The 72,089-nt window shown below is 40.0% G+C and overlaps 6 protein-coding genes across 8 annotated transcripts in view; 2 read left to right on the forward strand and 4 right to left on the reverse strand.

The window, feature by feature from the left end:
• Positions 1-3,195: 3,195 nt before the first annotated feature.
• Positions 3,196-3,933, forward strand: LOC106090430 (uncharacterized). The gene is made up of 2 exons (XM_013256599.2): positions 3,196-3,630; positions 3,729-3,933. Exons 1-2 carry the CDS (start codon positions 3,248-3,250, stop codon positions 3,853-3,855), a joined length of 510 nt encoding a protein of 169 aa, XP_013112053.1. The 5' UTR covers positions 3,196-3,247; the 3' UTR covers positions 3,856-3,933.
• A 5,253-nt stretch (positions 3,934-9,186) lies between these two features.
• LOC106090432 (uncharacterized) lies at positions 9,187-9,762 on the reverse strand. Of its 2 annotated transcripts, none has more exons than XM_013256603.2 (2): positions 9,646-9,762; positions 9,187-9,549 (listed from the first exon to the last, which is right to left on the reverse strand). In XM_013256603.2, the coding sequence occupies exon 2, from the start codon at positions 9,514-9,516 to the stop codon at positions 9,328-9,330; it is 189 nt and encodes a 62-aa protein (XP_013112057.2). In that variant the 5' UTR covers positions 9,517-9,549; positions 9,646-9,762; the 3' UTR covers positions 9,187-9,327. The 2 variants fall into 2 exon arrangements, with proteins under 2 accessions (XP_013112057.2, XP_013112055.2); XM_013256601.2 differs by having other exon boundaries at positions 9,187-9,554; positions 9,646-9,760.
• A 5,759-nt stretch (positions 9,763-15,521) lies between these two features.
• Positions 15,522-16,220, reverse strand: LOC106090428 (uncharacterized). The gene is made up of 2 exons (XM_059370142.1): positions 15,856-16,220; positions 15,522-15,792 (listed from the first exon to the last, which is right to left on the reverse strand). Exons 1-2 carry the CDS (start codon positions 16,098-16,100, stop codon positions 15,630-15,632), a joined length of 408 nt encoding a protein of 135 aa, XP_059226125.1. The 5' UTR covers positions 16,101-16,220; the 3' UTR covers positions 15,522-15,629.
• Positions 16,221-30,659: 14,439 nt separating this feature from the next.
• LOC106090427 (uncharacterized) lies at positions 30,660-31,363 on the reverse strand. The gene is made up of 2 exons (XM_013256598.2): positions 31,015-31,363; positions 30,660-30,941 (listed from the first exon to the last, which is right to left on the reverse strand). The coding sequence occupies exons 1-2, from the start codon at positions 31,287-31,289 to the stop codon at positions 30,812-30,814; spliced, it is 405 nt and encodes a 134-aa protein (XP_013112052.2). The 5' UTR covers positions 31,290-31,363; the 3' UTR covers positions 30,660-30,811.
• Positions 31,364-42,965: 11,602 nt separating this feature from the next.
• Positions 42,966-43,693, forward strand: LOC106090431 (uncharacterized). The gene is made up of 2 exons (XM_013256600.2): positions 42,966-43,280; positions 43,345-43,693. The coding sequence occupies exons 1-2, from the start codon at positions 43,078-43,080 to the stop codon at positions 43,625-43,627; spliced, it is 486 nt and encodes a 161-aa protein (XP_013112054.2). The 5' UTR covers positions 42,966-43,077; the 3' UTR covers positions 43,628-43,693.
• An 11,450-nt stretch (positions 43,694-55,143) lies between these two features.
• LOC106090426 (cyclic nucleotide-gated cation channel subunit A) overlaps positions 55,144-72,089 on the reverse strand; it is a 145,174-nt gene continuing 128,228 nt past the window's right edge. For both annotated transcript variants that reach the window (XM_013256596.2, XM_013256597.2), the window contains 3 exons: positions 63,812-64,477; positions 63,580-63,730; positions 55,144-56,228 (listed from right to left, as the gene is read on the reverse strand). In XM_013256596.2, coding sequence (XP_013112050.2) covers positions 56,075-56,228; positions 63,580-63,730; positions 63,812-64,477 — 971 coding nt within the window. In that variant the 3' untranslated portion in view covers positions 55,144-56,074. The remainder of the gene's footprint in view (positions 56,229-63,579; positions 63,731-63,811; positions 64,478-72,089) is intronic.

Genomic DNA, 72,089 nt, shown 5'->3' on the forward strand with positions numbered 1-72,089 from the left:
TCCTACCATCTTTTCGTTGACTACAAAGCCGTATTCGATAGCCCTATAAGCCATGTCTGCGTTTGGTATTCCTCTAAAACTGATGCGGTTTTGCAGAATGACCTTTGATTATACACGCTCGTCAGTTGAAATAGGAAGGAACCTCTCCGAACCGTTCAATACCAAGCATGGATTCAGACAAGGAGACAGCCTATCGTGTAATCTTTTTTGATATCGTGCGACGACACCGATATTATGGGTCTGTCACCAGAAGAACCAATTGTAACCTTTGAAAGTATAAGAGAATCGACGAAAATGGGTTTGGCAATAAATGGGGATAAGACAAAGTGAATGATATCAACTCCCACAAAGCCCTCTAAAGGCTAGCAGATAAAGACAAGTAAAAAGGCGTTAAGTTCGGCCAGGCCGAACTTTGGATACCCACCACCTCGGGTATATATGCAAACCACCTATCGTCGAAATCCGGTGAAAAATGCATACCTTATGCCCCATAGCAGCTATATCGAAATATGTTCCCATTTGGACCAAATACTAATAAGAACAAGTCATTGTTCAATTGGGTATAACAAAATATTGGTCTTTTTAGTAGCTATGTCTAAAAAAATCCGATCTGAACCTGGATAACGATAAGACACGGTTGTCAAAAGGAGAAGACCAAATCTCCGATGGATTGACCAAGTGGTCAGAGATTGGAGACGAAGCGTAGAAGATCGAGGCTCTTGGACAATTATTCTGCGTTTGGCAAGGAATACATTTTCTGTAATGGCTAATTAAAGTAAGTAAAATAAAGAAATATGAATGACTCGCTTGTGTCAGCATTCCCTAGTGCCAGCCAAGGTTGTTCTAAGGAAAGACTGCAGAAAACTCTTCAACAGAGCAAAAGCCACAAGAGCACCACACGATTGGGACATCTTTAAGGCTGAGCTAAGAAAATATAAGGGCGAGCTGAGAAAGGCTCAGAACAAATCTTGGGTAGAATTCTGCAGTTCCGTGGAGGATACATCTGAGGCCTCTAGGCTAAAGAAGATTCTTTCCTCGAGACCTATTACGGTGGGGTATATTCAGAAGTCAGAGAATGTTTGGTCAATGTCTAGTGAGGAAACACTAGAACTACTCGTTGGCTGAAATTTTGCTCATAACGTTTTGGTATGACTTCAAAAAACTATATTAAATATGATCTTAATTAGTCCATATCCTGATATAGCTGCTTATAAACAGATCTCCCAATTTGACTTTCTGAGCCACTTGAGGGCTTGTAAGGTATGACAATTACGGTCCATATCGGTCAATATGATATAGCCCATATATATTTTAAATAGTAATTGAAAGAACTTAACAAATTCGATTCATGGTGGAGGGTGTATAAAATTCGGCCCGGCCGAACTTAGCACACTTTTACTTGTATTATCTTCTTTGCATCCCTTTACACTCCACCCTTAACATCAGCTTTACTTTGTTGAATTCTTTTAGAATTATTGTTTTAGTCGAGGCACTCAGAGTTTAGTTCATATACTGCATATCTCCCCAAGTATGGATTCTCAATCTAATGGATTCTTTGGTATCCATGTGTGCGGCAGAAAGTAATATCTTTCTTATACCCATTTTTGCTCATGACTTCGGAGTATGCCTAAAACAGTCCATCCTTCATTATGCCCGGCATTTTCCCAATTATCTTCTTCTTCCCTATTCATAAATTTTTATACCCTCCACCATAGGATGGGGGGTATACTAATTTCGTCATTCTGATTGTAACTGCTCGAAATATTCGTCTGAGACCCCATAAAGTATATATATTCTTGATCGTCGTGAAATTTTATGTCGATATAGCCATGTCCGTCGGTCCGTCCGTCCGTCAGTCCGTCCGTCCGTCTGTCTATCGAAAGCACGCTAACTTCCGAAGGAGTAAAGCTAGCCGCTTGAAATTTTGCACAAATACTTCTTATTAGTGTAGGTCGGTTGGTATTGTAAATGGGCCATATCGGTCGATGTTTTGATATAGCTGCCATATAAACCGATCTTGGGTCTTGACTACTTGCGTCTCTAGAGTGCGCAATTATTATCTGATTGGAATGAAATTTAGCACGACGTGCTTTGTTATGATATCCAACAACTGTGCCAAGTATGGTTCAAATCGGTTTATAACCTGATATAAATCGATCTTGGGTCTTGACTTCTTGAGCCTCTAGAGTGAGCAATTCTTATCCGATGGGAATGAAATTTTGCACGACGTGTTTTGTTATGATATCTAACAACTGTGCCAAGTATGGTTCAAATCGGTTCTTAACCTGATATAGCTGCCATATTGACCGATCTGGGGTCTTGACTTCTTGAGCCTCTAGAGAGCGCAATTCTTATCCGATTGGAATGAAATTGTGACGACGTGTTTTGTTATGATATCCAACAACTGTGCCCAGTATGGTTCAAATCGGTCCATAACCGGATATGGCTGCCATCTAAACCGATCTTGGGTCTTGACTTCTTGAGCCTCTGGAGGGCGCAATTCTTATCCGATTTGGCTGAAATTTTGTTTTTTATTGTTACTTTCAACAACTATGTTAAATGAGGTAGAAGTCGGTTCATAACCTGATATAGCTGCCATATAAACCGATCTGGGATCTTGACTTCTTGTTTCATATTAAGATAAGAGTGGCGAATAAAGGAATGAAGTTTAACTCGGATAAAATTTAAGCTCTTCAGGTGGTCAAGACGTCAAATCGGAAGATTGGTTTATATGGACGCTATATCTAAGCAGATTAGTAAATTTTAGCCAAATCGAATAGAAATTGCGTCTTTCAGGTGTCCAAGCAGATAATTCAGAAATTCTGTTTCTATGGGAATTACCAACATTAGAATATTGGCCGATTTGGAACCCAACTTGTGGTGGTTGTTGGTAATATAAATTATTTTATCGATTCGACATTAACTGATTTCTTGGTTTTAAGCAATTTGGAAATCCCGTACATAGTATGTAGCAAAAATCTAGTTATTCGTTCTCCTTCCATCAAAACCCGACAATCTCAACCACAATGAGCATAGATTTTGATATTCACTTCACCACCCACTGATTTTTTTTGTTTCATTTCTCTTATCGCACTCTATTCTAGTGATTTCACTCTTGAATTTTTTATATTCTCTTAATTCATAGCTGGCATGTAATCGTGGACTGAACTTGCCTCAAGTGTAGTATGTGTTGTACATGCATGATCACTAATTGCTAGTGTCAGTAAACGCGTGCAACTTCAGCGGTATGGACCATCCACAACAGATGGACACGGTAGCCAAACAAAATCGTATCAAACTAAAACTTATACCTGCCAAATCCAGTGACGTCAGCAATGGGCAGGTGATTGCCAGTCTGGTGGTTGTCAACGATGAGGGCGAGGCCAATGGTGGTGCCGGCGATGGCAGCAATGCCTTACCTTACATCGATGAGGCGGTGACGGCAACGAATGTCAACCAACTGCAAAGTGTCCGCGACGTCAAAGAAGAGAAACCGCGAGTGAGGTTCTATGCGGTGGGGCCATCGACCTATAAAGTAAAATGTCCATTGTGTCATCAGAACGCCAACGCTTGCGTTATGCGTGGCGCCAGCTGTAAAGATGCCACTTGTTGCCTATCACTATTGTCATGGTACGGGAAAAGGGGCTTGGCCTTAAAATTGTGTTCATATTTTACCAACTACTGGAAGTTGGCACTGATTTTCCTGTTTTGTTTTTGTTTATTTTTAGTGTTTTTCCGATCTTCTGGCTGTGTTGCCTTTGCACTTGGTGTGGGTGCAACAGTGAGTGGCATACTAACAGCCTGTATTGCAGTCAGTGCGGCGGTAAATTGGGTAAACTTAGGAAACCGTTGTAAATTAGATGAATTTTTTAGTAGATTTTAAAAACGAACAATAAAATAAAAGTATTATTTAAAAAACTTTTTTTAAACGAATTGATGGATTTTTGGAATGTGTCTAAAAGGGAACCCATATTGCAAAAAATTCAAGTCTGGTAATCTGTGTTTACATATTTATTCACAAGTTTTGTGTAGTGAGAGACTGATTACATATTTTATTATGTAAAAACTAGCTGGACAAGGCCCGCTCGACTGAGCATTTATTTCACGATCCTATTTTACGTGAGCCCTATGCTGTCACGGTTAGGAAATAAGTCCAGTTTGGGGTGCTGGTACAACCTTTCAGACATTTCGCCCCAATGTGGATATCACATTGGTGCTCTACTCACAAATACCTTTCTTTTGAGCCCTATATTGCTACGGTCGGTAAATACGTCCAGTATGGGGGTATTTTTGGCTGTGAGGTGGATCCCCATATATAAGATTTGTGCTCTAATCTCAAATACATTTCATTTGAGCCCCATTATCTCCATTTGGCAGGCTTTGAAGGTGGGGCGCCCCCCCCACTCCCTTCCCTAGATATATCATCCTAAATAAGGATACCAAATTTCTGTTTTCGAGTTTTTATAAACAAACTAAATTTCGTTTAAATCGCTTTACCCATTTGAGCGTTTTTGTAAATAGGGTAAGGGGAGGGTTCGCCCATTATAGTTTGGATGTAGAATTTACTTCATTCTCTTGGTTTTAGTCGTGGAATGGAGTAGCCAAACCCTTTGCCCCAAAAGTAGATATCACATTCATACTCTACTTCCAAAAATCACATTTAAGCTATATATTGCTAAAGTTGGTATATACGTGTGGTTAAGGGGGGAGTTTAGGGCGCCCCGGTAGCCGAGTTTGTAGCGTACTTGGATTACCAGTGCAGGGATAGTGGGTTCGATTCCCGCCAGAAGCCTTGGTTTGTCACTACTGTGGTCTCACAATGGGTTTAAAATTGTCTAAGAGAGTCTGTAAAGGACTGCACTCTTACCTAACCTAACCTAGGGGGAGTTTATGAGGTGAGGCGTCCCTGAAACACTTGGCCATAAAACAGATATCAGATTTGAGCCCTTTTTTACCTTATATCAACATTTTATTCGAACTCTACTGTCATTGACCTTTCTTTTAATTTACATATTTTCCTTGCTATCGGAGGGAATTTAGTGGATGGGCCAGTCACAGACTATGTCCCAAATGTGCATACCACATTCGTAGTCAACTCCCGAAGACCTTTAATTTAATACCCATTTTGTGACGTTCGACATTCATGCCCGTTTTAGGTCCGGTGGGGAAGGCCCCGTAGACACCTTGGATCAAATTCTTATAACAGATCTGCACTCAACTTCCAAACACCTTTCATTTGATACCCATATTGTCCCAATCGGTAAATATGTCCTATTTTAAATACATTTCATTTTAAACCCATATTGCCCAAGAGACCTGTTGGGGGTTTTTTTGAGGATAGGGGACCCCTCCAAGTTCGTACTCAACTTCTAAATACCTTTCGTTTGATACCCATATTGTAACAATCAGTAAACATGTCCGTCTGGGTGGGTTTTGGGATGGGGCATCCCCCCAGGTTATTTGACCCAAAAATTCTATACTTATTTCCTTATTTTTGGGGTACCATAAGGTGGCATACAAATTCGGTGCACCCATCTCCGAGATCTGGCGTTTTTGAAAATAGAGGTAAGGGGGAGGGTCCGCCCCCTTCGATATCAAAAAATATTGTACCCTAATTTCACCAGGGTCTCAAACGCTACCATCGGCGAAAATTTCATAAAAAATGGTTCAGCCGTTTTTGTGTCTATACGGAACAGACAAACAAACAAACAAAGAAACAAGCAAAACACGAAATTGGTATAAAGTTTTGGGGTCAAATAGCCTGGGGGGACGCCCCATCCCAAAATCCACCCAAATGAACGTGTTAACCCATCCCCAAAACAGCACCTAACAGGACACTTTCACCGCTTTGGGCAATATGGGTATCAAATGATAGGTATTTAAGAGTAGAGTACTGGGAGAATATGGATATCAAATGAAAAATATTTAAAAGTAGAGTAAGAGTCTGATATAAAAATTTTTTCCTTGGTATCTGAGGCGCCTCCCCACCCAAAAACCTCTCATCAGGACATATATGCCGATTGGTACAATATAGGTATTAAATGAAAGGTATTTGGAAGTTGAGTTCACATCTGTTATATGAATTTTGTCCAAGTGTGTACAGGGCTTCCCCATCCTTAAATACCACCAAAACGGGCATGAATGTCGAACGTCACAAAAATAATATAAAATTAAAGGTCTTTGGGAGTTGACTACAAATCTGGTATACACATTTGGGACAGAGTCTGGATTAAAAGCAAGATCTATGATATTAGAGTATGCGTATAATGTTGATTGCTGTCGGTTGTACATACTGGATTGACCCGGATTGTCTTCATCGGCAAGGGCTGTCGCCTCAGTGTATGACACACTGCTACAAAAACAACAACATAATATTGATATAAGAATCCAAGTATCTGGGTCACCGTCCTACCGTTCAGCAGGACATGTAGATCGCGACAATGAAGGACTCAAATAAATTGTATTTTGGATCCCTCTCCCAATAAAAACAACGCCAAGCTGTCATGTAGGACGACCGAGAATATATTGTTCTCAAACGAAAGGAAGTGTTAGAGGGCAATCCCCTTCCTACCCAAAAAAAAAAAGGAATGATATAAGAAGGTAGTAGAGTACACGTTTACCCTTAAATTGGGATAGACACAGGAGGACTTGTGGATATTTAAAAATGGGGTATCCCATTTTCAAACATAACCAATACAAAAATAATTATTTCATATGGATCTGAATAAGACCCGTATCCCTGAATATCTTGATCGCCACCTTCAATATGCTTTACATTATGGAGCACAAACAATGAGCACGCTGATATTATTTCAGAGTCCACCCCCTAAACTCCTCCTTTCAAACCGGCCATGTTTGCCTACTATGGGAATAAATAATAGGTATTTGATAGTAGAAAACGAATTTGATATCCAATTTTGAGGCCAAGTGTTTGGAGGTCGTCTCACCCCTTACCCCAATGACACTTGGGGCTCAAATAAAATAAATTTGAGAGTAGAGCATGATGCTGATATTTTTCAGGGCTAAGTGTGTAGGTGGCCGCCCCACCCTACATACCCCTCAAACTGGACATATTTGTGGATTATGTCAAAAAGGGGCTCTAATCGGATAACTGTTTTATGGCCATCCAAAAACTCTCCCTAAACCACACATATATAATGAATCTGATATCCACTTTCGGGGCATACGGTTAAGGTACTTCAAAGGTTTTAGGTACTTCCACCAAAACCAAATAAATCAGATCTCGGAGATGGGTGGGGTGATTTAAGCAAAATTTAGTTTATAACAAGTAAAAGCGTGCTAAGTTCGGGCCGAATCACATATATAGCCTCCACCATTGATCGCATTTGTCGAGTTCTTTCCCGGTATCTTTTTTTAAACAAATAAAGGATAAAAGAAAAAAATTGCTATGCTAATTCATTTGAGTGTTGGAGACCACATTAGAAGTCTATGTATAAAATTTCAGCCAAATCGAATAAGATTTGGGCCTTTTAGGTGGTCATCGAGTAAAATAAGGATCGGTTTATTGGGGAGCTGTATCAGGCTGAAGATCGATTCAGACCATATTTGACACGTATATTGAAAGTCACAGATCGGTTTAAATGACAGCTATATCAGGATATTAACCGATTTAAACCATATTTGGCACAGATGTTGGAAGTCATAACAAAATACCTCATGCAAAATTTCAGCCAAATCGGATACGAATTGTATCCTCTAGTGGCTCAAGAAGTCAAGATTCAAGATCTGTTAATATGGCAGCTATATCAGGTTATGAACCGATTTAAACCGTACTTGGCACAGTTGTTGCACGTCATAACGAAACACGTTTTGCAAACTTTCAGCCAAATCGGATAAAAATTGCGCCCTCTAGAGGCTCAAGAAATCAAGACAACAGATCGGATTATATGGCAGCTATATCAAAACATGTACCGATTTGAACCATACTTAGCGCAGTTGTTGGAAGTGATAAAATAACACGTCGTGCAAAATTTCATTCCAATCGGATAAGAATTGCGCACTCTAGAGGCTTAAGAAGTCAAGACCCAAGATCGGTTTATATGACAGCTATATCAAATCATGTATCGATTTAAGCCACACTTAGCGCAGTTGATGGAAGTGATACCAAAATACCTCATGCAAAATTTCCAAATCGGATGAGAATTGCGTCTTCTATTTGTGCAAGAAATCAAGATCCCAGATCGGTTTATATGGCAGCTATATCAAAACAAGGACCAAGTTGGCCCATTTACAATCCCAACCGACCTACACTAATAGAAAGTATTTGTGCAAAATTTCAAGCTCCTAGCTTTACTCCTTCCAATGTTAGCGTGCTTTCGGCAGACAGACGGGCGGACGGACGTACAGACGGACGGACAGGCGGACAGACAGACGGACAGACAGACGGACGGACGGACATGGCTAGATCGCCTTAGAATATCATGACGATCAAGAATATATATACGTTATGGGGTCTCAGACGAATACTTCGCGGAGTTGGCGAAATGGCGAAATTAGTATACCCCATCCTATGGTGGAGCGTATAAAAACTCAAAAACAGAAATTTGGTATCCTTATTTAGGGTGGGATTCATAAGGGGGCGCCCCACCTCCCGCCAAATGGGGTTGTAAACTAATAATGATAATATGGGTCTCAAATGAAAGGTATTTGAAACTAGCGCGACCGTGTTATTATAATGCTTAGATAAAATAAGGCGCGACGGAGTGGCGCCTGTCCAGCTATTGAATATATATTTGTATCAGCTACGATTTCAAATTTACCCTTAAACATTCCATTATGGAGCAAGGGCATACTTCTCACGTATCAATGAGTGCTGTCCGATTCAATTTTAGGCTTAATGATAAGGGACCTCCTATTTTCAGCCGAGTCCAAACGGCGTGGCTCAGCGCGACACCTCTTCAGGGTGAAGCTTTTGCATGGCCTAGTACCTCACAAATGCCGCCAGCATTAGGAGGAAATAACCACCGCTGAAAACTTTTTCTGATGGTCTTGACAAGATTCGAACCCAGGCTTTCGGCATCATAGGCCCTCCATGCTATGTAGATCCCTATCTATGATTCCAATAGATTTGCAATATCTCTCGGATTAAGTTGTCCAGTTTCCTTAACCCGAGTTCCCTCCCACACATATTTACTTTTCCGAACAGTAAATATTTAAAAACATGCATTTTATCTATAAATTATTTTTGTTTATTCGTAAAAAGTTTGCAAATACTTTGGAGGGTCTACAAAGTTTATTCATAAATGATATTTTCAAACAAATCATAAACAGCTATGGTGTAGTGGCGCTGCTGCCAAATCATCGGATCTACAACTTGGGACGCCTATAGGTGCCCAAATACTCGCCACACGATGAACAGTAGTGACGGCGTACACACCAACTCATGATGAAGCGCCTCGTCAGAGTCGTTCCTTTTTGTTTACAATAGGGGCAGCAGACTTCGTGGGGCTCGGGGCCGACGGCAAAGTAAACTGGCGGTGGGATACTGGCAACCATTGTGTTGTGTGGCCAAAGAAGAGCAGTGGCTAACTAACCTTGACGTAGATGTAGATGTAGAGTGGATGAAATCATTCAAAAAAGCATTTTTAATTAAAATGCCAAAAAAAAGAAAACATGTTTGCTTACTTTTCGAGCAGCGTAGATAGATGTTGGTGAGCGAGAAAGTAGCTCTGAATGTCGACTCTGTGGAGGTGTTTAGTGTGTAGAGACTAGCGTTCTGCAAAATACTGAACGTAATGTCGAGTCTACTAGAGACCCGTGGACTATTGTTTGTGCTGCGCCAAAGAGAGTTCATTGGCAGAGTGTGAGAAAGCTAAGAGCTTAGTGTTGTTCTGCCTAGGGGATTGATCAAAGAGCATAATATTGAAATGATGCGGTAGCTCTGGAATTCGTTTGATTTAAATGAGAGCATAGATGTTTGTGAAGTTTTTTTGTTTTTGTTTGTTTTTGAAGCGTTTGTCACAAAAAACAACCAAACAATGCACATCTCCCTCGCCTCTGTTTTTTTGCTTCCAAATGCTTAATCGTTTTCAAAATACTACGGCAACAAATTTATAGCCCATTTGGCCTATTGCCTGAGCATACTGAAATGTGGGGGTGCGTGTACTGCTGTGTTTTTGATCCCTTTTCTGACATCATTGCCCAGGTTTTTACTTTCCTCGCTGCTCACTCCGAATTTTGGCAGCAATCCAACAAGCGCATTAATCATTGGCCATACATCTTGAAGTAAACGTATAATCGATTTAAATAAACGCTTGTACATTCGATTCTTAGATAATAGTCTTCTGTTTGGAGAGTTGGTGTCAGCTTAGCCATGGATATTATTCAGATTGCCACTATAATAATGGCGCTGTCAATCACACGATCTTTATGTGGCAGATGGTCATAACAGAAACGGAATGTGAAAAGGGAAGTAAAAATGCGTTACGTTTAGCCGCGTCGAACCTTGAATGCCCAACACCATGGAATCTGCTAAGATCTTACACAGCAGGGCGGTATAAGGTTTGGTTGGGTGTGGGAAATAACTTTACTTCACCGATACCATTTCAACAAAATCTAGCAAAAACAGAGGCCATCAAGAAGTCAAATCGGAGGGTCTTTTTAATATGGGAAATATGTTTTTATGAAGTTTGGAATAGATTGCATTTTTTCGCATTTTCAAAATTGGAATTCAACGGAAAAATTGGTTTTTTCTACCCACCACCAAAGGATGGGGGTTTATTAATTTTGCCATTCCGTTTGCAACACATCCAAATATCAATTTCCGACCCTACAAAGTATGTATATTTTGGATCGTTGTAAAATTCTAAGACGATTTAACGATGTCCGCGTATTTGTCCGTCTGTCTTTTGAAATCACGCTACAGTCTTTAAAAATAGAGATATTGAGCTGAAACTTTGCAGAGATTATTTTTTTTAACCCACCACAGTAGGATAGGGGGTATATTCATTTAGTCGTTCCGTTTTCAACACATCGAAATATCCATCTCCAACCCTCCGACCTATATATATACTTTATATTTTGAATCGTCGTAAAATTCTAAGACGATTTAACGATGTCCGTGTGTCTGTCCGCCTATCCGTCTGTCCATCCGTCTGTTGTAATCACCCTACAGCCTTAAAAATTTGAGATATTAAGCTGAAATTTGGCACAGATAAGTCTTTTTGATGCACGCTGGTTAAATTCTTGAACGAGCCAATTCGGACCATATTTGGATATAGCTGCTATATAGACCGATTTCCCGATGAAGGGTCTAATGCCCATAAAACCTCTATTTTTCATCCGATTTTGCTGAAATTTGAAACAGTGAGTAGTTAAGGCTTTCCGAAAACTGACCTAAATGTGGTTCAGATCGGACTAAATTTAGATATAGCTTACATATATAACGATCTCCCGATAAAGGGAATTGTATGGGCTTAAGAAGCGAAATCGGGAGATTATGGGAGTTGTATCAAGCTATAGATCGATTCAGGCCATATTGGACACGTATGTTGAAGGTCATGAGAGAAGCCGTTGTACAAAATTTCAAAATCGGTTTATATGGCAACTCCACCAGATTAAAAAGCGATTTGAACCCTACTAAATACAGTTGTTGGAAGCCAAAACACCTCATACAAAATTTCAGCCAAATCGGACGAGAGTTGCGCTCCCTAGAGGCTCACGAAGTCAAGACCCAAGATCCTAACCGACTAACACTAATGAAAAGTATTTGTGCAAAATTTCAAGCGCCTGGCTTTGCCCCTTCGAAAGTTATCGATGGACGGAAATGGCTAGATTAACTTAAAATATCATGACGACCAAGAATATATGTACTTTATGGGGTCATAGACGCATATTTCGAGGTGTTACAAACAGAATGATGAAAAAAGTATACCCCCAACCTATGGTGGAGTGAATTATAAAACATTGCAACTGTACCAATGAAATATTATATCCCTGCTTCTTATACAGTATAGTGCATAACAGGTGTTACCAATAACAATCTATCCAATCTGACTTGGTAATTGTTTTCTTTCCAGTACACCTAATTTTCATTTAATGGATATATATTTTCATTTTAATGGATATATCTAAAATTGAACCCTATATCGCTGTCCATGTTTTACTACTTGAAAAATTATACATTCGTGTTCTTACGTGACACACAAGCGGTAATGGTTATCTTTCCAGTACAACTAACTTTCAGTAAATGTATAGTTCTAAAAAATTTACCCCATATCGCTGTCCATGTTTAACAACTTAAAAAATTTTACATCCGTGTCTTTACGTGACACACAAGCTTAGTCGGTTTGGGCGTCATTTTTAACAATTGGGGGTTGTTTTGGGGTAGGGGCGGTGCCCCAAGAACATGGTCCCACATTGTCCCAAATACCTTTATCTCAGCCCCATACTGCGATGGTCAGTAAATAATTGTTGTTTGTGAGGTATTTTGGAAAAGGGGTAGACCCCCAGAAAATTGGTCCCGAAAATGGGTGTAAATTTTGTGCTCTACTCCCCAATACCTTTCATTTGAGCCTCATATCGACATGGTCGGTAAATATGCCTGATTTAGGGGTGTTTTGGGAAGTGGGGTTGTCCCCCAAACATTTAGATCTGAAAATATATCAGCATCTTTACTTTTATATGTCGATTCATCATTTATTTGAACCCCATAATGCCATTGGCCTCAAATTAAATATCAAATTCGTTTTCTAATCTCAAAAACTTTTCATTTAAACCCCTTATTGCAAAAGTCAGCAAATATGTCTGGTTTGGGGTATGAACCTTAAAAGCATTCAGTATCGAGCTCAACTGTCTTGAAGACCCAAATTGTCTTGGTGAGTTAATACGTCCTACTTGGGGGTTTTTATGGTGTTGGGACGTCCGCTAGACAGTTGGCCCCTAATGTTGTTGGTCTACTCCTACATAACTTTAATTTGAGACCCATATTTCCATAGTCGGCAAACTTGACCGGCGTGGGGGGTGTTTTGTGGGATTGGAGGCCATTCAGTGAGTTGGCCTTGATAATATATATCGGATTCGTGTTCTACTCTAATAAACCTCTTATTTGAGCCTCATATTGCAATAGTCGGAAAATACTTACCATTTGGGTGGTTTTGTGGTGGTGGGGTGGCCCCATAGACACTTTTCCCGAATATTGATATCAGCTTCGTGCTTTACTCTAAAGGACCTTTCATTTGACCCCCATATGGCTATGGTCGTAAATTTGTCCCCTTTGGGGAATGTTTTTGGGGAGAGGCGGCCCCCAAATACTTGGTGCCATATTTGGATATCAGATTCTAATTCTACGCTCAAATACCTTTTATTTAAACCTCATATTCCCATGGTCAGTAAATTAATCCTGTTTGGGGGGTGTTTTGGGGGTGGCGTCGCCCCGTAGACACTTTTCCCGAATATTGATATCAAATTCGTGCTTTACTCCCAAAGACCTTTCAGTTGAGCCCCATATTGATATGTTCGTAAATTTGTCCCCTTTCGGCCCCCAAAAAACTTGGTCCCATATTTAGATATCAGATTCGTATTCTTCATTCAAATACTTTTTATTTAATCCCCATATTCCAATGGTCAGTAAATAAGTCCTGTTTGGGGGGTGTTTCTGGAAAGGGGTGAACCCCCAGAATCGTGGTCCCACATTTGGATATCAGATTCGTATTCTATTCGCAAATAACTTTCATTTGAGTACCCCATTTTCACCACGGGATCATTATGCACCATCTGTGAAAATTTGAAGAAAATCGGTTCAGCCGTTTATGAGTCTATAAGGAACACACAAACAAACAAACAAACAAACAAACAAACAAACAAACAAACAAACAAACAAACAAACAAACAAACAAACAAACAAACAAACAAACAAACAAACAAACAAACAAACAAACAAACAAACAAACAAACAAACAAACAAACAAACAAACAAACAAACAAACAAACAAACAAACAAACAAACAAACAAACAAACAAACAAACAAACAAACAAACAAACAAACAAACAAACAAACAAACAAAAAAACAAACAAACAAACAAACAAACAAACAAACAAACAAACAAACAAACAAACAAACAAACAAACAAACAAACTAACTAACTAACTAACTAACTGACAAATAATCACAAATTGATTTTTATATATAAGATGGGGGTATACTAATTTCGTCATTCTGTTTGTAACACCTCAAAATATGCGTGTGAGACCCCATAAAGTATGTATATTCTTGATCGTCATATCATTTCAAGTCGATCTAGCCGTCCGTTCGTCTGTCTGTCGAAAGCACGCTAACTTTCGAAGGAATAAAGCTAGCCGCTGGAACATTTGCAAAATTATTTTTATATTTGTGTAGGTTGGTTCAGATTGTAAATGGGTCAAATCGGTCCATGTTTTGATATAGCGGCCATATAAACCGATCTGGGGTCTTGACTTCTTGAGCCCCTAGAGAGCACAATTCTCGTTCGATTTAGCTGAAACTTTGTACGTAGTGTTTTGGTATCACTTCCAACAACTGTGCTAAGTATGGCGTAAATCGGTATAGAACCTGATATCGCTGCCATATAATCCGATCTGGGATCTTGATTTCTTGAGCCTCTAGAGGGCGAAATTCTTATCCGATTTGGAAGAAATTTTGTACAACGGCTTCTCTCATGACCTTCAACATTCGTGTCTTATATTGTTTTAATCGATCAATAGTTTGATACAGCTTCCATATAAACCGATCTACCGATTTAGCTTCTTGAGCCCCTACAAGGCGCAATTCTTATCCGAATGAACTGAAATATAGCACAATGACTTCTACAATGTTCAGAATTCATTTATGGTCCGAATCGGATTATAACTTGATATAGCTTCAATAGCATAACAGTTCTTATTCAATATTCTTTGTTTGCCTAAAATGAGATACCGCGCATAGAACTCGACAAATGCGATCCATGATGGAGGGTATATAAGATTCAGCCCAGTGCTCTTTCCAGAATTCGAACCCAGGCGTTCAGCGTCATAGGTGGACATGCTAGCCTCTGCGCCATGGTGGCCTCCTAAATACTTCGTAGGTTTCAAAATGTAATTTGATTATTCTTTGGTGGTGGTTATAAAGACATATACCGAATTTATGGCTTGTAGTACATTTGGCATGGTTTGGTCGGGTTTGGTAGGATTTTTCTTTAATTTTAGTAGGAAATATTTTCTTAGGTGGCAACACTCCCAACTGACCTATACGAATTGGAAGTATTTAAGCAACATTTTAAGCGCCTAGCTTTACTCCTTTGAAAGTTAGCTTGCTTTTCCCAGACGGACAGACGGGTGTACATGGCTAGATCGACTTAAAATGTCATGGCGATCGGGAATATGTATGTATAGTGTTTCTAAAACGTTTTAAGTTCGAAATTTCCGAAACTTGGCACACAAGATAAAAAAATGTTCCCCCATTTTCTCTAATGTGAGACACTGTGTTGCATCGTTTTCATTTCGCTTTTTTTAAGTTCTGTGGCAAAAAAACAATAATCCAAATAATTATATATGCATACAATTATGGCGTTTCATAAAATTTTATTTAATAAAAGCTTCTGTCTTTATGTTTAGCAAGAATGTTCCAGCGGACAATTATCTGCATCCCTCTTCTCACTGGTTGTATTGATTTGTAAGAGATTTGCCATTGTGGTGGCTCACAGGTGGAATACGGTTTGCTCTGCCCAGGTAACAGGTACAATGCTGACAATAATGATTGGTATCCGTTTTGTTCAGAGGTTTCTTCCAGTCCACGCACCAGCAGCAGCAAAGGCAGCTTAAAAGAGTTCGAAGTAGTCCACAAAGGTAACCGATTGTTGTTTCTTTAGTATATACTTACAAGAATAATGCCTCTGTAAAACTATTAATTTTTGCTGCCCACTGTTGGTCCTCTACATGAACAGTGCTCTCGTCCTTTTTTCCACAGCTGGGACAAACGATTTGGGCGGGTTCATTGGGCAAATTGAGGAAGGTACCGGTCAGAGGAGTAGAAAAATTGTTATCCATTAACCGATACTTCTCCTCATCGGTCAACTTTTGTGCTCCTTCCATGGTCGTTGTGGTTGCCCCTGGATTGTTACTCATTTTCGACGACTTCTAAACAAATTTTGTTTGTTTGGTTTGAACGTAATTTCGAGCACATCCGCTACCAAAGCACCAATGCTAGACTAAATTTTTTTTGAATGTGTTCTCGCTGCTTGATCATCCATCCCACTAACCATTCAACTGTTAGCGATTGTCATCTGTTGTTGAAGAGATACAAAGTGTGTCTTGACAGAGCATGACGACTCTTTACGAAAGAGAATGTCGTCAAATGTGAAGAGTATGGGAACTCACAAGGAAAAGAGGGTGCGACAAACTGAGCATCAGCGGGCGGACTCTTTAGTAGAGATCATTCTTTCTGTTTGTGGTCATCTTTTATGTACTTTCGTAAACATGCGTATTTTTTTTCAACGAATACTATGATCAACATGTCTATGAGTGGCAATTTTTTTTTTTATTTACGCCGAAGGTCAGGGTTAGATAGCAAAACATAATGGCAATATGACACAAAGAAGAATTTTGTTTTAGAATTCGATATGGACTAGCGTTTACTGACTCTTGGGGGAAATCGCTCAATAATAAAACGCAGGCAACTAAAAACATAACACCATAGAGTTGTCGGTAAACCTTTATAACTTATTGGGTTGCCCAAAAAGTAATTGCGGATTTTTAAAAGAAAGTAAATGCATTTTTAATAAAACTTAGAATGAACTTTAATCAAATATATAATTGCCATTTTGTTCGATACGCTCATAGAACTTCTGGCTTTTAGCTGCAAAAAACTGATCCAAGCACGATTTTATAGCCTCATTATTGCCGAAAGTTTTACCATTTAAGGAGTTCTGCAAAGATCGAAATAAATGGTAGTCTGATGGTGCAAGGTCAGGGCTATATGGTGGATGCATCAAAAGTTCCCAGCCAAGCTCACGTTTTTGGCGTGTGACCAAAGGTGTGTGCGGTCTAGCGTTGTCCTGGTGGAATGTGACACCTTTACGATTGACCAATTCTGGTCGCTTCTCCTTGATGGCTCTATTCAATTTGTCCAATTGTTGACAGTAAACATCCGAATTAATCGTTTGGTTCCTTGAAAGCAGCTCAAAATATACCACACCCTTCCAATCCAACCAAACAGACAGCATAACCTTCTTTTGGTGGATATCAGCCTTTGAAGTGGTTTGAGCTGGTTCACCATGCTTGGACCATGATCGTTTTCGACTAACGTTGTTGTAAACAATCCATTTTTCATCTTCAGTTATGATTCGTTTTAAAAACGGATCGAATTCATTGCGTTTAAGGTGCATATCACAAGCGTTGATTCGGTTTGTTAAATGAATTTCTTTCAATACATGTGGTTCCCATATTAAAATTGACGCCAAACAAACAAATGTAAACAAAATTTCGCACACTGTTTTTCTAAAGCAAGCTAAAAGTAACAGCTGATAACTGACAGAAGACAAAATGCAATTACAGAGTCACAAGCCGTTGAAAAAATTTGTCAACGCCGACTATATTACTACTATATTACCGACAATTACTTTTTGGGCAACCCAATAATTTCGCATAAGCCATACACAGTATATGGAAGACATATATGAATAACAAGTAAGAACGTACTAAGCTCGGCCGGGCCGAATCTTATATACTCTCCACCGTGGATCGCATTTGTCGAGTTCTATGCGCGGTATCTCTTTTTAGACAAACAAAGAATATTGAATAAGAGCTGTTGTGCTATTGGAGCTATATCAAGTTCTAATCCGATTCGGACCATAAATGAATGTTGAACATGGTAGAGGTCATTGTGTAATATTTCAGTTCATTCGGATACAAATTGCGCCTTGTAGGGGTTAAAAAACCAAAATCGGGAGATCGGTTTATATGGGAGCTGTATAAAGCTATTAATCGATTCAAACCATATTAGACACGTATGTTGAAGGTCATAAGAGAAGCTGTTGTACAAAATTTCTTCCAAATCGAATGAGAATTGCGCCCTCTAGAGGCCCAAGAAGTCAAGATCCCAAATCGGTTTATATGACAGCTATAACAGGTTTATACCGATTAGCGCAATACTTAGCACAATTATTGGAAGTCATAACAAACCGCATGCAAAATTTCTGCCAAATCGGATGAGAATTGCGCTCTCTATGGGCTCAAGAAGTCAAGATATGTCAAAACATGAACCGATTTAGCCCATTTACAATCCCAACCGACTTACACTAACAAAAAGAAGTTGTGCAAAATTTCAAGCGGCTAGCTTTACTCCTTCGAAAGTTAGTGTGCTTTCGACAGACGGACGGACGGATGGATGGACTATATCTAGATATAGCCCCCATATAGATCGATCCGCCGATTTAGGGTCTTAGGCCAATAAAAGCCACGTTTATTATCAGATTTTGCTGAAATTTGGGATAGTGAGGCCCTTCGACGTCTCTTCTCAATTTGGGCCAGATCGGTACAGATTAAGAAATAGCTGCCATATAGACCGAACTCCCGATTTAAGGTCTTGGGCCCATAAAAAGCGCATTTATTGTTAAATGTCGCCATAATTTGGGACAGTTAGTTGTGTTGGCTTTCGATTTAGATATAGCTGCCATATAGACCTATCTCTCGATTTAAGGTCTTTCGGCCATAAAAGAAGTATTTATTGTCCGAGTGTGCCGAAATTTGGGACAGTGAGTTGAATTAGGCCCTCCAACAATCTTCTACAATTTGGCTCAGATCTGTCCAGATTTGGATGTAGTTGCCATATAGACCGATTTCTCGATTTAAGCCACTTTTATAATCCGATTTTGCTGAAATTTGGGACATTGAGTTGTGTTAGGCCCTTCGACATCCTTCTACAATTTGGCTCAGATCGGACCAGACTTAGATATAGCTGCCATATAGACCGATCCTCCTATTTAGGCCCATAAAAGTCGTATTTATTGTCCGATTTTGCCGAAATTTGGGACAGTGAGTCAAGTTAAATCCCTTGATATACTTCTGCAATATGGCACAGATCAGGCCAGATTTGGGTATAGCTACCCTATAGACCGATCTCTCGTTTTATGGTCTTGGGCCCATAAAAGGCGCATTAATTGTCCGATGTTGCCGAAATTTGGGACAGAGTGTTAAGTTAAGCCCTTCCACATATTTCTGCAATTTGGACTAGATTGATCAAGATTTGCATATAGCTGCCATATAGACCGATATCTCGATTTAAAGTCTTGGCCAAAAAATGGCTCATTTATAATCCGATTTAACTGAAATTTGACACAATGACTTATGTTAGGCCTTTCGACTTCCATATTGTATATGGTTCAGATCGGTTTATTTTTAGATATAGCTACTAAAAAGATCAATATTTTGTTATACACAATTGAACAATTACTTGTACTTGTTAGTATTTGGTCCAAATGGCAAATCCGGTGAAATAAGGTATGCAATTTTCACCGGATTTGTATGAAAGGTGGTTTATATATATACCCGAGGTGGCTGGTATCCAAAGTTCATACTTGTTACTTGTTCAACCTAACCTAACCATTTCATGCAAATGTTAACAGTGAATGCGCTTCAAATGGTCAATCCGCTTCATCCAATTTTGGCATACTCTTTTCAACACTTCGGTCGGTATCTCACGAATAAATGCTTCAATGTTGTCTCCCAATGCGTCAATTTATGCGGGCTTGTCTGTATAGACATGATCTTTAAGATAGGCTCATAAAAATAGTTACATTGCACGAGCTAGGCGGCCAATTGACAGGTCCAAATGTGAAATAAAATGTTCACCGAACTCGCCTCTCAGTCAGTTCATTGTTATTCGTGCTGTGTCGCATCGTCTTGTTGAAACCACATGTCATGCAAGTCAAGCTCTTGCATATTGGGCAAAAAAAAAAGTTGGATATTATCTCATGGTAGTGCTCACTCTTCACAGTAACGTACCGACTCACATCATTTTTGAAGAACTACGGTCCAATGATGCCACCAGCCTATAAACCGCACCAAGCTGTGTCTTTTCGGGATGCATTGGTAACTCTTGCAATTGATCTGGCTAATCTTCCCACCCATTGTACTAGAGAACATAGATGTCGACCATATAAAGCAAGATCGTCATGCGATATACCTAAGATAGAGGCATCCTTGGGCAATTTTTCCACCAGTATACATTCGATATTGCATGAACACATTGCCGTTAAAACAGGGTTGTTCTCTTTGGATTCCGCACAATTTGACAGTCGCTCAAAAAAAGGTTCGTATCGATTTGTATGAAGAAATGTTGAAAAAATACGATCGTGGTGCTTCCAAATACGTTCATAAGATTGTCACAGGTGGCGAATCTAGGATCTATGCGTATGAGCCCGAAAAAAAACAACAATCGACCATGTGGGTCTTCGAAGTCGAGCCAAATCCAACTAAAATTTTTTGTGGAAGAAGAACTTCGAGGCAAAGGATCACCTGTTTCTTCGGCAAAACTGGTCATATGACAACTGTTCCGCTTGAGCAACGAAGGACTGTCGAATCTGAGTGCTCTGACCTTCACTACCAAATCATCTGCTCTTTCATTTCCCTTTACTCTGCTATGGCTCGGACCACACAGTGCGGATCGTGCCATCCTCAATGAAGACGTTAATCTCTTTCTAACACTACGAGACTGTTCGTGACCTCACTGGCCTGTTTTCTACTGCACTGATGGCCAGTTTACTGTCCATAAAGATGTTCACACTCGAAGTCTTGGGTTCAACACCGCATCATCTCAGGTATTTCGTGATCGCCCGGATCTTCGCATGCAGGACTGTATTATGGTCAGGCAATCGAAAACAGATCTTAGTCCCTGGGATCTCAATGTAGACCCCCAGGCGCGCTCTGTCCTCTAGCTTTGATCCATCTGTGTAGCATGAACTTCCATATGGCAATATTAGAATTCCGTCACTCAAACACTGTGGCATCAGTATCTCACACTCGACCTCAAGTGTCGTCTCAGGCATCTGATCGGAAACTTCTTTCATGCTTTTCAGGTTTTTTTTTATATCGAATTCCGAAACTTTTCGTTACTTTATTTTCTTTATAAATTAAGTCAGAAGCAAATGCTTTTGTTGGCTCCATATCAATAATGAGCTGTCAATATAAGAAATGTCATTTAGCTGTCATATCTAGTTTAATAGGTAATGTTAGCTATCCTGTAGAATATATTTTCTTAACGTATGCAACAAGATATAGTGTGCTTGATAGTTATTCGTCGTGAAAAATATTTGATAGGAAGTGCAGGAAGTGAAATATAGGAAGCTTGCGTATCAACAATGATTTGAAATGGAATTGTGGTATGACATGCCATGGGTTGCATGTCAACTATTATGGTTATTGGAAATAGAGATATTATTTCATTTCAGTTTGCAATATATTTGCAATATTATTCAACAATAAACAATTTCCTCATTAAATTTATTGGTCCTGGTTGCGCATTATTACTTAAGGACAATTTTGCCAACAGTCATACGCCACCATGTTCGCTGATATCCTATATGAAAATATTTGACTAATAATCATTAGCAAATCGAATAACCAGAAACATGGATTGGTGCTTAAAGCACCATTACCATAGGCATGCATGGACCGCCAATTGTTTTGTTGACCTCGTTTGTTGCTAAGCTGGAGGATGATAAATTGTCTGGAGTGTCATTGAGCTCTTCATTTCATAAGGTACGTTATATTAGGCAAAAAAAATTCAAGCAAATCAAATCATAATTGCGCACTCGAAAGGTGCATGCTAAAAAGGAGACCATTTTTTTTGCAATTGGAGAAACGCATGTCCAAAATATTTGTTCTTTTGATTGCAATAAGCAAAATACCAAATAGTATGGCGATAGGGTAACGATGACCCGTGCCGCCATGACGTGCAATGTCGGATGTAGGTCTTACTAAGTTCCCAGCATAAAATCGTTATACAACGGAAACTTTTATATATAATTTATTAAAAAACCAGTTAGGAAGGGCAAAAGTCAGGCGGTGCCTACTGTATAATACTGTACACCTACCCTATAGGGCCTCGGCGAGCAAATATGTTCAAACTGCAATAACTACGGCTGACAAATGACAACATTATTGCAAATTGTCCAAAATCGGACGAACATATATAAAGGAGCTATATCTAATTCTGAGCCGATTTCGAGCAAACTTTTCAGATAATGTGGTGGTCGTCGAGCAAGGCGTTGTACAAAGTTTTGGGAAGATTGGTTAATAAATGCGCTTACAATGATTCTAGGAGTGAAAATGGGGCGATATATATATATATATATATATATATATATATATATATATATATATATATATATATATATATATATATATATATATATATATATATATATTGATTGATATTAAATAAAATTGATAATAAAATCCTTCCTGCCAAATATCGAGAGAATCGGTTAACAAATGACCTTCTTATTGCATTATTACTGCAAATAGGACGAACATATATCCAACTCTAAACCGATTTTTTCCAATTTCAATAGGCTTCGTCTCTAGGACGAAAAACATGCCTGTACCAAATTTGAAGACGATCGGATGAAAATTGCGACCTATAGTTTGTGCACAAATTAACATGGACAGACGGACAGACAGACAGACGGACAAAGCTAAATCGAGTCAGAAAGTGATTCTGAGTCGATCGGTTTACTATCAATGTCTCTACCTCTCTTCCTTCTGGTTCTTAAGACAAATGCACTAAGTTATTATACCCTGTACCACAGTAGTGGTGGAGAGTATAAACATCTACTTTATCTTACACCACTACCGTTGGTATGGTAAAATGCGTAGTTCGACTCAGCAATGTCTGCTGATTTGTCCGTATATCCTTTTCGATGCTGACTGGCCGTCTATCGTTTTTTGCTAATCAAGGTTTCTTTTTTTTTGTTATAAGGTGGAAAAATGCATTGCGCATCTTACTCAGGTTCGGTCTCTAGCAGCTAAAAACCCACCCTATCTCTCGGAATATGTAAACCACCTGGGTATCGCTTTCGCATTACTTCGAGGTAGATTCCCTTGTGGCACTTACGCCATACGTCTCTGTGTTCATGCGCCCAGATGTCCTCTCCATATATCAATTGATGCATCGTTGATATCGTTTTAAGGTCTCATTTCTCTGACCTGATTATTTCTTCGACAAAAGTTGTCATAGCTCTCCTCTCTGCTGCACATCTTCGTTGTTAGCTTTTCCGCTCTTATTTCTCCGATCTGCTCTTCTAGTCGAGCCCGAGCGCTGCGCCATCTATGACAACGAAAGACCGTGCGCTTTGCATCATCCAACACTTCTTCTTCCTCGCAGATGTAGACCGGTGAGCTGAGTTTTCCCATTCTGTCGGTTTTTCCAGAAATATTCGTGTCTAAATATTGCCTGCGTCACATAGAGGTTTACAGGTCTTGTCGAATATTTTCCAATTCGGACTACTGTTGGGCGTTCAATTTCAATATCTTTTCATCCGGTCTCAGGTCTGACACTGTTCGGTATGATGACGTTATTCTTAGAGCGACCTTTCTCTGTACCGAAAGCATCGCCTGCATCTGCTCTGTAGCGATTTACCCCAAATCTCGCTATCATATAAAATAATACTATTGCAGACGGCAGCATGCGCCTGCCTGGTAGAGGTCCTCTGATGTTCGCTATTAAACTCCCCGATTGGGCCGTTATCTTCGCCGCTTTTGTTGTCGCGCACTGCGTCTGGTGTCGAGTCGTACCCCTCGGTATTTCATATGCCTTCTACAATAGTTGGTAAGACGACGTCCTCGATTCGCATATCTCTAACTTATAGAAATATTGATCTGAGAGGATACCAGTTTGGATGAGTTATTAACCCTCGCCTTACAAAAACATTTTTTTACGTTTTTACCAAAATTAGTTTTGAAAAAAAAGTTGTACATTACACCAATATGGAGAATGCTTGTTCTTAAAGACAAGGAGAGCTTCCAATCACAAATATACAAAAAAAACAAGTAAAAGCGTGCTAAGTTCGGCCGGGCCGAATCTTATATACCCTCCACCATGGATCGCATTTGTCGAGTTCTTTTCCCGGCATCTCTTCTTAGGCAGAAAAGGATAAAGAGTTGCTCTGCTATTAAAACGATATCAAGATATGGTCCGGTTCGGACCACAATTAAATTATATGTTGGAGACCTGTGTAAAATTTCAGCCAATTCGTATAAAAATTGCGCCCATTGGGGCTCACGAAGTAAAATAGAAGAACGATTTATATGGGATCTGTATCAGGCTATAGACCGATTCAGACCATATTAAACACGTTTGTTGATGGTCATGAGAGGATCCATCGTACAAAATTTCAGGCATATCGGATAATAATTGCGACCTCTAGGGGTCAAGAAGTCAAGATCCCAGATCGGTTTATATGGCAGCTATATCAGGTTATGGACCGATTTAAACCACACTTGGCACAGTTGTTGGGTATCATAACAAAACACGTCGTGCAAAATTCCATTCCAATCGGATAAGAATTGCGCACTATTAAGGCTCAAAAATTCAAGACCCAAGATCGGTTTATATGGCAGCTATATCAGGTTATGGACCGATTTGAACCATACTTGGCACAGTTGTTGGATATTATAACAAAACACGTCGTGCAAAATTTCATTCTGATCGGATAAGAATTGCGCACTCTAGAGGCTCAAGAAGTCAAGACCCAAGATCGGTTTATATGTCAGCTATATCAGGTTATGGACCGATTTGAACCATACTTGGCACAGTTGTTGGATATCATAACAAAACACGTCGTGCAAAATTTCATTCTGATCGGATAAGAATTGCGCACGCTAGAGACTCAAGAAGTCAAGACCCAAGATCGAAAATGTCACGACGATCAAGAATATATATACTTTATGGGGTCTCAGACGAATATTTCGAGTAGTTACAAACAGAATGACGAAATTAGTATACCCCCCATCTTATGGTGGAGGGTATACAAAACAAAAAAAAGTAAATTTGCTTAGTTAATTCGGCAAACCCTAATAAATCGCCTTTGAGTCTTTTATACCCTCCACCATAGGATGGGGGTATACTAATTTTATGCCCTCCACCATAGAATGTGGATATACTAATTTCGTCATTCTGTTGTTAAACACATCGATATATGCGTCTAAACCCCATTAAGCAAATATATTTTTGATCGTCATGCCATTTTAAGCCGATCTAGCCATGTCCGTCTGGAGTAAAGCCAGACGAAATTTTTCACAAATACTTTTTATTAATGTAGGTCGGTTAGGATTGTAAATGGGCCAAATCGGCCCATGTTTTGATATAGCTACCATGTAAACCGATCTTGGGTCTTGACTTCTTGAGCCTCTAGATTCGCGCAATTCTCAACCGATTTGACTCAAATTTTGGACGTAGTTTTGGTATCGCTACCAACAACTGTACCTATAGATGCCACACAAACCGATCTTGGGTTTGGACTTCTTCAGCTTTTAGAGGGCGCAATTCTTATCCAATTAGGCTGTAATTTTGCATGTGGTGTTTCGTTATAGTTTTCAACAACTGTGCTAATTAAGGTTCAAATTGGTTTATAACCTGTTATAGCTGCCATTAAAACCGATCTTGGATGTTGACTTCTTGAGCCGCTTGAGGGGGCAATTCCCATCCGATTTAGCTGACATTTTCCATGATGTGTTTTGCAATGACTTCCAAATCGGTACATAACCTTACATAGCTGTCATGTAAGCCGATTTTGTGTCTTGACACAGTTCTCATCTGATTTAGCAGAACTTTTGAACAACTGCTTTTCCCATGACCTTCAATATACGTGTCCAATATGGTCTGAATCGATCTATAGCTTGATACAGCTCCCATATAAACCGATTTCCCGAATATGCTTTTTGAGACCCTACAAGGCCCTTTATTCTAGAAGGAGATACCGCGCAAAGAACCTGACAAATGCGATCCATGGTGGAGGGTATATAAGATTTTGCCCGACCGAACTTAGCACGCACTTACCATTTTTTTTTTTTTGAACTTGAGAAATTAAAATGAAAACAGGAATACGGTTATATGACAGCTATATTGAGTTACGTACCGATTTAGATCATACTCGGCCCATATTTTAAGTATCATAACAGAATCCTTCATGAGAAACTTTCGCGGAATTGCGCCTTTCAGGTGCTCAAGAAGAAAATCGGGGATCGGTTTCTATGTGATCTATGTACAGGGGTTTTTTTGGGGACTAAAATTGGTAAAAAAAATAAAAATAAACAGAAATGGTCACCGGGGTAGGTATTGGTAAGGCGTAAGTTAAAGGAATGGCGAAATTTGTATACCTCCACCTTACGGTGGAGGGTATGCAAATGTGGCAGCATAGATGCGCTGATGAAAATCATTGCACAAGAATTGCCAAAATACCCGCAGCTTTTAACACTTTTTTGACCGATTCAGCGTAATCATCAAGGCAAAAGGTGGCCATAACGAGTAAAAGTGAATGAATTCTGAATTTCGATTACTTCCACACAGTTTTGTCATTCGAAGCAACAAAAAATATTTTCACACAAAATCCAAATGTAGTCGATTGAATTGGCAACACTTCGTGTCAGCTATCCTGTATTGAGTTCATGGGATGGTGCATGACCAAGACTCGTTTCAGAAAAGGAGCTTCCTAAGAAACCCAAGTGTAGTACGAAAGGTACATGGTACATGCGCTACCGCCCGTTGAAGCAAGCAGACATCAGAGGGAAAAGCGATTGAGAAATCGCAATGGGCCATACAATTGCCTCAATGAATATTTAGACATCTAATATCTATTATCATCCTTTTTAAACTTAACTAACCTGTCACCTACCTACCAACTAAATAAATTGCTTTATTTACCTTAAGTTGTGGTTCTCAACTTTCTCCATTTTCTTTATCTGCTCGGTTGTACAAGGCGTTTTGGGGGTTGAAACCATACATTTCGTTTTATCTCCATTTACAGACCAGACCCATTTTCACCGACTTTCTTTCATTTTTATCAGGTGACCGACCTATGATGTCGATGTCGTCGGCATAGGCGAGTAGTTTGTGTTCTCGTTCTCGTGTGTGCCATATCTATTCTCATCTGCATCTCGCATAATCTTCTCCAGCGAATATTAAAGAAATCACACTATAGGCTGTCTCCTTGTTTGAAACCTCGTTTTGTATTAAATGGTTCGGAGAGATTCTTTCCTATTCTTACTGAGGAACGCGTATCAGCAAGTATCATCCTGCAGAGTCTTATTAATATTGCAGGGAAACCAATCTCAGACATGGCATGAAATTCCTTTGAACGTAAAAGGGTATCGAAAGCGGCTTTGTAGTAGGTGTTGATTTGTCCTTCCCGGATCTTTTCCAGGATTTGGCGCAGTACGAATATCTGATCTAGATTTAGCAGGTCTAAATCCGCATTGATAGGACCCAATTATCTCATTGACTTTTGGTTTTAATCTTTCACACAGTACGCTAGAGAGTATCTTGTATGCGATGGGGAGGAGACTTATTCCTCAGTAGTTGGCACATTCTGTCTTGTCTTCTTTCTTGTGTACGGGACATAGTATGCTGAGGTTCAAATCATAAGGTATGCGTTCTTTTAGCCAGATTGCGCAGATAAGCTGGTGCATATGCCTTATCAGCGTGTTTCCTCCGGTCTTAAATAGTACAGCGGGTAACCCGTCGGCTACTGCTGCCTTGTTGTTCTTCAGTCGGGTTGCTGCTATTTTGAACTCATTCAGACAAGGAGGTTAACATTCTATACCATCATAATTGATTGGTTCTGCGGTATCCTCTTCACCGCCCCACGTCGGACACTAGCAGTTGAGTGAAATGTTTTTTCCATATCCTCAGCATGTTACCTGTGTCAGTTACCAGATTTCCTTCTTTGTCTCTGCAGGAGGGTGAGCCTGCACCAAAGCCATCGGTTTGGTGTCTAATTCCTTGGTAGAATTTCCGGACTTCATTCTGACTCCTGTACATCTCAATTCACTCACACTCACGTCTTTCCATTTTCTTTCTCTTTCTGCGGAATAGACGTTTCTCGTCTCTCCTTGTCTCCCGATACCTCTCCTTCATCTGGCGCGTTCCTACTGATTGCAGGGTTGCTCTATATGCCGCATTCTTGGCTTCAGTTAGCATTTCTACACTCTTGGTTGTACCATGGGTTTTTGGGGGAGGCTTCCGGAGTGATCAATAGTTTTCCACTATATCATCGGAACAAGGAGTGCTTTCATCAAGCAGTTGGGTCAGTCGAGTGGAGTATGCCGCTGCCATCTGTTGTATTTGCAGCTTTTCAATGTCCAATGTTCAAACTGGTGTGAACAAGGTAATGATCCGAATCTATATTCGCTCCACGGATCGATCGTACATCTAAAACGCTTGATGAATGCCTTTCATCTATCGCAACGTGATCAATTTGGTTTCTCGTGTTTTGATCGGGTGACAGCCAGTGGCTTTGTGAATATTTTTATGTTGAAATCTGGTGCTACTAACTACCATGTTTTTTGTCGCGGCAAAATCTATCAGCCACAACCATGACTTTTATACCCTCCACCATAGGATGGGTGTATACTAATTTCGTCTTTCTGTTTGTAACTCCCTGAAATATTCGTCTAAGACCCCATAAAATAAACAATTCTTGATCGTTATTACACTTTAAGTCGAACTAGCCATGTCCGTCCATCCGTCCGTCCGTCCGTCTGTCTGTCGAAAGCACGCTAACTTTCGAAGGAGTAAGGCTAGCCGCTTGAAATTTTGCACAAATACTTTTTATTAGTGTAGGTCGGTTGGAATTGTAAATGGGCTATATCGGTCCACGTTTTGAAAGAGCTGCCATATAAACCGATCTGGGATCTTGACTTCTTGAACCGCTATAGGACTCCATTCTTATCCGATTTGTCTGAAACTTTGCACGAAGTGTGTTATTATGACTTACAACAACTGTGCTGAGTATGGTTGAAATCGGTCCATAACCTGATATAGCTGCCATATAAACCGATCTGGGGTCTTGACTTCCTGAGCCACTATAGGGCGCTATTCTCGTCCGAATTGACTGAAATTTTCCACGTACTGTTTTGGTATCACTTCCAACAACTGCGCTAAATATTGTTCAAATCGGTCTAAGTTTTGACATAGCTGGCATATAAACCGATCTTGGGTCTTGACTTCTAGAGCCTTTAGAGGGAGCAATTCTCGTCTGATTTGACTGAAATTTTGCATAAGGTGTTTTGTTATGACTTCCAACAACTGTGCCAAGTACGGCGCAAATCGGTATATAACCTGATATAGCTGCCATATAAACCGATCTGGGGTCTTGACTTCCTGAGCCACTAGAGGACGCAGTTATTATCCGATTTGACTGAAATTTTGCATGAGGTGTTTTGTTATGACTTTCAACAACTGTTCCAAGAATAGTTCAAATCGGTCCATAACCTGTTATAGCTTCCATATAAACTGATCTGTTGTCTTGACTTCTTGAGCCACTAGAGGGCGCAATTATTATCCGATTTAGCTGAAATTTTGTACAACGGCTTCTCTTATGACCTTTAACATACGTGTTGAAAATGGCATGAATAGGCTAATGCAGCTCCACTAAAAATGGATCTCCCTATTTTACTTCTTCAGCCCCTTAAGTGCGCAATTCTTACTAGATTTGGCTGAAATTTTACACAATGACTTTTACTATGGTCTCCAATATTCAGTTCAATTATGGTCCAAAATGAACCATGACTTCATATTGTTCCAACAAAATAGCAATTCTTTTCTTTTATCCTTTGTTTGCCTAAAAAGAGATACCGCGCATAGAACTCGACAGTTGCGATCCATGGTGGAGGGTATATAAGATTCGGCCCGTCCGAACATAGCACGCTTTTACTTGTTACTATTCCTTTGTTTCTCATAGTAGTTCTCAGTTTTCCGGGGGCGGGTTACTGACCCAGCGCCCCAACCGCATGGGTTTTGTGGGATTGCACACGTATCCCTCGTTATGGCGAGACGCTTGCTCCAAGATTCGACGCTCGCCGCTAGCCGCCCCTAACCTGGGAACAGACGCTGATGTTGGCCATTGGTTATTTGAAGGCGCCAATAACTCGCCTTGTCATCTCGAGTATCATTGGCACTCAGTATTTAATTTAGAGCCAGTGCCACCTGACTCCTCACTGAGACTCTGCTCTCGAAAATCGGTGGTTATTTAGACATCTAATATCTATTTTATATTCCTCTTCCAACCTAACCAACCTACCAACTAACTGATTTGCTACATATTAGAAAGGGACATAAAATATCTCTACAAAAAATCCATTGCCTGTTGGAGATACATTTCTCTTAAATAGAATCGCAAATATCTGCGACTAATTAACTAACTCAACAGAAAGCATTTTTTTACTCTATAATTTGATCTAATTTGCAAATTTGAGAAACCCCATTTCGCCCATGCAATATAAGCATATGATTGTTGATTGTATCCCTCGGCGCTGCTCTCCCTTCGGCACACCCCTATATATTTTACGTCACATCACTCTAGTAGCACTGAGTTGTTCGGTTTTCATATAAAATATATGTATATTTATTTTGTGTACTATAAATAGAAGAAACAAAAGTAAAACAAAAAATACTTTAAACAATAGGAATATGCAAACAAAATCTCTATGTTTCTTTGTTGTATACTATCACAAGATACAATTTATTTTAATTAACTGGCAATAACGATAATTTGACTCCATGCTGGAGGTTGAAGACCCACACATCCAACATTTTCTTGGATAGGATTTTAAGGGCAGTTTCATCGAATCACTATGGGAGGAACTCGCTTTGATCGGCCAAAGTAACAGTGACAATTTTGGCAATAATGATTGGTATCCCGCTGGCCACAGGGATCGGAATAATTGAAGCAACAACAGCAGCACAAGGATCTGTAAACAACAAAGAAGTGTTAGATGAATGGTGAATATATGTGGGGGTGACAATCATTCATTCTTCACTTACACAAATAAACATCCAAGGAAACTGTTGCATTTCTCTGCCATTTTCTTGGGTTCCTCATGCACTTCACTCATGTCCAGGATACCACAACTGGGGCACTGGATCAGTGCCGATTGAGCGGGCAAATTCAAAAATGTTCCGCTTAGGGGGGTGGCAAAGTTGTTGTAGATTTCCAGATTTCTTTGGGATTGTAGCATTTTTTCCGCCGCTTTTTGGGCTTTGGTGTCAATGGCGATTTCAACATTTGGTGGCAGCTTGGCCGCATTGTCTGCCGTCATGTTTCTGCGAGTATAGTTTTTCGTTGTCGTTTACACGTCGATTCTTTGTGCTTTCCCTCTTTCCACAGTCAACAAACTTAGACTAACCTCAAGCAGGCTGCCGATCATTTTTTCTTCTTTCTAATCCAATTAATGTGTGTGAGGTGAGGGAAAATACTCGCGAACAAGACAAAGAGATTTCCTCATTTTCATAATGTGATGTACAATGAAGAGCGCATAATAAGAGAATTAATAGAATATGCTCTAAGGAGATTAAGGGTGAAAGAGTATGAGGCACTTGAACAGGAGAAAAAGAATTTATTATTTATTTCACACTTTGTTGATATACAAACAAGAGTTTGCAGGCAATTCTGCCTCCATACAGTGGTTTAGCAGCTTGACTAAATAGAAATTTGAAAATTAATAAAAACTAGTTGACCCGGTGTGTTTCGTTACACCTTATAATGATTTTGCTTTGTGCATTTGGAGGAGACAATCATTTCAGAGCCACACTTATTTATTTGTTTATTGTATTGGTTATCTACGTTCAAAATCGTATTACAAAGCTACCACATTGGATACAACATTTTCAAAGATCCGCAGATCCTTCTTGTATCAATCCAAATTTGAGGACAAAAATTTTACTGTACTACAAAGACTTTTCATTAGTATCGAACTCTGTTCCGAATGGCCTTCATGCGTTTTCTTTTTTTATACCCACCACCGAAGGATGGGGGTACATTCCGTTTGCAACACATCGAAATACCCACTTCCGACCCAATAAAGTATATATATTCTTGATCAGAGTAAAAATCTAAGACGATCTAGACATGTATGTCCACATGTCCGTCTGTCTCTTGAAATCACGCTACAGTCTTCAAAAAGTTGAGATATTGAGCAGAAACTTTGCACAGGTTCATTTTTTGTCCATAAGCAGGTTAAGTTCGAAGATGGGCTATATCGGACATTATCTTGATATAGCACCCATATATACTGATCGGCCGATTTAGGGTCATAGACCCATGAAAGCCACATTTATTATTCGAATTTGCTGAAATTTGGGACAGTGAGTTGTGTTGTGGCAGTCATCCTTCTTCAATTTGGCCCAGATCGGTTCAGATTTGGATATAGCTGCCACATAGACAGATCTCTCGATTTAAGGTTTTAGGCCCATAAAACGCGCAATTATTGTCCGATGTCATCGAAATTTGGGACAGTGAATAAAGTTAGGCCCCTCGATATCTTTCTGCAATATGGCCCAGATCGGTCCAGATTTGGATATAGCTTCCATATAGACAGATCCCTCGATTTAAGGTTTTGGGTCCATAAAAGGCGCATTTATTGACCGATTTCGCCGAAATTTGCGACAGTGGGTTGCTTTAGGCTCTTCGACAACTTTCAGCGATTTGGCCCAGATCGCTCTAGATTTGGTTATAGCTGACATATAGACAGATCCCTCGATTTAAGGTTTTGGGTCCATAAAGGGCGCATTTATTGTCCGATTTCTCCGAAATGTTGGGACAGTGAGTTGTGTTAGGCGCTTGCATATCCTTCTATTATTTGCCCAGATCGGTTCAAATTTGGCTATACCTGTCATATAGACCGATCTCTCGATTTAAAGTTTTGGCCCAACAAAAGGTGCATTTATAATCCGATTTCTTGACTTATGTTAGGCTTTTCGACATCCATTTTGTATATGGCTACCAAAAAGACGAATATTTTATTCTAAAAAATTGAACAATGACTTGTATTTATTGGGCTTCTCAAAATTCGTGTCGAATTTGGTTTACATATATACCCAAGGTGGTGGGTATCCCAAGTTCAGCCCGGCCGAACTTAACGACTTTTTACTTGTTACACCCTCTACCATAGTTCGTCATTCTGTTTGTAACTATTCGAAATATTCGTCTGAGACCCCATAAAGTATATATATTCTTGATCGTCGCGACATTTTATGTCGATCTAGCCATGTCCGTCCGTCTGTCCGTCCGTCTGTCCGTCCGTCTGTCCGTCCGTCTGTCCGTCCGTCTGTCCGTCCGTCTGTCCGTCCGTCTGTCCGTCCGTCCGTCTGTCCGTCGAAAGCACGCTAACTGCCGAAGGAGTAAAGCTAGCCGCTTGAAATTTTACACAAAAACTTCTAATTAGTGTAGGTCGGTTGGTATTGTAAATGGGCCATATCGGACCATGTTTTGATATAGCTGCCATATAAACCGATCTTGGGTCTTGACTTCTTGAGCCTCAAGAGTGCGCAATTCTTAGACGATAGGAATGAAATTTTGTACGACGTGTTTTGTTATGATATCCAACAACTGTGCCAAGTATGGTTCAAATCGGTCCATGACCTGCCCAAAAAGTAATTGCGGATTTTTTAAAAGAAAGTAAATGCATTTTTAATAGAACTTAGAATGAACTTTAATCAAATATACTTTTTTTACACTTTTTTTCTAAAGCAAGCTAAAAGTAACAGCTGATAACCGATAGAAGAAAGAATGCAATTACAGAGTCCCAAGCTGTGAAAAAATTTGTCAACGCCGATTATATGAATAATACGCAATTACTTTTTGGGCAACCCAATAGCTGTCATATAAACCGATCTTGGGTCTTGACTTCTTGAGATTCTAGAGGGCGCAATTCTTATCTGATTTGAATGAAATTTTGCACGAAGTATTTTGTTTGATACCCAACAACTGTGCCAAGTATGGTTCAAATCGGCCAATAAACTGATATAGCTGTCATATAAACAGATCTGGGGACTAGACTTCTTGAGCTTCTAGAGGGCGCAATTCCTATACGATTTGGCTGAAATTTAGCACGACGTATTTTATTCTTACTTTCAACAACTGTGTCAAAAAAGGTTCAAATCGGTTCATAACCTGATATAGCTGCCATATAAACCGATCTGGGATTTTGACTGCTTGAGCCCCAAGAGGTCGCTATTATTATCCGATTTGCCTGAAATTTTGTACGACGGATTCTCTCATGACCATTAACATACGTGTTTATTATGGTCTGAATCGGTTTATAGCTCGTTACAGCTCCCATATAAATCGATCTCTCTATTCTACTTCTTAAGCCCCCAAAGGGTGCAATTTTTATTCGAATTGGCTGACTTTTTACACAGGTCTCCAACATATAATTTAATTGTGGTCCAAACCGGACCATATCTTGATATCGCTCTAATAGCAGAGCAAATCTTTTCTTAAATCCTTTTTTGCCTAAGAAGAGATGCCGGGAAAAGAACTCGACAAATGCGATCCATGGTGGAGGGTATATAAGATTCGGTCCGGCCGAACTTAGCACGCTTTTACTTGTTCTATTTGCGTTTTCTCCTACCGTTTTGACCATCAACTACATAATGTAATACAACAATGCATTATTTTCTGCTATTTGAATATTCCTTGCAATTTCAAAATTCCAATTGAAAAACTTATATTGCAAGTTTAGAAATACTTAAAGAAAGACACAATGAACAAGCACATCATTTATTAGTAATATCTCAATTTCCATACCCTGCCTGTGCTGTTCACCAAAGGCCAGCATCAAATTAACGAGAGGCAATGAATAGATGCCACTATCCAGTCATTCTATTCATTATATTTTCCGAGCGCTTAATTCCATCAGTAAGCTGCTGGTAGGTAAAGAAGAGATGGACTCTATAAAATAAAAATTTCATTAACAAATTGGGGTGAGGTCATTAATGACCTAAATTACGCACAACGCCGTCGAATATCTGTTTTTTTTAATACAATTAAAAATTAACTGAGAAATCTAAAGAGAAATGAATATTTCAAATTGACGTTGGCCCCATGGTTATTGTAAACACATGTTATGTGGTGCGAAATGTGTCTGAGGTGGCGCACATTTGTCTATACACATCCCTACCATAGAATGCGGTGTATAATTATTTTGTCATTTCGTTTGCAGCAATACATTGAGTGTCAATTTCCAATCCTTAGCAACAATTCGCATACAGCTTTACATCGGTCATGAGAACAACGGCAGATAAGGTCCAAAAGTCAAAATATATATTCTAGGAACGCACAGTGGACGAAAATCGAAAAAAAAACTGGAAAAAATATGCCGTGTCAATGGGTAGGGATATCTCTTTGGAAATTCATATGATTAGAGCTGTAGTGATCGTGTGGGAAATTTCAAGGCCCTAGTTTGTACGGGCGCCTTTTGACAGGCCTTTAAATTTGGTCACCTCGGTATTTAAAATATTTGTTGGGGCAGCAAAATCTTCGAAGCGCTCACGTCCCCTGAGTCTTCATGGACGACTGTGACTTCCAAATGGAGGCCACAGGCATTACGGAAAGGGAAGAAGGTCGCTGAGAATGGTAAGGAGCCGCCCTCTTACGCCAGAGTAGCAAGGAAGCACAACAGAGATGAACTGACTTATGCAGTCATCAATGTCGGCTGTGCATGCAATAGGAATCCTCCAGATCCCAAGTGAAGGATATGGTTAACGGGCGGATTTTCGAATATGTGTGGATCTCTGCAGAGAGTCCACCCACACAAATGGTGAGCTGCGAGTATATAGGGCACATCTTTACTCTGAGCTCCCTGGGAGGGCGCAAAGCTCGACCTGCTGAGAAAGATGGACATCCCCCAGCGCACAAAGCCGACGGTCTTCATAAAGGGATGGGACAGTAAATTTGAGGCGGAACGCATGTTGGGATTCATCGGCAAGCAAAACCAAGGTTTGATCGCAAAGAAGTGGTAGGTTTTCCACAGGGAGGAGAAGGAGGAAGGAACTCTCTTTGTGGTTGGCATTGATCAAGTCTCCGTGACAAGTTTGGCTAAGACTAAAGGCATGGCGCACTCCGGAAGCAAGGCTATCTTTTTCAAGATTGGGAAGACACCAGGCCGTGCAGTGGCAGGTGACTCAACACCGCCCAACAAACAGGGGGCCGACAACAAGACAATTACGGCATCTCTCAATATTGGAAAGAATCGGAGAAGCAATGATCCTAATACTAAAATAACAGGCAGTGCAGTGGCGAGAGACCCAACACAGCCTAACAAACAGGAACCCGACGACGGACCCATCACCGACTTAAAGATTCGGAATACTGGGTTAGGTAAAGATCCTATATTGAAACATTAGGCAGCGCAGCAACAGGAGACTCAATGCAACTCAACAAACAGGGAGCCGATGATGGTACCATCACCTATTCCCATGAAGCTTAACGAACAGGGACCCAACTATGGAACCATTACCGACTTTATAAAAAGTCGAAAGACTAGACTAGGCAATGAACCAAAAACGATTACATCAGGCAGTGCAGTAACAGGAAAGTCAATACAGTCTACAAAACAGGGAGCAGACGATCAGATCATCACCTACTCCCAAGATGCCCAATTACTGGAGGACCAATGATTGAGGTAATCCAGATAAACCTCCACCAGAGAGAGACTGCTACACACGCTCTGATGGAGAAAATCAGCAAGGGCAAGATTCATATTGCCTTAATTCAGGAGCCATGGACGACCCGGAACAAAGTCTCTGGACTGAACCATATCATTCTATGCTAACACTGGTACTCGCCCTAGGACCTGCATTATTTGTCAGTGCGAGGCACTGCTGCCAGCGGTACAATCTTGGACTAACGGAACCCCATAATACGGCCCTGCAGGCGGAGATCCTTGCGATCAGGGAATGCGTGAGGTGGCGTGGTGTTAACGCGAGGATGTCTAGAACATTTTTACGCATAGTAACCAGGCCAGAAGGGTGATAACAACCAGGACCTAAGATCACGCACAGTCATGGAATGTAAGAACACTAGGCTGAAATTTTGCACAAGGTGTTTTGTTAACTCAAAGTGCATCTCCACTAGCTGGCATCGGAATCCGACGAAGTCGTTTGCATGCTCATAACTGCAATGTGAATTTTGTCCTGGGTGTGCCATATATTATGTTAATAATTCAGATCAAAGCATAAACTTAGTCTTCTTTGAAGTCAACATTTGAGACTGAAGATCAGTCTCAATATGCATATACAAACCATATCCCATTTAATAGGGCTTCATGGTTCGGCACTATCTATTTTGTAATCAAAGTGCAGATAGCAATTTATATTGGATCATCGTGAAATTTCTCCCAGAGACAAAGTCTGTTGGGAAGATGGGAAAAATCGGTTGAGATGTATGTATATATATTCGTACATTTATTAAATGTTCTTTTTGAAATCTGGCGTGAGTTGGTGCCATCGATTGCACAACATGGCATTTCTATGCCACATTCTAAATGAAAATTTTGTTTATAATAAACAAAAATGAGAAAAAGAACAAACATCTATAAGGTGTGTACTAATAAATGGACTTCACACTACAAGAGAATAAATAATTCAATTTGTTTATTTAAGAGAGATGAGACAGAAACATTCCAAAAGCTAAGGTTGCCATACAATTTTTGTTTTTAAAAGATTTTTTTCGTCTTCAAAAAAGAAACCAGAAAATCGAGGGACTGGTTTATTCAAGTATTTTTGTAGACGTTTGCTTTTTGATGAAGAAATTTAAAGCATTAAATGGAATTTTATGTTTTAGATAACTTTATCTTCTTCTTATATATAACAATAAATTAGTGTTTGTTTGTAGGTTAGTTTGTGTGTTCCTTTTAGACTCAGAAACGGCTGAACCGATTTTCTTGAAACAACAGATGGTGCATAATGATCCCATGGTGAAAATAGGGTACTATATTTTTGATATGTAAACGGGGGGGGGGGGGGGGACCCTCTCCCTTAACCTTATTTACAGAAACGCCATATCTCGGAGATGGGTGGTGCGATTTAAGCGAAGTTTTGTGTGCTCTCATATTATAGTAAAATAGAAATTTGGTATCCAAATTTCGGATGGGGTACCTAGGGGGGCTGCCCCACCCTAAAACCTACCAAACATATATTTAGACCAATCACGACAATATGGGAGGTATTTAGGATGAGAAAACGTATCTGATATCCAATTGTCGGACCAAGTGCTAGGGGGACCACCCCAAGTCCCAAAACACCCCTAAATCGGACATATTTACCGACCATGGCAATATGGGACTCAAATAAAAGGTATTTGCGAGTAGAATACAAATCTGATGTCTAAATGTGGGACCACGTTTCTGGGGGTCCAACTCTTCCCCAAAACACGCCCCAAACCTGGTCACTTATTTGTGACCAGGGGAATATCGGGCTTCAATAAAAGGTATTTGAGTGTAGAATTCGAATCTGATATCAAAATATGGGACCAAGCGTTTGGGGGGCCACCACTTCCCAAAAATATTCCCCAAAGGGGACAAATTTACGACCATAGCAATATTGGGCTCAAATGAAAGGTCTTTGGTAGTAAAGCACGAGTCTGATATCAATGTTCGGGAAATGTGTCTATGGGGCCAACCCACACCCACAACACCACCCAAATAGGAAGTATTTGCTGACTATTGCAATATGAGGCTCAAATAAGAGGGTTTTTAGAGTAGACACAAATCCGATATATATTTTCAAGGCAAACTCACTGAGTGGCCGCCCTTACCCCAAAACAACCCCCAAGCTGGTCATGTTTGTCGACTATAGAACTATGGGGCTGAAATTAAAGGTATTTGGAAGTAGACCACGTATCTGATATCAACATTAGGGACCAACTCTCTAGGGGGACATCCCACCACCATAAAAACCCCCATATAGGACGTATTTGCTCACCAAGACAATTTGGGTCTTAAAGAGAGTGGAACTAAATATTTATAGTTTTTAGGGCCTATAACCCAAACCGGACATATTTGGCGACTTGGTTTGGGGTGGTCACCAATACCCAAAACACCCCTAAATCGGGCATATTTACCGACCATGTCAATGTAGAGCTTAAATGCAATATATTGGGGGGTAGAGCAAGAATTGATACCCACTTTCGGGACCAATTTTCTATGGTCTACCCCTTTCCCAAAATACCCCACAAACAGTAATTTTTTAGTGACCATCGCAATATGGGGCTCAAATAAAGGTATTTGGGAGTAGAATACGAATTTGATGTCCAAATGTAGGACCATGCATTTAGGACTTCACCCCTTCTCCAAAACACCCCAAAGGTTAAACATTTTTCGACCATGCCAATATGTGGCTCAAATGAAAGGTATTTGAGATTAGAAAACGAATTTGATAACCTATTTTGAGCCATGTGTTTGGGGGACGCCTCATCCTGTAAAATCCTCTTAAGCCAATGGCAATATGGGGTTTAAATAAATAGTATTTGAGAGAAGAGCACGATGCTGATATTTTTTCAGGGCCAAGTATCTGTGGGACCACCTCTCCCCCGCAAAAACACCACTAAATCAGAAATCATGAGAATATCGGGCTGAAATTAAGTATTTTAAGAATGGAGTACACCTTACATCCATACTTAAATTTCTAGACTAATAAAGATCATATGGGATTCAGATAAAGGCACTTAAATTGTTAAACTCTTAGTCAATTTTGCATGGTAATTCACTAAAATATCTTCGAAAATAAATATTCCAAGGAATCTTTTGTTCAATATAAAGTAAAAGCGGAGCGGGCCCGGGTCATGAATATAATAAGGGTTTATGATTATTATGATGAGATCCGGCAACTGAGCGGCATATACACTCAAATCAGAAGATAAGCAGGTCTTCTGAAGCTGACATAAATCGGACTTAACCGACTCAGGCCCTACTTGGCATGGATTTGAGCATCACATGCCATTTTCTGGCAAATCTTATAAATACTGTGGTCACCAGAAATGCTAGAAATCCTACAAGGATTATATGAGAGCTGTGCCCAAAATTTTCCAGTCCCAATTGTCCATAATGGCCTTCTTGTTTCCGAAGCTATGGCACTTTTGATCGTGGCGCCAAAAGGCGAGCGTCAGCATAGGGTGTTTTTTTATGAATTGAGTTATCGGGGTTGCAGCACTGGTTGATGTATCAAAACTTCATCTATGACAGTGAAAAGAGTTGCGTATATTCTGCCATTTCATCATACTCGTAGAGAAAATAACAAATGAGCAAGGATTGCGAGTCTTTAAAATTTAATACCAATTACGTGCTCTGTGAGAAAAGCTCGAAGGAATTCCCTTGTTTTATCGAAAAAAGGAGTTTATCGAAAAATTTCAGTTTATTGTTGTTTATGGGCTGGAAGCATCACAGGTTCACTTTTCGTCAAAGACGATTATACAAGAAACTTTACCCGTCAACAGTGATGCAAAATTTAACTTTACGAATGGACCATTTGAACCGGAGCCGCGGGCTTTAGTCTCATGAAGTGAATATATGATGCAAATTGGAATGTTTTATTAGATTAAAAACAAGTAAGAGCATGCTAATTTCGACCGTGCAGAATCTTATATACCCTCCACAATGGATCGCATTTGTCGAGTTCTTCCCACGGTATCTCTTTTTGGATAAACGAAGGATAAAAGGAAAGAATCACCTTGCTAATTGAATTGAATGTTGGAGACCACAGTGGAAGTATATGTGTAAACTTTCAGCCAAATCGAATAACAATTTGGCCTTTTGGGGGCTCTAGAAGTATAATAGGGAGATCGCTTTATAGGGGGCTCTATCAGGCTAAAGATTGATTCAGACCATATTTGACATGTATGTTGGAGGTCATGGAAGAAGCCGTTGTCTTGAGGCTCAAGAAGTCAAAATCCCAGCTCGGTTCTTATGGCGGCACAGTTGTTTGAAGTCATAACAAAACAAATCATCCAAAATTTCAACCAAATCCGAAAGGAATTGCGCCCTCTATTGGGTAAAAAAATTCAGATTCAAGATCGGTTTGTATGGCAGCTACATCAGATTATGAACCGATTTAAACCATACTTGGCACAGTTGTTGGAAATCGTAACAAAACATGTCATGCAAAATTTCAGCCAAATCGGATGGGAATTGCGACCTCTAGAGGATCACGATGTCAAGGCCCCAGATCGGTTTATATGACAGCTCTATCAGGTTGTGAACCGATTTCAGCCATACTCAATACAGTTGTTGGAAATCATAACAAAACCCCTCATGCAAAATGTCAGCTAAATCGGATAAGAATTGCGTCCTCTAGTGGCTCAATAATTCAAGATCCCAGAACGGTTTATATGGCAGTTATATCAAAACCGATATGGCCCATTTACAATACCAACCGACCTACACTAATAAGAAGTATGTGCGCAAAATTTCAAGCGGATAGCTTTACTCGTTCGAAAGTTAGCGTGCTTTCGACAGACAGGCGGACGGAAGGACGGATAGACGAGCGGACATGGCTAGATCGACTTAAAATATCATAACGATAAAGAATATATATATATACTTTATGGGGTCTTAGATGAATATTTCGAGGAGTTACAAACAGAATGAGGAAATTAGTATACCCCCATACTATGGTGGAGGGTATACAAAAACAAGTAAAAGCGTGCTAAGTTCTGCCGGTCTGAATCTTGGGTACCTCCTACCATTGATTCCGCTAAAAATGTACCCTGATTAACTGAGTTTGTATTTGAATTATTTTGGTTTCAAGAAGTCATATCGGTACTAATGAGGGCCTATATCACCATATTGACCGATTCGGATAAAACTTGGTACTGACAGATAGGGTTTGGTTCAAATTTCAGCCAGGTGATGATTTGGGCATCTAAGCGCGGAAAAAGTCAAATCAGGGAGTCGGTTTATATGGGGCTATATCTGTTTATGGGCTATATCTGTTTATGGGCTATATCTGTTTATGGGCTATATCTGTTTATGTAACTCAAGTCTTTTTTCCAAATTTCAGACAAATGGGATGAAAATTGATGCTTCTAAAGGCACAAGAAGTCGAATCCGGGGATCGGTTTATATGAGGGTTATATCTGCTTATAAACCGATTCATATCATTCTTGACATGGACGTTAGAAGTCACAAGTCACGTCATTACTCCAAGTTTCAGCCAAATCGGATGAAAATTGAGGCTTCTAGGGGCTCAGGAAGTCAAATCGGGGGATGGGTTTATAAGGGGGCTATATCAGGTTATAGACTGATTCAGACCATACACGTCACAGTGGTTGGCAGCCATAAGAGAACACTACGTGCAACATTTAACCAAATTGCACAAAAATTGCGGCTTGTAAGCGCTCACGAAATAAAATCGGGTGGTAGGTTTATATAGGAGCTATATCAGGTTATAGACCAATTTTGACCGTACATGGCACAGTTAATGGAAGTTATAACAATTATTGGAAGTCCTTACGAAAATTTTCAGCCAAATCGGACAAAAATTGCGGCTTGTACGGGCTCAAGAAGTCAAATCACAAGATCGGTTTATATGGGAGCTATATCAGGTTATACACCGATTTAGACCATTATAGACGCAGTTGTTAATAGTCAAAATAATATACTCCAATCAAAATGTCAACCAAATTGAGTAAGAAATGAGACCTGTAGAGGCTTTACAATTCAAGATCCAAGATTGGTTTAAAGGGCAGGCAGCTATATCGCATGGACCGATATGTGGCATTTACAATTCCAACCGATCTACACCAATAGGAAGTATTTGTGCAAAATTTCAAGTGCCTACTATATTTCTTCGAAAGTAAGCGGGCTTTCGACTTACCGCTATGGGCTTGTCGAAAATTCCCGTAGCGGCAACACTGCTCCAAATAAACTGAGCAACACAAGCACTTGCCACAAGACTCTGTCGAGCTCTCGCTATCTCTTACTCACTCAAATAATAAATGATTAGTTGAAAGCTTTGTTAATTGAAAATCCCCAAAATATTAGTTGCATTTCAAGTTTCCAAACCAACACACATTTTGGCCTTTCATCAGGTCAACTAGAAATACACAAAAACATGGTTCTAATCGATGAAAGTTCTCTTAAGGTTACCCTTTCTCAACAGCCCATTTTAAAGCCCATCGATTTGAAGAGCATTGGATTCTTGCAAAAAATTCCCACCTCCATCGAATGTCCAGCCTGTCAGACAGAGGGCATGAGTATTGTGCGCCTGGAGTCAGTTACATGTTGGCAAAAATTTCTCAAGGCTACGAATTGGTGGTAAGTCTAAAAATGGGAGGATAACAAGCAATATAATAACGTTTCTGGTATAATTTGTCCTTAGCAAGACAGCTGAAAGTCGCTACGACATAAATCACTATTGCAGCGATTGTGGCTGCTACTTAGGACGTTATGTTGCCATTGGCTGCGGTGAGAGATGTCTGTCCCAACAGGCACGCAAAAAGGCGGCTGCTGATGCCATGACTTTGCGCAAGGAACCGAAAAATTGGGCCAAGAATGTTCAACAATCGCGTGAAAAGGTTTTGGCCAATATGGCTAAAGAGAGAACTGAAAGAAAGCAGAAGAAATTGGAAAAGGAAATTGCAGCAAAATCCGACGAAAAATAGTAGAACATTTCCACCCATTTTCCAATAAAATGTTAAAGGCATAAATAAATGAAGATGAGTCCCGTATTTTAAACATGAACTTACAATGGGAATTATTGGAAAAACATTGAGGAACCAAAGAAATCAAACTGGTGAATCGATTTTTATGAGGGCCTTTATCTATTTATGGCCCTATATGGACGGATATTTATGCTTCGAATGTTGAAAGTTATTGAAAAAAAACACATAAAATTAGGAAAAATGCATCAAATCTTTATTTGAATCGATAGCACTGTCCATATAATTTATTTCATGCCAATGTTGACCTTGGCTGCGCCCCAAATGGTCCATCCGCTTGGTCCAATTTTGGCATACTCTTTCCAACATTTCGGCCGGTATCTTACAAATAAATTCTTCAATGTTATCTACCAATGCGTCAATTGAAGCGGGCTTGTCTGCATAGACATGAAATTTAACATAGCCCCACAAATAATAGTCTAAAGGCGTTAAATCGCACGACCTAGGCGACCAGTTGACCGGTCCCGAAAGTGAAATAAAATGTTCACCGAACTCGCCTCTCAATAAGTCCATCGTTACGTGAGCTGTGTGGCATGTGGCACCGTCTTGTTGAAACCACATGTCATGCAAGTCAAGCTCTTGCATTTCGAAAAAATTGGATATCATCTCACGTTAGCGCTCACCATTCACAGCTACGTTACGATTCGTTTCACATTTGAAGAAGTACGGTCCAATGATGCCACCAGCATATAAACCGCACCAAACTGTGACTTTTTTTGGATGCATTGGTAGCTCTTGCAATGCTTCACTCCAAAATCGATAATTGTGCTTATATACATACCTATTGAGCCAAAAATGAGCCTCGTTGCCGATGAGGAAGAAGCGCGCGGTTAACTTTCTTAACAGAGCATGAATTTTCATAATAATACTCAATAATTAGCAAGTGTTGTTCGTTTGTAAGTCGATTCATGGTTCAATTATAGAGCGAACTGAAGATATTTGACAGTGACACAAAACACGAAACAAGCGTGAGCTATTTAAACCAGCTAAAAAAATCTAACTCCATGTAGCCCAGGGTTCACATATGATGGTTACTATGCCGGCTCAAAACTAGGCCGTAATCCGATGACAGTCCATTGACTCTACACTAGCGTTATTAGACCAATACTAACTTACGCCTCGGTAGTTTCGTGGACGGCAATGGATAAGAAGTGAAACACAATGACACACAGTGGGATAGAATCGAAAAATTAACTAGAAACAAGTAAGAGCGTGCTAAGTTCGGCCGGGCCGAATCTTATATACTCTCCACCATGGATCGCATTTATCGAGTTCTATGCGCGGTATTTCTTTTTGAGCAAAAAAGAATATTGAATAAGAACTGTTATGCTATTGGAGCTATATCAAATTATAGTCCGATTCGGACCATAAATGAATGTTGAACATTGTAGAAGTCATTGTGTAATATTTCAGTTCATTCGGATAAGAATTGCGCCTTGCAGGGGCTCAAGAAGCAAAATCTGGAGATAGGTTTATATGGGAGCTGTATCAAGCTTTTGACCGATTCAGATCATATTAGACACGTATGTTGATGATCATGAGAGAAGCCGTTGTACAAAATTTCAGCCAAATCGGATGAGAATTGGGCGCTCTATTGGCTCAAGAAGTCAAGATCGTAGATCGGTTTATTTGACAGAGCTATACCAGATTATTAACCGATTTCAATCATACTTGGCACAGTTGTTGGAAGTGATTTCAAAACACTACATACAACACTTCAGTTAAATCGGACGAGAATTGCGCCCTCTAGATGCTCAAGAAGTCAAGACCCAAGATCGGTTTATATGGCAGCTATATCAAAACATGGACCGATGTGGCCCATTTACATTCCCATGCTGGAGGGTATAATAAATCTGCCATTTGAGAATGGAAAGAGAAAATTCGTTGAAATTTAGAATGGATAGATCTGAGGTGTTATTGAGATCATAAGTAAAATTGCGAGGTTCTAAGTAGTTTGAAGCCGCTGGCAGAGCCCTAAAGTCTCCTCGGCATTTCAAAAAATTGTTCGGGTTAGCAAAAAAATTTTTTTGGTCCGATTTTCAAGCTCATGCATCAAAATAAAAACCTAACAAGTAAAAAGGCTTTAAATGCGGCTGGGCCGAACTTTGGATACCAATCGGGAGATCAGCATATGTATGTGGCAGTTATATCCAGGTATAAACCCATCTAAACTATATAGGACACGGACGACGAAGAGCTAGACAGAGCTCACTTCGAAAATTTCGGCGAAATTGGACAATAACTGCGCGTTTTATTTTCATGATGGCTACATCCAAATATACACTGATCTGGGCCATATTGAGCACAAATGTCAAAAAGCCTAACACAACCTATTGTGTAAAATTGTAGTGAAATCGAGTAATAAACGTTCTCTTATGCCCCAAGAACTTAAATCGAGAAACGGGTACTTATGGAAGCTATATCCAAATATTGCCCCATCTTAACCCTACTCGGTGCGAATATCCAAGGGCCTAACAGAACCGATTGAGCCAAATTTTCGGGGAGACTATATAAAGATATAGTCCGATATAGCCCATCTTCCAACTTAATCTGCCTATGAACAAAAAGAATCTGTGCAAAGTTTCAGCTCAATATCTCAATTTTTAAATTCTGTACACTCATAGAAATTTGTTAGTAAAAACAGCAAAAATGTTTGCTGAAACAGCAGAAAGTCTGCTAAAAATGGGACCGCCATTATTTGTTGCTAAAACAGCATTTCCTGCTGTTTTCAAATTTTGAAACGTTAACAAAAGCTCAAAAATGTTAAAAATATTTCACATGTTTTTATATTCCATCTTATTTTCCAATTTTACAAGCATATAACTTAAATCTTTTTTCAATTTGCTAATTTTTGATTGAATTCAAATAAGTGCCGACAAAATAACTACTACTTTACAAAATATGTTTTTGAACAAAAAAATTGCAACCAAAATTGCCAAATTTTTTTATTAATATATAACAAATGCCTTAAATATTATTTTGAAATCAACAAGTAAAAATGTGTTATGTTCGGCAGGGCTGAACTTTGTATACCCATCACCTCGGATATATATGTAAACCACATTTCGTCAAAATCCGGTGAAAAATGCATACCTCATGCCCCATAGCAGCTATATCGAAATACGTTACGATTTGGAATAAATACTAATAAGTACAAGTCATTGTTCAATTGTGTATAATAAAATATGGGTCTTTTTAGTAGCCATATCTAAAAATAAACCGATCTGAACCATATACGACACGGGTGACGAAAAGCCTAACATAAGTCACTGCGTCAAATTTCAGTGAAATCGGACAATAAATGCGCCTTCTGTGGCCCCAAAACCTTAAATCGAGAGATCGGTCCATATGACAGCTGTATTCAAATCTGGGCCTATCTGATCCAAATTTAAGAAGAATGTCGAAGAGACCAACACAACTCACTATCCCAAATTTCGGCGACATCGGATAATAACTGCGCCTTTTATGGGCCTAAAACCTTAAATCGAGAGATCGATGTATATGGCTCCTATATATCTAAATCTGGACCAAACTGTGCCATATAACAGAAATATGTCGAGGAGCTTAGCCTAACTCTTAAATTTCGGCGACACCGGACAATAAATGTGCCTTTTATGGACCCAAAGCCTTAAATCGAGAGATCGGTCTATATGGCAGCTATATCCAAATCTGAACCGAACTGGGCCAAATTGAAGGAGGTTGTCGAAGGGTCCAACACAACTCGCTGTCCCAAATTTTGGCGACATCGGAAAATACATGTGCCTTTTATGGGCGCGAGACCTTAAATCGAGATATCGGTCTATATGGCAGCTATATCCAAATCTGGACTGACCTGGACTTAATTGAAGGAAGATATTGAGTGGTCTATCGTAATTTCGAAAGACGGACGGACGGACATGGTCAGATCAATTCGAACGACGAAGCGATCAAAAATATATATAAAGGGTGATTTTTTTGAGGTTAGGATTTTCATGCATTAGTATTTGACAGATCACGTGGGATTTCAGACATGGTGTCAAAGAGAAAGATGCTCAGTATGCTTTGACATTTCATCATGAATAGACTTACTAACGAGCAACGCTTGCAAATCATTGAATTTTATTACCAAAATCAGTGTTCGGTTCGAAATGTGTTCATTCACCGTAACGTTGCGTCCAACAGCATCTTTGAAAAAATACGGTCCAATGATTCCACCAGCGTACAAACCACACCAAACAGTGCATTTTTCGGGATGCATTGGCAGTTCTTGAACGGCTTCTGGTTGCTCTTCACTCCAAATGCGGCAATTTTGCTTATTTACGTAGCCATTCAACCAGAAATGAGCCTCATCGCTGAACGGTGAATGAACACATTTCGAACCGAACACTGATTTTGGTAATAAAATTCAATGAAATGTCAAAGCATACTGAGCATCTTTCTCTTTGACACCATGTCTGAAATCCCACGTGATCTGTCAAATACTAATGCATGAAAATCCTAACCTCAAAAAAATCACCCTTTACTTTATGGGGTCTTGGACGAATATTTCTAGGTGTTACAAGCGGAATGACTAGATTAGTATACGCCCATCCAATGGTGTAGGGTATAAAAAAGTTTAATCTCTTTTGGTACAAACAAATTCCCTAAGTTATAATCATATTGGGTTGCCCAAAAAGTAATTGCGGATTTTTTAAAAGAAAGTAAATGAATTTTTAATAAAACTTAGAATGAACTTTAATCAAATATACTTTTTCTACACTTTTTTCTAAAGCAAGCTAAAAGTAACAGCTGATAACTGACGGAAGAAAGAATGCAATTACAGAGTCACAAGCTGTAAAAAAATTTGTCTACGCCGACTATATGAAAAATCCTCAATTACGCAAGAATGCTCAAATATCACAAGGTTTTTTACATAAAAAATTTTTTAAATCATACTATACATTTTCCAAATCCTAGTCATTTATGTGTGGGTGAGCAAATAACATAGGTAACTTGGAACGAAAAGCTTTTTTGAGATTATATTAACATTTGAGCTTCAAATTCTATACATTTCTTGGACTGTGGTCTAAGCATAATTTTTAACATACCTATGTTAGGACAGAAGTTTCTTAACATAGCGTTATTTTGAAATGCTTTGGCTAGTTTGAAAATTTTCCAACAGAGCCCTCAGCTTTTACGATTATGCTCAGCTCTTGCTCATTTATATCGTATATCAATGAAGACATTACAAATCTTGAAACTCTGCAAACGTGGTGCTACTGCATTGGGGGTTATTCATTGTTACTGGCAATGATGGAGAAGCAAGTTAAAATATGGGAAGTTTTGCCAGTCCGAATCTTGGGAACCCACCACCATAGATTCAGATAAAAATTTCCACAAACGAATGTAGTTGAAGAGCATCTGTGTACACAAAAATTACTGCCAAATAGCCAAACATTTAAGCTTCTAGGGACCGTAGAAGACTAATCCAGAGATCCGTTAATATGGGAGCTGTATCAGGTACACGCAAAAATATAAAATGTTGGGAAATTTTTACGACAAACAAAATACTTTTATCGCAAAGTTTTTCTTTTATTGCCTAAAAAATAGCAAAGTGCCAATTTTCCCATTTTAAAATTTTAACAAGTAAAAAGGCGTTAAGTTCGGCCGGGCCGAATTTTGGATACCCACCACCTCGGATATATATGTAAACCACCTTTCGTCAAAATCCGGTGCAAAATTCATACCTTTCCATGTTCCGATTTGGACCAAATACTAATAAGTAGAAGTTATTGTTCAATTGTATATAACAAAATATTGCTCTTTTAAGTAGTTATATCTAAATATAAACCGATCTGAACTATATACGACACGGATATCAAAAAATCATAACATAAGTCAGTGTGTCAAATATCAGGGCAATCGGATTCAAAATGCGACTTTTATAGGGCCAAGACTTTAAATCGAGAGATCGGTCTATATGGCAGATATATCACAATCTTGATCTATCTAGACCAAATTGCAGAAATATATGAAGGGGCTTAACTTAACTCTTTGTCCCAAATTTCGGCAACATCGGACAATAAATGCGCTTTTTATGGCCCTAAAACCTAAAACCGAGAGACCGGTCTATATGGAAACTATATCCAAATCTGGACCGATCTGAGCCAAATTGACGGAGGATGTTCAACACAACTCACTGCCCCAAATTTCCGCAAAATCGGATAATAAATGTGGCTTTTATTGGCCTAAGACCCTAAATTGGAGAATCGGTCTATAAGGCAGCTATATCCAAATCTGAACCAATCTGAGTCATATTGACGGAGGAATTTCAGCAAAATCGGATAATAAATGTGGCTTTTATGGGCCTAAGACCCTAAATCGGAGGATCGGTCTATATGGCAGCTATATCCATATCTGAACCGATCTGAGCCATATTGGCGGAAGATGTCCAAGGGCCTAAGACAACTCACTGTCTTAAATTTCAGGAAAATCGGATAATAAATGTGGCTTTTATAGGCCTAAGACCATTAATTGGCGGATCGGTCTATATGGGGGCTATATCAAGATTAGTCCGACATAGCCCATCTTCGAACTTAACCTGCTTATGGACAAAAAAAGAAGCTGTGCAGAGTTTCAGCTCAATATCTCTATTTTTTAAGACTGTAGCGTGATTTCAACAGACAGACGGACAGACGGACGGACATGTCTAGATCGTCTTAGATTTTTACGCTGATCAAGAATATATATACTTTATAGGGTCGGAAATGGATATTTCGATGTATTGCAAATGGAATGACAAAATGAATATACCCCCATCCGTCGGGGGTGGGCTTAAAAAGAAAATTTTAAGTTAGGAATTCCATGCTACCTACAAAATCCTTAATTGTTTTCAATGCCACTCCCATAAGTTGGTTCATGTCTGGTATTGTGTCTCCACCTAAGTGCCGGTATCTGTTAGAAGCGAAAGCCGGGCAATGACATAGGAAATGCTTCAACGTCTCATCATCTTCCCCGCTTGCCCTACACATGCTATCACTTGATGCACCGACTTTACATAAGTGAGCTCGTAGTCCTATGTGTCCCGATATGATACCAATAGCTATACTGACCTCCTTCTTGCTTCCTTTCAGTAATAGCCTCGTCTTCTCACGATTTGGATCCCCCCATAGGATTTTCGCCGTCCTACCGACCTTTTCGCTGTTCCACAATGTTGCATGCGCATTTGTCGCCCACTCCATTAACTCGGACTGCGTCCTCTGGCTTTCACAGCCAAATCGTCTGCCCTTTCATTTCTCCTTACTCCGTTATGGCCCGGCACCAAAAATGCGGTTTTTCCCATCCTCAGAGAAGGCGTTAATCTCCTTATTACACTGCAAGACTGTTCGTGACCTTACCGTCCTGGTTGTTTTAGTTCTTATGGCAATTTTACTGTCGGTAAAGATGTTCACAATCGACGTCCTCGCGTTAGCACCACACCACTTCCCGTATTTCGTGATCGCCCGGATTTCCGCCTGCAGGACCGTATTATGGTCAGGCAATCTATTGGGTTGCCCAAAAAGTTATTGCGGATTTTTCACATAGTCGGCGTTGATAAATTTTTTCACAGCTTGTGACTCTGTAATTGAATTCTTTCTTCTGTCATTTATCAGCTGTGACTTTGAGCTTGCTTTAGAAAAAAAGTGTATAAAAAGTATATTTGATTAAAGTTCATTATATATATATTGATCTCAGTCCCTGGGTTCTCAATGTAAACCGCCAGGTCCACTCTGTCCTCCAGCTTTGATCTTCCAGATGGCATTTCTAGGGTTCCGTCAATACAAGATTGTGCCGATGGTAGCAGTGCCTCGCACTCGACTTCAAGGTTCATCTCAGGTATCCGATCGGTAACCTCTCCCCTTCCTTCCAGGTTTCATATTGTCGCCTCGATTATACCGCGATGGTATGAGCTGCTCCCATTCTCAATCCGTTCTCCCACCACCTTAAGTCTCATAGCCGCAGTGGCTGCCTCACACTTAATCTGTATGTCAATGGGTCGGATATCTAGAATAGTCTGCAGTGCCCTAGTGGGCATGGTCTTCATCGCTACGCCTAAGCCAAGACAACATGTTCTCTGAACCTGATGTATGGTCCAAACATTGCTCATCTTCTAGCAGTCCACCAAACTACTGAGGCGAGGTTACTTTATGGTTTTTAGAGCGCACAACAAGCCGATTACTTAGGTGTGTGTCCATAGTGGCATGGGGCGGATTAATATCTGCACCCTCTTTTCAACCTAACCTAAACTAACCTAAGTAAGTATTGGTCTAATCACGCTCCTGTGAAGCCAGTGGACTGTCCTAGAATTCAGGCCCCATTTTTTAAGTTTTCGCAAGTTTTATATACATTCATTCCAGAAAAATATTGATCATTCCTAGCCTTGAAAATAAAACATTGTCCATTTAAATTTCTTTTTCAAAAATTCACCTTTTATTGAAGTTTCTGATGAAAAACCTATAAATATAACATAACTTTGATATTAATTGATTTACAGTACAGTTGAACAAAATAAAAACAAACAAAAATTATATCTTTGACTTGGCCGGTTGCTTAAAATTAACAATTTTTCTAAGAAACTTATGTCCCACATTTGTCTCATCAATCTTGTGCTCCCTGATTTCAGCTTTCTCAATTCACCCGTTTTTATGGCTTTTGTCACAAACATTACATTTTTGTTATTTGAGGTACCTATGACTCGCTTGCTATACTCGTACATGACTATTTCCATCTTAAAGTGGGAAAATTATTTTTGGTTTTTCTTTTTTGTTTTTCACTTTCCTTGTTTTTAGTTGTGATTTTGTGTATTACTAGTCGCTGTTTACATGAATAGTACATTTATTACAATTCTTTTATATCAGATATTTCTAATTGTTAACTTAATGCCAAATAGTTTGTTGTTGTTTTGGCCTTTAAATGTTCTTCTCTATACGTGAAAAGTAGACTTAGTAGAGGGAATGAATTGATTGATTCTATCCCCCCATGTAAATTGTGTATAAAACTATAGTTTGTTCTGTTGTTGTTGTTGTCACTTCGTTTGTTTTTTTTTATTCCTATTCAATACTAGATTTAGCATATGTCTAAACTAAATACTAAAACTAAATTATTTTAAATATATATAAGTTTACATTTTCTTATAGTAGATTTTGTTTTCTTAACTCGTATTTTTGTTTCTCTGAACATTTTTGTTTGTTTGTTTGTTTTTTTATAATTTTTTAAAAATTATTTTGAGGCACATTACATTTTTTTGTTATGTTTGTCTATTGTTTTAGTTAAATGTTTATAGAAATATTTTTGTTTTTTTTTTAATTTTTAAAATCAGAATGGAATTTTTAGTTTTGTTTTTCTTGTTATCTAAAATAGATTTTCTTTAGTCCTAATATGTGTTTATTTTATTTCTAAATTTTATGTTAACATTCATATTTATTTTAAAATACAATTTGATGTTGTTGTTGTTTCTCTTTTTAAGAAAAAGGGTTTTTCTGAAATTCTTGATGCAGGATTGCAAAAGGAAAATTAACATCAATTCGTTGATAAATTTGTTTTAATGTATAATACATTAAGGCTTTGCATAGTTCTAGGAAAGTAGTTAAATAATTCGCAGATTTGTGTTTTATCATCATGTCAAAACAATTTAATTTTTCGAAATTCATTTGGTATTGTCAATGACAAGCATTAGTTTGAAGTCGGATTGGGAAGGCGATCGTACCCAAAAGATAGTTGTAGCTTACAACAAGTAAAAAGGCGTGAAGTTCGGCCGGACAGAACTTTGGATACCCACCACCTCGGGTAATATGTAAACCACCTTACGTCAAAATCCCGTGAAACATGCATACCTTTTGCCCCATAGCAGCTATATCGAAATATGATCCCATTTGGACCACATGCTCATAAGTACAAGACATTGTTCAATGGTGTATAAAACACGTAAGGAAAGACAAAAGTCGGGCGGAGCCGACTATATAATACCCTACACCTACCCTACAATTATAAATTCGGGAAACATATAAATATATATGTATATGAGAGCAATATCTAAATCTGAACCGACTATTAAACAGATCGTTGGAAAACTGTTGTTACTACGGCCATACAAGTGTAAATCCGGCGATAAATATATATGGGTGCTACATCCAAATCTGCACCGATTTTGATGAAATCTAGAACATATGTTAAGATCAGTAACAAAACAATCCGTGCCAAATTTTGTGCAAATCGGTTGAGAATTGTAGCTACTACGGCCATTTAAGTGCAAATCGGACGATACACATATATGGGAGCTATATCTAAATCTGAACCGATTTTTAAGAAATTTAGCAAATACGTTGAGATGAGTAACGAAACAGTCCATGCCAAATTTTGTGCAGATCAGTTGAAAAATGTAGTAACTACGGCCATTTAAGTGCAAATCGGGCGATACATATATATGGGAGCTATATCTAAATCTGAACCGATTGTTATCAAAATCAATAGCATTTGTCCTTGGGCCAAAAAAGTGATATGTGCAAAATTTTGTAATGATTGGACAACAAATACGACCTGCACTTTGATTACACGAATACATGGACTCACAGATGGACATGGCTAAATCAAATCAGAAAGTGTTTCTGAGTCGATCGGTATACTTATCAATGGGTCTAGCTCTTCTCCTTTTTTGCGTTGCAAACAAAAGCACAAATCTATAATACCCTGTACCACAGTGGTGCTGTAGGGTATAAAAATATTGGTCTTTTTAGTAGCTACATCTAAAAGAAAACCGATATAAACCATATACGACACGGATGTCGAAAAAAATAACACAAGTAAATGTCCCAAATTTTGCCGAAATCGAACAATAAATGCGCTTTTTATGGGCCAAAAACCTTAAATCGAGAGATCGGTCTATATGGCAGCTATATCCAAATCTGCAACGATCTGGGCCAAATTAAAGAATCATATCGAAGGCCCAAACACAACTTGCTGTCCCAAATTTCAGCAAAATAATAAATGTGGCTTTAATTGGCTTACGACCTTAAATCGGGAGATCGGTCTCTATGGTAGCTATATCAAAATCTGGACCGATCTGCTCCAAATTAAAGAAGAATGTCGAAGGCCACAACACAACTTACTGTCCCAAATTTCAACAAAATCGGATAATAAATGTGGCTTTTATTGGCTTAAAACCTTAAATCGGGGGGTTGGTCTATATGGCAGCTTTATCCAAATCTGGACCGATCTGCGCCAAATTGAAGAAGGGTGTGGGTTGGCCTAACATAACTCACTGTCCTAAATTTCAGAAAAATCGGATAATAAATGTGGCTTTTATGGGCCTAAAACCCTAAATCGGCGGTTCGGTCTATATGGGGGCTATATCAAGATATAGTCCGATATAGCCCATCTGCGAACTTAAACTGCTTATGGACAAAGAAAAAAAAACTGTGCAAAGTTTCAGCTCAATATCTCTATTTTTAAAGACTGTAGCGTGATTTCAACAGACAGACGGACGGACAGAAGCACGGACAGGCGGGCGAACATATCTAGATCGACTTTTACTCTGATCAAGAATATATATACTTTATAGGGTCGGAAATGGATATTTCGATGGGTTGCAAACGGAACTACAAAGTGAATATACCCCCATCCTTCGGTGGTGGGTATAAAAATCCCTTCTGTCAAATTTTGATATAATCGTTTAATAAATGGGCACACTAATGCAATATTGTTCCAAATCGAACGAACGTAAAGGAGTTTTATTCAAATCTGAACATACAATATTTTTTCGATTTTCAATAGGCTTTGTCTCTTGGCCACAAAAAGCTGCCAGTTTCAGTTTTGAAGATGATCGGACGAAAATTGCAACCTGTTGATTGTACACAAATTAACATGAAAAGACAGACAGACATAGATAAATCGAATCAGGAAGTAATTCTGAGTCGATCGGTATACTTATCATCTTTTTTCCTGGGTTTTACAAACAAAAGCACTAAGTTATAGTATCTTGTACCACAGTGGTGGTGCAGAGTATAAATATAGTTATAGATTGTTTGACTTGATTTTTATATTTTTACTCTTTTTAAGTGAAGTAAAACACCTTTTAGCAACTTAACGCACTACTTTAGGAACTTAAAACCTACCATTCTGATAACTAGAAACTCACATTTACTGAAAAGTTCCTTCAGTAATTTTGCAAAGCCTCTTCAATAATCACAAAGCACTCCTATTGTGACATCACATGAATTTCAGAGAACCAAACGAAAGAAAATAATATGTAGTAGTAATAATCTTACATAGTTTACATTCCATTTGAAATTTCAGCAAAGTGAGGGGGTAACTTAGGATTTCTTTGAAACCGTTACATCATTCGGATAGGGGCAGGAGGGCGCCAGGATACATCTGTTGCTGTTACTCCTTGAAATCTTACAAGGTGTTCTGTTTATTATTATCGTTGGACTTGGAAGCACTCGCTGGTCTCGACCTTGGACGTTTTTTGGGTTGCAGTGAATAGAGGCGCCCACTGCGAGGAGGTCGCGCATGTTGCTCCGTCAGTGAGATGCTTTGTGTTAATTGGTAACTGGAAAATGGAAAATGGCATCAGATTGTGTCCAGAGGCAAAAGAAAAAAAGAGATAAACAAAAAACTGGCATAAGTCAATTAGTTTACAATTGTAATGAAATTATAAAAAGATCACAAGAACCCATGCACACACATGCAACGTCAATGAAAGCGTGTCACAGTGGCAAGGCATTATTTAACTATAAAACGATTTGCAAATTCGGTGTGGAATCAAAAAGAGAAAAACAGGTAACAACGTTCTAAGTTTAGCCGGACTGAGTCTTTGGTAGATTGCACTAAAAATTTACCATTATTAACTCAGTTCGTATATGAATTATTTTGCAACAATCAAATCGAGAATTGATTGCGGTTTCTACGGTCTCAAGAAGTCAAATCTGTGTATCGTTATTTAACGGGCCAAAATCAGTATATAGACCGATACTGATCATGCAGTCGCAGCAGAAGTTTTTGTGTCAAATTTCAGCTAAATTAAGAAAAAATTGAGTCATCTAGGAGCTCATGAAGCCAAATTTCAGCCAAATTAAGAGAAAATTGAGTCATCTAGGAGCTCATGAAGTCAAATCCGGGAATCGGTTTGCAAGTGATATGATTCACGCTGCCTCATCGGTGATAGTTTTAGTTCATTCGCACCAAGCCTCTCAATAAACCAGAGTCCTTTGAGCCCTTTATTACTCCAACCTCTCAAAGAACGTATTGGTTTGCCAGAGAAGACCAATCTAGGCCATAGGCAAATTATAGAGATGCAAAGATAAAATATGTTCGGCCTTGTCCTTAAGACTCGTACCAGATGTGTTCGTCAAAAGCCCCTGCTGATCTGATATATGTCAGATAGTGGAGCCGGGCCCAGCCGATACGGGATAACCATGAGCACCACACAGGCAGGAACTTTGAACTCCGACTTGTGTGGTTTCCGTCGTTATCACTGGAAGCTTAGCTGAAAGCTACCAGGCGCGCCCACAGGTTGCGGATGGTGAAAAGCTCCGTTTTTATGCGGAGTAGCTGCAAATGCGGCCGCGGGCAGTCAGCGATTTTCGAGAGGAGAGTCTCAGTGAGGAGTCAGGTAGCACTGGCTCTTAATTAAATACTGAGTGCCTATGATACTCGAGATGACAAGGCGAGTTATTTGTGCCTTCAAATAACCAATGGCCAACATCAGCGTCTGTTCCCAGGTTAGGGGCGGCTGGCGGCGAGCGTCGGATCTTGGAGCAAGCGGCTCGCACCAACGAGGAATACGTGTGCAATCCCACAGAACCATGCGGTTGGGGCGCTGGGTCAGTAACCCGCCCCTGGAAAACTGAGAACTACTATGAGAAACAAAGGAATAGTAAAAACGGACCCCCCCCAACATTGACGACCCGCGCAAACGAAAAAAGGATCATGATTTGCGGATCTGCACCTGGAATATCCGCACTCCGTATAGAGAAGGTGCAGTATACGCGATGGCGGATGTATTTGAGAAGTACAAGGAAAATATTACCGCCTTACAGGAAGTGCGATGGACTGGGAATGGCGTCACTACAACACCAAACGGTGACGAACTATACTATAGCTGCCATAACACGAGGTATGAATTTGGTTGTGGATTTGTGGTTAGTCAGAGACTGAAACACCTTGTCTCTAGCTTTACTTCGGTGGATGAGAGGCTAGCCACAATCCGCATAAAAGCAAATTCTTGAACATTAGCCTTATTTGTGCCCATACCGCGACGGAAGACAAAGACGAGCAGACCAAGGATATTTTCTACGAACGCTTAGAGAGAGGATATGACCTCTGCCCCGCCTATGATATTAAAATCGTTCTGGGAGATTTTAATGCGAAGATAGGGAAGGAAGACATTTTTGGTTCAACATTCGGAAAGTTTACTCTCTACGAGATAACGTCCGGTAATGGGTTGAGGCTGATAGATTTCGGCGCGGCAAAAAACATGGTAGTTAGTCGCACCAGATTTCAAAGCCACATGGCTGTCACCCGATCAAAACACGAGAAAACAAATTGATCACGTTGTGATAGATGGAAGGCATTTATCCGGCGTGTTAGATGTACGATCGATCCGTGGAGCGAATATAGATTTGGATCACTACCTTGTCGCAGCAAAGGTTCGCACCCGTTTGAACATGGCGAGGAAAGTACGATCTGACACTGCACGGAAGCTGGACAATGAAAAGCTGCAAACACAACAAATGGCAGCGGCATACTCCACTCGACTGATCCAACTGCTTGATGAAAGAACTACTTGTTCCAATGATATAATGGCGCAGTTGCAAACTATTGCCCACTCCATGGAAAATGCCGCGAAATCCGTACTAGGGTACCGAAAGCCTCCTTCAAGAAACCCATGGTACGACCAAGAGTGTCTAGATGCTACTGAAGCCAAGAATGCGGCATTTAGAGCAACCCTGCAATCAGTAGCAACGAGCCAGATGAAGGAGAGGTATCGGGAGAAAAGGAGAGAGGAGAAACGTCTATTCCGCAGAAAGAACAAGTAAAAGCGTGCTAAGTTCGGCCGGGCCGAATCTTATTTACCCTCCACCATGGAGCGCAGTTGTCGAGTTCTTTTCCCGACATCTCTTCTTAGGCAAAAAGTGATATAAGAAAAGATTTGCTCTGCTATTAAAGCGATATAAAGATATGATCCGGTTTAGACCACAATTAAATTATATGTTGGAGACCTGTGTAGAATGTCAGCCAATTCGTGTAAGAATTGCGCCCTTTGGGGGCTCAAGAAGTAAAATAGAGAGATCGATTTATATGGGAGCTGTATCGGGCTATAAACAGATTTAGACCATAATAAACACGTATGTTGATGGTCAAGAGAGGATCCATCGTACAAAATTTCAGGCAAATCGGAAAATAATTGCGACTTCTTCAGTTTATATGGCAGCTATATCAGGTTATGAACCGATTTAAACCCTATTTGACACAGTGGTTGAAAGAAAAAATAAAAAATAAAAAACGTCATGCAAAATTTCAGCCAAATCAGATAGGAATTGCGCCCTCTAGAAGCTCAAGAAGTCAAGTCCCCAGATCTGTTTATATGACAGCTATATCAGTTTATGAGCCGATTTGAACCATTCTTGGCACACTTGTTGGATATCAAAAAAAAAACATGTTCATTCCAATCTGATAAGAATTGCGCACTTTAGAGGCTCAAGAAGCCAAGGCCCAAGATCGGTTTATATGGCAGCTATATCAGGTTATAAACCGATCTGAACCATACTTGCCACAGTTGTTGGATATCATAACAAAACACGTCGTGCAAAATTTCATCAAATCGGATAAGAATTGCGCACTCTAGAGGCTTAAGAAGTCAAGACCCAAGATCGGTTTATATGGCAGCTATATCAGGTTATGGACCGATTAGGACCATACTTGGCACAGTTGTTGAATATCATAACAAAACACGTCGTGCAAAATTTCATGCCAATCGGATAAGAATTGCGCACTCTAGAGGCTCAAGAAGTCAAGACCCAAGATCGGTTTATATGGCAGATATATCAGATTATGGACCGATTTGAACCATATTTAGCACAGTTGTTGGATATCATAACAAAACACGTCGTGCCAAAATTCATTCAAATCGGATAATAATTGCGCACTCTAGAGGCTCAAGAAGTCAAGACTCAAGATCGGTTTATATGGCAGCTATATCAGATTATGAACCGATTTTAACCATACTTGGCACAGTTGTTGGATGTCATAGAAAAACACGTCGTGCAAAATTTCATGCCAATCGGATAAGAATTGCGCACTCTAGAGGTTCAAGAAGTCAAGACCCAAGATCGGTTTATATGGCAGCTATATCAAAACATGGACCGATTTGGCCCATTTACAATACTAACCGACCTACACTAATAAGAAGTATTTGTGCAAAATTTCAAGCGGCTAGCTTTACCTCTTCGGAAGTTAGCATGCTTTCGACACACAGACGGACGGACGGACGGACAGACGGACGGACATGGCTAGATCGACATAAAATGTCACAACGATCAAGAATATATATACTTTATGGGGTCTCAGACGAATATTTCGAGTAGTTACAAACAGAATGACGAAATTAGTATACCCCCCATCTTATGGTGGAGGGTATAAAAAGGAAATGGAAAGACGTGAGTGTGAGTGAATTGAGATGTACAAGAGTCAGAATGAAGTCCGGAAATTCTACACAAAGAATTAAACATCAAACCGATGGCTTTGGTGCAAGCACATTCTCCTGCAGAGACAAAGAAGGAAATCTGGTAACTGACACAGATAACATGCTGAGGATATGGAAAGAACATTTTACCCAACTGCTAGTGTCCGACGTTGGCGGCGGAGAGGATACCGCAGAACCAATCCCTGATGATGGTATAGAATGTTTACCTCCTAGTCAGAATGAGGTCCTAGTAGCAGTGACCCGACTAAAGAATAACAAGGCAGCAGGAGCCGACGGGTTACCCGCTGAACTATTTACTTATCTGCTAACTATCAGCTTATCTGCGCAATCTGGCTAGAAGAATGCATACCCGATGATTGGAACCTCAGCATACTATGTCCCGTACACAAGAAAGGAGACAAGACGGAATGTGCCAACTACAGAGGAATAAGTCTCCTCCCCATCGCATACAAGTTACTCTCGAGCGTACTGTGTGAAAGATTAAAATCTAAAGTCAATGAGATAATTGGGGTCTATCAATGCCGCTTTGGACCTGGTAAATCCACCCCAGACCAGATATTCACACTGCGAAGAGAGTCAGTGAGAAAATGGGTCTGGCAGTAAATGGAGATAAGACGAAATGCATGGTTTCAACTCCCAAAACGCCTTGTACAACCGAGCAGATAAAGAACATGGGAACCACAACTTTGAGATAGTCAGTAACTTTATCAACCTCGGCTCCGCCGTAACCAAAACGAATGACACCAGTTTTGAGAGTAAGCGAATAATAATACTGACAAACAGATACTATTTTGGACTAAGTAAGCAGTTTAGAAACAAGGCCACCTCTCGACAGACGAAGATTACACTATACAAGACACTGATACTACCCGTGCTGTTATATGGTTCCGAAGCATGGGTACTTGCGAAAGCAGATGAGGCAGTGCTTGGAGTATTTGAGAGAAAGATTCTTCGTAAAATATATGGACCAGTTTGCGTTTACGGAGAATATAGGCGACGTATGAACCACGAGCTGTATGAGCTGTATGACGACGATACCATAGTTACATGCATCAAAATACAACGGCTGCGTTGGCTAGGTCATTTTGTCAGAATGGATGAAGAAGCTCCAGCAAAGAAGTCTTTTGAAGGCAAACCGGGAAGACCAAAAGCCCGATGGAAAGATCAAGTTGTGGGAGACACCTCGAAACTTGGTGTCAGAGATTTTAGAATGAGCGCAGAAGATCGAGGCGCTTGGAACTCTCTTCTACGTTCGGCTAGTGGAGCAAATATTCTGTCATAGCCAATTGAAGTAAAGTACGTGGAGCCTGGCGTAGACACTCCACCGGGCGTTCCGACTTTTCAAGCATCATAGGCACTCAGTATAAAAGCATGAGCCGGTGCCTCTCTGCATTTCGCTGAGACTCTCCAATCAATACCACTGATGGTCCGCGCCTGCAATTGCAGTTACTCCGCATGGAGCATTTGACTATCAGCAACCTGTGGACGTGCCCGGTAGCTCCCACTTACGTTTCTCCCACCAAAGCTTCAGCCTGTGTGTTTCTCTTAGTTATCCCATGACAAGTCCAAACCGTTTGTGACCTAATAGTGTTCTAATGGCCAAATTACTGTATGTTAAGAAGTTTGCCTTCATCGTTCTCGCATAAAGAGAGTAACACCCGAGCATTTTATGATAGCATGGATTTCGGCCTGTAGGACCGTGATATGGTTAGTCAGCCAAAAGCAGAACTCGGTGTCTGGGTCCTGTGGATGGGCGTCCCGCCTATGCAAATTTGCCATGAGGATTTCATTAAGGAACAGGCGCAAACTTCTCACACATTAATGAGTGTTGTTCGATTGAAATTTAAGCAAAATGATAGGTGACCACCTTTTTATAACCGAGCTCGAAAGTCGTGCCGTAGTGCAACACCTTTTTGTGAGAAGTTTTTCCATGGCATAGTACCTCATAAATGTCGCCACCATAGGAAGGGGATAGTCATCCCTCCAAACTAAGACAAAACGTTCTCTGATCCTGTTCTTCTTCCTATTCTTCGGCGTTCTCCATACTTTCGAGGCGTATGTCATTATTGGCCTAATTATGCTGCTGTAGAGCCACTCAGTTACTTTGGAGTCAGAGCCCATCCATATAGTGCCGAACATCTACGAGCAAATCACTTTCAAGTAATCGACTTTTCAAATATCGGAATTGTTCAAGTGAGGAAATAGGTGCCTCGACTGGCAGTGTATTCGGCCAGCACCTTCGTCTTCTGCGTAAACAAGCAGCTTTAAGACTTCTCTGGGTTTACGTTCAGACACCTACGTCTAGCATATACGCATACCATTTTCAAGAAGTTTTTTAGCCTTTCTGCATAGCTGATTCGAAATTCTACCACTTAGAAGTATAACATCGTCTGTACAGAATACGGTTTCAAATCAGTCAGGATCCGTGGAAGGACATAAAAGCTGGTCACCCATGGTAGTGGCGATAAAAGGCCCACCTGTGACCATAAAGAGGTATGTGCCACTTTATGCCTTACCCTTATGTAGTGGATTCACTCCTGCCTTACAATATGTCTTATCCAGTTCCCAAAGACCCAATTCACCCTGGTCAGGTCTAAGGATTGAATTACTGTATGGGTCCTCAAATTGTAAAAAGCATCTTTCGAATTTGATGATAGTCCTAGCCATGCCATTTACCATCAAGTCAGGACCTGCTGATTTAAATGGCTGGAAGCTTTTCAATGCTTCTTTTACCATAACGTCCGCAACGATGAATCTTCGATCAACCTCAATGTTACTAAATTTCGATGTCTCTGTGTGTTCTGTCCTATCCTGTGGAAAATAAGTCCGCATCTAATGACTCAACATGTCTTCCGTTATCTCGTCTCTTACATCAACGACATCTACTAACGTCTTAGTTTGGTCATGGGTTTTTGGGAGAAACTTTTTCATCTTGACGCCGCCATTAACACCATCGACCTGTTCGCAGAAAAGCTTTTAGGAGCTACGTTTTTACTTGGTTTCAATGGCAACACTATCATCACATTTCCTTTTGGCTAATGCTCTTAATTTTTCCATCATAAATTATCTTAGTCTCCTCCATAATGTTGTTGCCACCCACTGTTCAGCCTTGTTTGTGCTGTGGGCGAAATTGCGGTGCTTCCTTTACAAATTAGAAAATCAAAATGCCCACCAACAAATAAAAGTTGTCACTCACTTCAGTTCGAGTTTCGCCAAACGTTGCTTCATTTTGGCTTGGCTGGCAGTGTATTCGGCCAGCAAACGTGCCAGTCTCATGTTGAGATTTTCCACAGAAACCTCTAGTTTTTCAATGCCACTCTCAATGGTGTCATGAACACGTTGGGAATCTGCAAAAACAATAACACAAAACAAAAAATTAAAGTCCAACATTGAAAAGTGATACCCTGTGGCCTAGGACCAACACTTACCCGCAAAAACTTGCTCATCCAACAAACCATCCTTGCGTAACAACTGACATCCTCGCTCCGTGAGGGTGGCTCTCGCCTCAGGATAGTCGGCCAGCGTCTCCCATAGGTCACGTTTGGCCAAGCAAAATAAATCTGAATAGCCCAAGGAACGAACATTGGCAGTACGACGATTGCCAGTGCGATTGCCGGCAATTTCCAGCACAGAGACTTCACCAAACACAGAACCGGCACCCAAGGTGGCGAAGACAGTCACACCATCATCGGCCACCACGGACAGTTTGCCACGCTTGACAATGTACATTTCCTTGCCCACATCTCCTTTGCGGCAAATGTAGTCGCCGGGACTGAATACTTGTAATTTTAGCTTTAACACCAATGCCTCCAACAAGCCCGGTTCGGTGTCGTGGAAAATACGCACCTGTCTCAGCGTGTCCATGTGAACTTGAATGGCTATTTCGGCTTTCAACTTATCGGGCAGTGCGGCAAGAACACGCTCCTCATCCAGAGCACCACTTTGAGACCAGGTATAGGCAAACCATCGTATGACACGGGCCTCCAGTTCATGGCCCACCTTGCGAAAGGCCATGTATTGCTTGACGCCGTCCATGCGATTTTGAAATTCCACACGTGCCACATTCATATTAGAGATCATAGAACCAATGTTACCTAGTGTATGAAGTTAGAGGAGTGCAGCAGCAGGTGGTCAAGGAAGGAAGAGTCGCATGGTTTAAAATAAATAAAATAGAGAAAAAAGAAAATTAATAATATCATAATATATCAGAAGTATATAAATCGTTAAGAAATAATGATTATCTAGAACAAGTTCAACGAACGACCAATGTCCCGTGTTTCCATAGTTTAAAATAGTATGGCAACCACCACTTGTTGCCTTTCAAAGGTTTACTGTAGAATTTTGAAACTCTACACCTATAGATAAAAAAAAGATAAAATTAAGTACGGTGTTGTTGAAAAGACTCCACACATATGCTATCAGATCTACCACAAATGTTCACAAATTACCAACAGGTTTTTTTGGAGTAAACGTTAGAAACTGTTCACAGCCGTTCACATTCTGACAATCTCTTGTGCACAGTTTTTTCTGAAGATTCCATACGTTTTGTGTACTGCTAAGAATTTTTTTCCAATGCGTCAATTGAAGCGGGCTTGTCTGTATAGACATGAGCTTCAACATAGCCCCACAAAAACCAATCTAAAGGCGTTAAATCTCACGATCTAGGCGGCCAATTGACCAGTCCCGAGCGTGAAATCACATGTTCACCGAACTCGCCTCTCAATAAGTCCATCGTTACGCGTGATGTGTGGCATTGGACACCGTCTTGTTCAAACCACTTTGGCAAAAAAAGTGGGATAACATCTCATGGTAGCGCTCACCATTCACAGTCACGTTACGATTCGCATCATCTTTGAAGAAGTACGATCCAATGATGCCACCAGCCCATAAACCGCACCAAACTGTGCCCTTTTCTGGATGCATTGACAGCTCTTGCAATGCTACTGGCTGGTCTTAACTACAAAAACGACAATTCTGCTTATTTACGTACCCATTGAGTCAAAAATGAGATTCGTCGCAAAATGGAAGAAGCGCGCGATGAACTTTTTTAACAGAGCACGAATTTAGATCATAAAATTCAAATATTTGCAAACGTTGTTCGTTTTTAAGACGATTCATGGTTAAATTATAGACCAAAATGAAGATGTTTGATAGTAAAACAAAGTACAAAACGTGTGTGAGCTGTTTCAACCAGTATTGTCAAAAAAAATCACCCTTTGGAAGCAATGTCAAGGAAAGGGTCAAAAGGGGACTGGCCGGGGACGATACGCGGCATGTATACGGCGGCAAGTCGGCCGATTCGCACCTATGGATGTTTGGCGATGTATTTGGCTCTGCAAAACTGTATCCTTAGATGGACGATCCGGAAGGCACAGGGTAAAGTGGCGGAGCTGAGCTCTGCAACAAGAGTGCCCCTATATGAGTAGGAGCGCCATTAAATAGGGTTAATACTCTATCTGAGGCATTTGTAGGATGACAGTGCGATGTTGCGTTCTATTATATGCGGGGCGATAGATTATTTACCATCGTGTCCTTTCTTATTAACGGGTTGGACATCATTTTTATACCCTCCACCATAAGATGGGGGGTATACTAATTTCGTCATTCTGTTTGTAACTACTCGAAATATTCGTCTGAGACCCCATAAAGTATATATATTCTTGATCGTCGCGACATTTTATGTCGATCTAGCCATGTCCGTCCGTCTGTCCGTCCGTCCGTCCGTCCGTCCGTCCGTCCGTCCGTCCGTCCGTCCGTCCGTCCGTCTGTCTGTCGAAAGCACGCTAACTTCCGAAGGAGTAAAGCTAGCCGCTTGAAATTTTGCACAAATACTTCTTATTAGTGTAGGTCGGTTGGTATTGTAAATGGGCCATATCGGTCCATGTTTTGATATAGCTGCCATATAAACCGATCATGGGTCTTGACTTCTTGAGCCTCTAGAGTGCGCAATTCTTATCCGATTGGAATGAAATTTTGCACGACGTGTTTCGTTATAATATCCAACAACTGTGCCAAGTATAGTTCAAATCGGTCCATAACCTGATATAGCTGCCATGTAAACCGATCTTGGGTCTTGACTTCTTGAGCCTCTAGCGTGCGCAATTCTTATCCGATCAGAATGAAATTTTGCACGACGTGTTTTGTTATGATATCCAACAACTGTGCCAAGTATGGTTCAAATCGGTTCATAACCTGATATAGCTGCCATATAAACCGATCTTGGGTCTTGAATTCTTGAGCCTCTAGAGTGCGCAATTCTTATCCGATAGAAATGAAATTTAGCACGACGAGTTTTGTTATTATATCCAACCACAGCGCCAAGTATGGTTCAAATCGGTCGATAACCTGATATAGCTGCCATATAAACCGATCTGGGGTTTTGACTTCTTGAGCCTCTAGAGTGCGCAATTCTTATCCGATTGGAATGGAATTTCGCACAACGTGTTTTGTTATGATACCCAACAACTGAGCCAAGTATGGTTTAAATCGGTCCATAACCTGATATAGCTGCCATATACACCGATCTTGGGTCTTGACTTCTTGAGCCTCTAGAGGAAACAATTCTTATCCGATTTGAATGAATTTTTGCACGAAGTATTTCGTTATGATATCCAACAACTGTGCCAAGTATGGTAGAAACCAGTCCATAACCTGATATAGCTGTCATATAAACAGATCTGGGGATTTGACTTCTTGAGCTTCTAGAGGGCGCAATTCCTATCAGATTTGGCTGAAATTTTGCATGACGTATTTTATTTTTTTTTTCAACAACTGTGTCAAATAAGGTTCAAATCAGTCCATAACCTGATATAGCTGCCATATAAACCGATCTGGGATCTTGACTTCTTGACCCCTAGAGGTCGCAATTATTATCCGATATGCCTGAAATTTTGTACGATGGATCCTCTCATGACCATCAACAAACGTGTTTATTATGGTCTGAATCGGTCTATAGCCCGATACAGATCCCATATAAATCGTTCTCTCTATTTTACTTCGTGAGCCCCAATAGGCGCAATTCTTATACGAATTGGCTGACATTTTACACAGGTCTCCAACATATAATTTAATTGTGGTCCGAACCGGACCATATCTTGATATCGTTGTAATAGCAGAGCAACTCTTTTCTTATATCCTTTTTTGCCTAAGAAGAGATGCCGGGAAAAGAACTCGACAAATGCGATCCATGGTGGAGGGTATATAAGATTCGGCCCGGCCGAACTTAGCACGCTTTTACTTGTTCTGAATAAGTGTCTTCGGGGACGGGGAACCCTGCCTTTCCCGGGACCTGCTGTAAGCACGCAAGGGTTTTAATTAGATAGAGGAAACAATGCTGGAGCGTTTGAAATAAGGCAATCAGATAACATTTTAGACAGGTGTAGCGTTTTTCAGAGGTCTTCGCCGTCATTATGACATTCTACACTACTTCGGTTTCGGAAGCAGCTGCATGATCGGATTGTTACGGTAAGCGTGGTTATTCAGGCGAAGATGGCGGCTCTGGCATCGGACCCTATGAGGGCGAGAATAGTTAGTAGATAGGTTAAGTTAGGTTTAAGGGCAGTCTGCCATCAGACTCACTCAGACGTTTTCGTCTATAAGGATACCACAAAAACGGAAGAAGGAAGATTCCTTCTAGATCCTACCATCTGAACCATCCAGAGCGCTTCAAAAAGCCCAACAGCTTGCGTATATTCATATCCGATAGATCAGACAGGTTTTTAAAGAAATGAGTACCTAAAGTGGAACTCCTTCTGACTGTTTGTGCGGGACACACACACAGATTGTATTCTATAGTCTCTTCTTCTTGGATGTCCTCACAGCTTCTGCAAAAGTCGTTACTGGCAACCTTCAGTCTATCAGCAAGTTTTCCGATTAGACAGTGACCTGTCATGACGGACACAATGACAGCGAGCCAAAGCGGTAGACCTCTTCAAGTCTAGATTAGGCCACATAGTTTTGGAATGCTCACAGCCCCCCCTTAGTGACCATCTGACGATTCGTTATCGTTCGGGGCTGGTCCTGAAAACTTACAGTTTATATGTCGCTAGAGGCATGCCCACAGATTCCAGTTTCCCTGGAATTTGAAGGTAGTTCTTAGTCTCGCAAGCTCGTCCTCTTTACAAATCCCTGGGATAACTCTGTGGCCCGGCACCCAGAACAGGTGAATTTTGAAATGTTCAGCCATCTCGTTAAAAGATCTGCAACAGTCGAGGGCGGTTTTTGAGTTCAGAAATACGTTCTCCAGGGATTTAAGGGCTGCCTTGCTGTTTACCTCTTAGCAATTCCACCACTTCCTTAATTACAAGGATCTCTGCTTGATACACTCTGGTAGCCTTTTCGATATGACCAGTTCAAGATCTATAGAGTTCATCCCAAAGCCCACCTGGTCGTCAGTTTGGAACCATCCGTAAAGAAGTCTATGTAACTTCTGTTATCAGGGATATCGTGGTTCCAATCGGTTCTGTCAGGAATAGTGGTACAGTACTTTTCATCAAAAAGCGGCTCAGGTAGGATGTAATCCACACTGCCTGGAACATCGGATATTGTAGGATAACACAGTGTCCGTAGCAGACACATAATCAATGAGAAAGCTCCCTTAACCACACGGCAGTGGTCGCTGCAATTTGGGTAGCCACAAAGCATACGTTATAGCATTAAATTGGTAGCATACGTTATAGCATTAAATTCAGTGCATCAGGTGGTGTCGTTCTCATTGCGGCTGTGATACCCAAATAAGCCTTCCTTTGGAACCGATTGAGTATTGAACAGTTGGTGAACTTTTGAAGCGCCGTCCACCAGTCCACAACACCATATAGCATTATAGATCTGACAACTGCAGCATATACCCAGTGCACGACACGTTGTCTAAACCTCCCAACTTTTCCAATGGCTCTCTTGTACTTGTATAGGGCAATAGTTGTCTTTCTTTCTCTTTCCAAAATTTTGGATTGGATTGGAAGTCCAATTTCCTATCCTGCACAACACTTTTAACAACTGTCTTGAGCTTTTAGAGGGCGCAATTCTTATCCGATTTGGCTGTAATTTTGCACGTGGTGTTATTATATGCCAAGTGTGGTTCAAATCGGTCCATATAATATGCCAAGTCTGGTTCAAATCGGTCCATAACCTAAAATAGCTGTCGTATATACCGATCTTGGGACTTGACTTCTTGATATTCTAGAAGACACAATTCCCATCCGATTTGGCTGAAATTTTGCATGACGTATTTTATTTTGACTTTCAAAAACTATGCCAAATAGGGATCAAATCGGTTCATAACCTGATCTAGCTGCCATATAAACCGATCTTGGGTCTGGACTTCTTGAGCCTCTAGAGGGCGCAATTCTCTTTCGATTTGACTGAAATTTCGCACGTGGTATTTTGGTATCACTTCCAACAACTCCGCCAAGTATGGTTCAAATCGGTTCATGTTTCGATATAGCTGCCATATAAACCGATCTTAAGCCTTGACTTCTTGAGCCCCTAGAGGTCGCAATTCTTAGCCGATTTGACTGAAATGTTGCACGTGATGTTTTGGTATCACTTCCAACAACTGTATTGAGTATGATTTCAATCGGTTTATAATCTGGTATAGCTGTCATATAAACCGATCTGGGATCTTGACTACTTGAGCCAATAGAGCGCGCAATTCTCTTTCGATTTGTCTGAAATTTTTCATGAGGTGTTTTGTTATGATTTCCAATAACTGTGCAGTATGGCGCAAATCGGTACATAACCTGATATAGCTGCCATATAAACCAATCTGGGATCTTGATTTTTGAGCCTATAGAGGGCGCTCTCATGACCTTCAACATACGTATCTAATATGGTCTGAATCGATCAATAGCTTGATACGGCTCCATATAAACTAATTTTCCGATTTTGCTTTTTGAGCCCCTACAAGGGGCAATTCTTATCCGAATGAACTGAAATATTACACAATGACTTCTACAATGTTCAGCATTCATCTATGGTCCGAATCGGACTATAACTTGATATAGCTCCAATAGCATAACAGTTCTTATTCAATATTATTTGTTTGCCTAAAACGAGATACAGCGCATATAACTCGACAAATGCGAGCCATGGAGGAGGGTATATAAGATTCGGCCCGGCCGAACTTAGCACGCTCTTACTTGTTTATTTTAAAGCTTTGGTTCTTTAGCTCGTTTTCATTGCTAAAATCCTACGAATAAGGTAAAATCTTAAATTTGGTGCCAATTTTTTTTTTTTTTTTTCAGTGTACCCACCATTCCTTTTGTAAGTGCAAATTTGCCCATTGCAACATTCCATTGAGGAACAGGGGCATACTTGTAACAAATTAATGAGTGCTGTCCGATTCAAGTTTAAGCTCAATGATAAGGGACCTACTTTTATAGCCGAGTCCGAACGATGTGCCGCAGTGCGACACATCGTTGAGGAGAAATTTTTAGATGGTGCTAGAGTGAATACTTTAAACCTAACCATGAATACATGGGACTACATTCTAAGTCCGAAAATAATGTCCACCAGTAGGGCCTGTATATATAAAATGTTGGCTTTATCACAATATGCCAAAAATCGATTCTTCAACAGCTCATTATCATATTTTGCTTTGCTTCCCTTGGCACTATAAGGCAACTCTTTCTTCTCATTCTGCCCCGCATTGGTCCCTAACAAATCGGTTATTGCCTTTTTGGGCGATAAGATTACCCAAAAACATTAACTACATTCGCCGGCATTAAATTAGGGCATCTTTCGCTTGACTAATGTTTGTAGTGCCAAATATATTAAACAAGAAATTATGGCCTTTTAATGTTAGAGAAGGACGTGAGCTACTGTAGTACATGGTATGCCGGATGCTTTCAGGAACCAAAAATAAACACAAAAGATTGATATCTTTTTTGAGTGTGTCCTTGGTTCGACTGCCAAAGTTAATATTCCTTTGCACCAATGAAGAAAACCCAACACCATTTTGCTCATAGTACCAAAAACAGCACATTTAAAGCAATTAACAAAATTTATGAACTAAACAAACACTTGTAGGTGTTTATGCGATGGACACCAATAAACGAGGTCTTAAGAAGGAAATTTAGAAATTAGTTTATGAATATGATGGAGATCGTAAAATAAAAATCTTGTTGCATCACAAATTGTGATGTTGATACGTAGGTATTATATTTCGAACATATGGCAAAGACAGTAGCCAATAAAAGTTGTTTATATCTTTGTAATAGTCGTAGCATATATTTTAGTATCAAAGCTTTATGGAAGCGAAACAAGTGGAAAGGGTCGGTCAAGTCGAAACGCAAAAACCTGTCAGGCAGATGATTAAAGGGAATTATGTCAACAAAGATGCTAAAATGTAGTTTTAGAAATTTCAGTGAAATCGGATTATAAATGCGCCTTTTATGGAGCCAAGACTTAAAATCGACATATCTGTCTATATGGCAGCTATATCCAAATATGGACTGATTTGAGCCAAGTTTCAGAAAAATGTCGAAGAGCCTAACACAATTCACTGTCCCAAATCTCGGTGAAATCGGACAATAAATGCGCCTTTTATGGGCGCAAGACCTTAAATCGAGAGATCGGTCAATATGGCAGCTATATCTAAATCTGAACCGATCTGTGCCATATTGCAGAAGTATATCGAGGGGATAATCCTAACTCACTTCCATATTTTGGCAAAATCGGACAATAAATGCGCCTTTTATGGGCGCAAGA

Source organism: Stomoxys calcitrans, chromosome 5 (assembly GCF_963082655.1).
Source record: "Stomoxys calcitrans chromosome 5, idStoCalc2.1, whole genome shotgun sequence".
Lineage (NCBI taxonomy): Eukaryota > Metazoa > Arthropoda > Insecta > Diptera > Muscidae > Stomoxys > Stomoxys calcitrans.

Coding starts and splice junctions, on each gene's coding strand:
- LOC106090430 (XM_013256599.2), top strand. CDS start 3,248: ATGGACCATCCACAACAGATGGACACGGTAGCCAAACAAAATCGTATC. Junction 3,631..3,728: donor TGCCTATCACTATTGTCATG/GTACGGGAAAAG, acceptor GTTTATTTTTAG/TGTTTTTCCGATCTTCTGGC.
- LOC106090432 (XM_013256603.2), bottom strand. CDS start 9,516: ATGGTTGCCAGTATCCCACCGCCAGTTTACTTTGCCGTCGGCCCCGAG.
- LOC106090428 (XM_059370142.1), bottom strand. CDS start 16,100: ATGAGTAACAATCCAGGGGCAACCACAACGACCATGGAAGGAGCACAA. Junction 15,793..15,855: donor TTTACAGAGGCATTATTCTT/GTAAGTATATAC, acceptor AACTCTTTTAAG/CTGCCTTTGCTGCTGCTGGT.
- LOC106090427 (XM_013256598.2), bottom strand. CDS start 31,289: ATGACGGCAGACAATGCGGCCAAGCTGCCACCAAATGTTGAAATCGCC. Junction 30,942..31,014: donor TTCCTTGGATGTTTATTTGT/GTAAGTGAAGAA, acceptor TGTTGTTTACAG/ATCCTTGTGCTGCTGTTGTT.
- LOC106090431 (XM_013256600.2), top strand. CDS start 43,078: ATGGTTCTAATCGATGAAAGTTCTCTTAAGGTTACCCTTTCTCAACAG. Junction 43,281..43,344: donor CTCAAGGCTACGAATTGGTG/GTAAGTCTAAAA, acceptor ATTTGTCCTTAG/CAAGACAGCTGAAAGTCGCT.